This window comes from Miscanthus floridulus, chromosome 17 (genome assembly GCF_019320115.1).
Source record: "Miscanthus floridulus cultivar M001 chromosome 17, ASM1932011v1, whole genome shotgun sequence".
NCBI classification, from domain to species: Eukaryota; Viridiplantae; Streptophyta; class Magnoliopsida; order Poales; family Poaceae; genus Miscanthus; species Miscanthus floridulus.
The window spans coordinates 45,384,785-45,456,873 of NC_089596.1; the positions used below are offsets into that span (position 1 = coordinate 45,384,785).

The window sequence follows — 72,089 nt, forward strand, 5'->3', positions numbered from 1 at the left end:
CATTAAGCTCTGCTGAATATTGAGACTGGGATTCTAGGGTTTCGTCATCGTATTCCTCCTCATCCTCATCGTTAACAATAACCATGTCACCATGATGAATCCACACTATGTAGTCCTCAACAAATCCTCCCATAATCAAATGTGATCTAATGATAGTCACATCTGTCCATGCCATACGGTTCTTACAATCTTTATAGGGACAAATAATTGTATCCTTATTCTTTGTCAATGTCGTTGCATGCTTCTCTGTGGCTTCAATAAATTTATCTACCTCTTCACGGAAACCCGCCTTGAACCTTAACAAACCATACATCCAAGAGTTCCTGTACTCCATCTTTTACGACAACAAAACAAACATTAAAGGACTACTTATTCAGATATATATAAAAATGAATCAAATTAATAATTACTTGAGAATAATTGTATATACTTCAGATATATATGAATATAAATCAAATATAATTACATGAAGCATACAAACACACCATGGTAGAGGAAAATTAATTAATGGCCTGTTTATCCATAAATAATTAAAATACATATTTGTTGATTACAATAAACAATTTCAAAGACAACAATTAGCAACAATTATATTTTACCCAATATCTTTCATGCAAACCCTAGTCCAATTTCATCAAACATAAATTTACAAAAATGAAATTAATAAAAAAACCAAACCCCAGATCTAGATCTACATGCACATGAAACATCCATAAAACTAACTAATTGTTCACTAAAATGAAGAAACATGGACCAAATAAGGGTACGATCTTGTTCCCCTACCTAATTGACCCTGGTACATTCAAAACTTGGGTCTAATTTGCTTCATAAGTAGCTTAAGCACCATAGAAGAGAGAGAAAATCAAAACTCTAATTACTCACTAAAAAACCATTAAAACTTGAAAAAAGTGTGGAATAGCATTTTCTTACCTTCTACAACCTCTCCACCAAAGGATTTGAGACCAAATCCTTCCCCCCTTAGTAGAGCAATTTTTGGGAGGTGCCCAAGGCCTCCCAAGCCTTTTTTCTTGGGTAAGAATGAGTGACCCAAGGAGGAAGAAGGGGGTTGTAGCCTTTTGTACGTGCATTTGTAGGGGCGGCTGGTGATTGAGCCGCCCCTACAAATCACAACACCGGGGGCGGCTGGTGAGTGAGCCACCCCTACAAATCTGCCCATTTGTAGGGGCGGCTCATATCACCAGCCGCCCCTACTATGCCATTTGTAGGGGTAGCTAATCTCGTGGGTCCCGAGCAAGCCCACTATAGGGGCGCCTCCATCCCCAGCCACCCCTACAAAAAAATGAGCCATTGCTACAAACCTTTTTTGTAGTAGTGAATCAACCTAAGCACTTAGCAAAAGCACCTACGCTAATCACCTAATGAATCACTAAGCACTATGTAAGTAGAGATCACTAAAATGGTGTATCAACACCCTTGGTATGTTTCCTCAGCTCCATACTATGCAAATAGCCAGTTAGGGGGTCTATTTATAAGCCCCACTGAGAAAGTAGCCGTTGGGGGCAAAACCTAGCTTTCTGCTACTGACCGGACGCTGATCACGTCCTGACCGGACTTGTCCGGTTGTCCCGACCATTGGAGCACGCACGTTGATTGGACTCGGCTCATAGTCCGGTCATCATCGACCAGACGGGTTCAGTCGCGCTGGCGTCGCTCTATAACCTCTCTAGACTCGATCGGACGCTGCACTTCGTGAGTTTGGTCATCCAGTCTGCTACATCTAGTCATGCTGAAAACACTACCGTGATGATGAATAGTGTCACCGGTGCGTCCGATCACTGCTTCGCTCAGCGTCCGGTCATAGCTGTCGACGCCTGCTGTTGCCTAGCACCTGATCGGACGCGTCCGGTCACTCATAGGGCCATGTCCAGTTAGCTCTGTCGGGCTCGTTTATTCGCGATCTTGTGTCCGGCTTGGTTCTAATCTTCGTGCTTGGACTTTGCTTGACCTTGCATGTCTTCTATGTATCTTCACATGTCTTTCTTGAGGTGTTGATCATCGGATCATCACGTCGCCTTTGTCCAAGTCACATTTTGCATCCTATTGAACTACAAAACAATTACTTGCAAATCCATTAGTCCAATTTGGTTGTGTTGGTCATCAAACACCAAAATCCAAAGTAAATGGGCCTAGGGTCCATTTTCCTTACATATGTATTTACTTTTTACATCGCATAAATTATTTTTACTTTGGCATATTTATTTTCCAACACTTGCATTAAAACAATAAAATAATAATTTCATCACTACATTATAAAATCTTTAGGCCCTGTTGACGCTAGTTAACAAATATTATAAACCATCAATATAACATTCATAAGGGAATAAATATGATCACCAACAAAGGTCTAGCGGTTTCAACTAACAAATTCCACAAGTTTTGGTGAATCTGTGATTTCTACAGGGTTTATTTAGAAAACCATCAAGGTGGACCTAGATGTCATAGTTAATCGTGCTTATCCATAGTGAAACGGACACCAGAAGACTCTAGAAGACTCCACACCAAGGTGGAGCCCGAGGGGCTGCCAGGTGGGCTGGTCGGCCCCACCTATAGGCCGCCTGGCCCCCATGGCCCACATGTCATCCTCCATTGTTATGTCAGTTCATCGCCTCCTAGGTTGCATCTACGCCGTTCTTTAAGTCAGTTTGATCCAAGGTGTGACACCTCGGGTGTTAGTCACAAGTTAAGCAATGGATTTGGACTTAAGTAAACTATGTCAAGCAATGATCATGATCTCTAGTGCATAATTTTGAAGTGATGATGAAGGTGTTGTGGTCCAATCTATGAAATTGAGTCCCAACCTGAACTTGGATAACACACCTTTGCTTACATGTTGACCCTAGTTAAGGTTAGGCATGAGTTGTGTTAAACATGCTTGTTTCATGTACATTACATCAACATGCATCCATCTTGACCAGTGGAAAAGTTTCATGAAGTTTGGGATCAAGAAGTCACATGAAATGATAAGTTATAATCTTTCTTGAATTGCTTCATTAGGTGAATGGGAACATGGGATGTCGACCAAACCTTGCTACCTTGCTCAAATGACTCTAATTGAACTCTACCACAAAAATCATGAAGGGTCCATGTTGAGCAAATGCCAAGAAAATGCCTCAATTGGTCTAAAACTCCAATTTAAGGTTTATCGTGATGATGCTTTGACCAAGGTCAAATAATAGTGTGGAAACAAGTTATGAAGTTTGACCTTTAATAAAAGTTGAAGTTTGAGTGGAGTACAACAAACTTTATTTTTGGACCATGCCCTGATTCAACTTTTAAGTGGCCTCAAGTTTGAATGCAGTGCTATTTTGGCATCTCAGAAATATTTCTATCACCGATTGACAACAACAATTTGACATGTTTGTGAATTTTTATCTTCCAGAGTACACTTTATGCTAGAAATAATTAAGCAAGTCTCATCAAGTTTGGAGTTCATTTGGATCTTCGAAGTTAGTTTCAAAATCAGCAAAGACTAACTGTTTCCAGGAGTTAACTGAATCTTGGTTTCAGTTTCGTGTACCCCACTTTGGAGAATTGTATCTTCCTAACCAAGCTAAACTAGTCCATTATAATTTAACCAAAGTTGTAGCAAAAGATGTGCACAACAAACTTTGTTAAAGGGTCATGAGCTAGTTTGGTCCGTAACTTAGTGAAACTGAGGACTCAAAACTGAACCCAGTTCTATTTTGGATCTCGAAATTTTGGCTAAGTTTAGAATTTCAGTGGAAATGATGATTGGCATCTCGTGTTCTCTGATTTTTGTTAAGCAACTCAAGTTGAGCCAAATATAAAAATTGGAGTTTACATCTTGAAGGACATACAAAAGGTTGGGATCAGTTTGACCATGTTTGGACCAAGTAATTGGAGGTCAAGCAGAGCAAGGCTTAACCTTCGTTAAGTCATTGACACTATCAACTTGGAGCTTAATTAGCCACTAATAGAGAGCTCTAATGGCCAGGCACCCTTAATAAATTTTGTAGATCATTAGGTGGGCTACAACTTTCCTTTTGGGCCCAAGGTCCAAATTGGCCCATAGCTGGACCAATTCGGCTCCCACCTTGCCCATATCGTCGCCCGCCACCTGTTCGTTAAAATGGGCGCATGGCCACCATGCAGAATAGTTGTGCCCCACCATGCCAACGTGCATCCCACCTCCTCTACCAATGCGTCCGCTTTTGATTTAGATGTGCCCATGCTCCCTCTCAGTCTCTCCCTCACTCTCCACTCCCTCCGCGCTCTCCCTCGCCCTCGGTGCCGTGCGCGAGCGGCAGAGCGAGCAGATGCCATGGATGTTGGAGCAAAGCTCCAAGATGCCCATGTCTCCCTCACCTTCGTGCCACCTTGTGTCCAACCAAGAGCAGCTACATGTTCACTGGCTTCTCCTAGCCCCTCAAGCGCGCATCGTGCCTCCCTCTACCGTCGGCTCGCCATGCCACTGGAGCAGCTCCCGCTGCCGTGCTCGGCTACCATGGCCGAGATGCTACCGGCTGCCTCCTGCCACTCCGCGACCACCCACGGGCAGGCACGTTGGTGCTCGTGCAGCCCCTCCCCACCACTACTGGCCCCTGCTGGCCAAGGTCGGCCGGCCCTAAGCCATCCCCTACTCTGTCCCGTGAAGAAGAGAAGGTGAAGGACCTCACGCAACAATAGAAACAAGTGTAGGGGCTAAGTGCAAAGTCTATGACTCATGTGAATAGTTCCTAGAAGGACTGTTTCACTAGAATTTATTTTCGTGGAAGTTCAGGGTCCTCGGTGCAAGTTTGTTTTTTATGGCTGAAACTTTGGAAAATCATAATAAATTGTAGAAAATTCATAAAATAACAAATGAGGACTTTTTGGAATCCTTGTGAGTACATATATGCAGTAGAGTCATAATATAATATGTGTTAGTAGAAAGTTTCTGATGTTTTTATTTATTCTTTGAAAGTGCTTTTAGAAATCCTTTTAAGTTTGTCTGATGCATATCTCGAGGTAGGAATGTCCTAAAAATGTGATTCTAGTTTTGTGAGTCGTGTTTTTGCATGTCCTAGATAATAAAAATATTAAACATGTTGTTTGATCACTGTTTTTATGATGTTTTGATTTAATCATGATTAAAGGTTAGTTCTAGCTTGCTTTGATTGCTATCATCATATATACTGTTGTACTACCTCAAATTACCTAAAACATTTATGCTAGTATCGCTATGGTATGTGTGAGATCTGGTTAAAATTCCATAATTTTTGGTGCAATTATGGCTGCATTATGAATTTAACTTGATTAATGCTTGATAAACGGTTTTAAATGGTTTATAAATAATTTATATATGCAAAAATGTGAAATGTGGTTCCTTTGCACTTGCATGGTGATATTGTGACCTGAGAAACCATAATATGGTTATGTGTTTATAGAAAATGATGATCTTTAGATTTATCTTGCTTTTACATGTTTTCTTGCAATAGCAATTTGTCTTTTTCATAGTAATTAAATTATAAATCTTGAGCATGTGAAATTCGTGTAGTAGCCATGTTTTGATAACATATACCACTCATAAAAATCTCAGCTCCAAATTAGTTGTTCTCATACATCACTAAAATTTATATATATGTTTATTAGAAGAAAGGATTAATAAAAGCATAATTGTAGATAAAGCTTGTAATTGTATTTGGTGATGCTTTGAGTGATTGGTGTTCAATAAAGTTTTGCTAAGTATGTTAGTGGTGTTTAAAGTTCTTGAATGGCTCATGTGTGGATGCTCTTTGTTAGCAAAACAAGTGAAACATCAAATTGTTACATTCTAAAATGGTTGTATGTGCATTTTCTGTTGTGATGATAACTTCATGGATCAAATGACATTTTCTATAAATATGGTGAATACAAAAGTTGTATATAATTTCCTTATCTTGGTTGTCCTAAAATTTCATGGTTTTAGGCCTGATAATTTAGGAGTTATAGATTTTAGAAGTTTGCTGTCAGGTTTTTGCATGTCCTCTGGACAGATCTGAATGATTGTATTGTTTGGCTTATTTAAACATGGAATCATGTATTAGTGATAATAGGAGAGTTGTAGTTCTTTTCCTAAACTTTCTAAAATGTCTAAGATCACTACTTTTGGTGGTCTAGAACTCTAGTTATTGCTATTCAAAGTGGAATGGCAGGTTCTGTCCAAATCTGGATAGAGATGTCTTCGTTGTGTTGTTTAACCCTTTTAGCTGTGAAGTCACCCTTAGATGATATTAACAAAGTTTTAGATAATTTCATTAGCTGTCCAGAAAGTCTAGGATCACCCTTGTTGGATGCTTATAACTCCAGTTATGGTTAAATTGAGTGGATGTTATGTTGCTGTCCAGATTTTGTGCATCTACTTGGAGTTGATTGCTTATGCTTGATCATGATTATATGATTACTAGGATTAGCTTGTGCTAGATGATTCCTTAAAGTAGCTTAATTTGAGTGCCTCATTGGTGAATTCTTGGTGTTATTTTCTTGCTACCTTACCATGATAGGCCTGTGCAATAATTAGTTAAATGACTTGCTCTCTAGTGCTTAAGTCAATATGATGTTACCTTGTCCTTGCCTTTGTATGCCTGTTGCAATGCATCATGAGTTTGGCACAGGTTAGTAAGGATGTGCGGGGAGCCAGACATGAGCCCAAGGGCAGGCCGAGCCTGAATGTCCTGGTAGCTGGTCGTCCCTGATTGTGCGGCGCTGATTGAACCCGTGAAATATGGACCTAAGTTGTACCAAAGGTGACCTAAGGTGACCGTTGATCTAGTCTGCCTGGGTTTATGTTAGGAATAAATTCCCACCTGGTTGAAATCGATTCGAATCGCTATCTATTCCGGATAGTGAGAAACTAGGCTAGTACCAATATCGTAGTAACTGTATTATGGAATGATGGTTATGATGAACATGGAATTATTATACCGGCTATGGTTACTATTGTTATGCTACTAAATGATATACCACATGTTTGGCACAGGTTAGTTGCTAATCTAGAGATGAATAGCTATAATTAACTTGATGACCGAATTATAAAATGTATAGCTAAATTAGTGGCTTTTTATGCAAAAATGTTGTCAAGATAGCTCCACTTATAAAGCCTTGCATAATCCTTGGTGTCACTTTATTTCTGGTTTATGACGGGTAAGTCTAGCTGAGTACATTCGAGTACTTAGGGTTTATCCCACCATGTTGTAGGTGAAATTTTCGGCCTGAGGAAGATGGTGGCAAACCACCGGTGGGCTCGGTGACTATATTTATTTCTCATCTATATGCTTTTGTCAGAGGATATCACTTATGCTAGCAATGTGTTTGGAACTTATATTAATGTAATCATTGAAAGCTATGTTGTTTCCCTTAATCGGTTTTGAAACCCAAACTTGTAATATTATTTCCACAGCAACTCTATGCATGTGATGGGTATTTGCTTAATCATGCGATCTTGGTTGTGATGTTGATTTACCGAGGTCCTTCGTGACACTCGGCGGACTACTGGGTTTATATAAGTGAAAGTATGTGCACGTCAACATGCTAAACATGGACAACCGTACTTGATCTTGTATAAATTGGGCAGTTCTATCACACAAGGGCTCACGATGGATGCTCTAGCCTATATATACCAGCCCCTGCCACCCCCCTGAGGCATCAAGTCATTTGAGAAGACAAAAACCCTAATCATCCTCAGAGCTCCATCATATTCGAGGGCATAGCTAGTTAGGTTAGGTCTAGAGGGAGGCAAGCAGGCTTCGCTTGGATTCCCAAACGTGTCAAGAGCGTGGTTCGGTATAATCTTTGTGACCCCTCTCTCTTTTGTATCTCCATTTTTTATATGCTTGCTATAATTGTTATGACAATAGTAGTATTCATCTTATTCATGTTCTTCGTTATAATATTCATCGTCTACTTTGATTATATACCTAGTATAGTTGGATTATCATCATATTCGTGCATATGCTCATATAGCGCTCACCCTAAGCAATAAGCAATATTGGTAACTTAATGAATCTATCCGAAGAAATGCCACCCTTAGATAGAGCCGATAACTTGACCTTAATCTAGTTCAAGCAGTGGAGGTCGACCAGATCGATGCAGCCATACTTGAACTAGATAAGAGTCAATAACTAGCTTATACCAGAGTCACAGTGGAGGTCGACCGAATCGATGCAGCCGTACGAACAGAAGTATAAGCTATGACGGTACTTACAGACAAGCAGTGGAGGTCGACCAGATTGATGTAATCGTACCTGCTGAAGAACTCGCTGAGATCTACTCTACTCCTACTCCTAAGGGGTGGTCGGAGCCAAAAAAAGTAAGTAACATGTATTGGATTGATTGTGTGTCCTTTACAATAGCTGGGGTCCAAAATTTATACCCGGAACCTACGCATGATTCCTAGCTAAGCACGACTCATCACAATTTTTGGCCCTAGAGAAAACATTCCAAAATTAAGATAACTTGGACTCTAATCTTTACCTTTTTGCAGAGTCCAACATGCCTTGTCTCGACACCGATCATAGCCTTTGTCGTTATCTGCCAGGCTATCTGAAGAAAGCTGATTCTAGTGTTGCATTCGAATCAGCTAATAATGACCTGCATGCAATTGATTCCTTAATGACATGATCTTGGGAGCTTTCGAGTCCCTGCGATTCTTCTTCCAAATTTTGGTGTAAACACATGCCCCCCAATTTTGGGATAAAAGTAATTTTATTCCAAAATTATCACGTCTGTATCCCCCATAGGTCCACAGTCACGGGTAGAGAATCTTGACCTGGGGTCTACTATTTGTCATCGTCTATGTCAGTTCATGAGCCCATGCTTCAAAACTTTTGTGAGAGCATCATTGCTTCATGGGCACTCGGATTCATCTTTTTAGGCCAGCTATAAAATATCTATCCAACCCTGGCGAGGGCAACTCAATAATTTAGCTATGTTTCTCTTCCATCTGCTCCCTCGAGTGCTTCTAACTCCGCCGGACCCTCCATGGTCTATCCTTTTGCTATGAAGATCTTGAGCGGTTAGAAGAATTCTTGTGCATAGGGTGATTATGTCGCTCATTCTAGCGCCTTGTCGAGCAAGAGGATCAGCCACTGTGGTTAGAAGAATTCTTGTGATATCACCTGAGTCTTCTCTCCATGCTCGCAGAGCTATTCTAGTGTTTGCAAGGGCTAAAATGTGTGGACACCTTCCCCTTGTTTGCTCCACCAAACGCCCACCAGGAAAGCCACAGGCTTCTTTCCCATAGTTTCTAGTTACCGAGAAATCAGCTGGGCATCTATTAGGCGGGTGGCCTTTCCCCTTCTCCTGGCATAATTTTATCAACAGGCCAATGTGACTTGGTTCATGATGACTTTTGGCCTTGTGGGGACCTAGACTCCCTTCAATCCAAAGAAGTCTTGGTGGGTTGATCTCTGGTCAATGTAAATTCTTCATATCCATCCCACGGTATCTTGTAATTTGGGGAAGCAATAAGTCTGAATCTGTTATCTCTTTGTTATCTGTCCCCTGAATTTCTGGACTGTCGATCCGTTTGTGTATCTAATTTCAATTTCACACCCCCAGCGAAATCTATCTTCTCGGCCTTCCCGGGCTATATATACGAGCTATGGCTGTGGATTGAAAAACAAACCTCTTCATCTCAAACCTTTTGCGTCTTTAGTATAGTTCCTGCTTTTTCATAGGTTTGAGATCATGGAGAATAGCAAGAGGTCTACTGAGGAGGCCCTCAATGGATCTGCATCATCGCACCAACGCCTCCATCGCCAAGAGGGTGCAACTTGGGGTGCTCCCATCGTTTCGCAGTAGAGGGCTAACTTTGCCTAGCCTTTAGGGTCATCTTCAACACCAATTCATCGCTAGCTCCCCCGCTATCCAAGGAGGTAGATCAACAATGATGATCTACTGGCCTCCATCGATCAGACTGACCAGAATCTAGCCAGCTGCCTCTCCCTTGTAGAATCGGCTTTGGCCATGATTCAAGGCTAATCACCCCCTGAGCTCAGCAAGGTGGGGGAAAGGTTGGCCAGGGCTGAAGCCAGAATCATAGGTGAGACGTCTGCCATAATTTCTCTGTCTTCTTCTTAATTTTGCCTTCAAGATTTCTGATCATTCTTTCCTTAAATCTTTTAGATCAAACTGCTCAGTTGGTGAGTCTTCGATCAGCTGCGGATCACACAGCGGGATTTGTCAATGCTAGGGGCATCGTTCTGGTGGTTCGCTTGCATGACATCCCAAATCATGTTAGGGAGGTCGCTCTTCATGGCATTTGTCATGGTGTTGCCATGGCGCTGGCCGCTGCACAAGCTTGCTCTGTCCACAATCTTTGGCTTCTTCCCCATGGTTTTCTAGATGCAGCGTACCCTAGGGAGCATGAGCGCTTGGTTGAGGACTTCATTAGCACCACCAACTCGGTAACCTTCAATACCCTGGCCGATGATATAGTAAGCAAAGTGTTTTTCGGCCCGTAGCTTGTAGTAGGTGATATTTAGCAAACAATTTCCTTGCATCACTTCATCCGTGTTTGCTTTGCTCCTATAGGCGATACACATCATACCAGGTCTTACCCCTTCAGGTTTATTTTTGCACTAGAGGCGATACCTTTCCAATATCGACTACTAGAGCTGACGACTGAACAAATCGGTTATTAAGTATTGATCCAAACGCTAGGGTGATATTTCTTTAAATATTTCCCATTGATTGCTCGGCCAAATTCTTCCTCTCCTCTTAGTGTTTCCAAAATATAAGCATTACCAGGCGCACAACATTTGATCCGATAAGGTCCTTCCCAATTAGGTGACCATTTGTCGAATTTACTGTCCTTTGACCCGATCAACAATTTCACTTTCCAGACCAAGTCTCCTTTAGAAAATTTCTTAATCTTTACCTTTTTATTGTAATATTTTGCAATCCTTAGTTTATTGGCTTTGATATTTTCAAGAGCACGCAGCTGAAGGCAACTCAAGTCCTCTAAGTCATCTATCATAAGATTCTTGTAGACTTCGGCTGACAAATTATTTTGCAATGTAATATGCCTCGATCCAATCTAAACTTCCCAAGGAAGAACTGCATTATGGCCATACACAAGTTCATAAGGCAACATTTTAATTGATCCATGATAGGCCATCCTATATGCCCATAGTGCCTCATTAAGCGTTGAATGCCATTTCCTTGGCTGTTCTTCGATCTTTAAGTCGATTGATGAGCTCCACATATCCCTTCATGCACCTCACCCATCAACACCTTAGCTTCTTCTTGATTTAGGCATTTGAGTAATACTCCATTGACTATTTTGTAATATAGCTGATCATTCAGTAAAACATACTTAGTCAATTTATACCTTAGCTTTCTGGTAACTTTCTATGATGGATTTCTAAGGTAGTTGGCTATTTCGACTCTCCAATCTTCATTCGAGGCTTCACTACTCAAGACTTCTCGAAACACTCAATATCCTGACGCACTTTGAGCTAGACAATTAGCCTCTTGGTTTTATGCTCTCAGAATATGTTGGAAAGAGACATGAAGAAATCCTTTGAGCAACTTTTGGACTCATCATAGTATCCTTTCAAAGTATCTTCTGTGCACTCATATAGGCCAATCAACTGATTAATAATTAACTATGAATCTCCAAATACTTCAATTGCTTGATTGTTGGTAATCACTGGTTCAGTTGGAAGAGCAAACTCAAAACTTGCCCCCCGAGGTGAAACAATAGCAATACCAATGCCACCACCTTGCTTGCATGATGATCCATCAAAGAATAATGTCCAAGGCATCGACTCTACATAACCAATGCATGACTTATGATGGTGGGTGACAAAATTGGCCATTATTTGTCATTTGACTGCTTTAGCCGATTCGTACTTCAAGTCAAATTCTGATAATGCAAGAATCCACTTTCCCACTCTCCCATTCAGTATTGGCATTGATAACATGTGCTTGATCACATCAACCTTGGAAACAACCGTACATTCAGCTGATAATAAGTAGTGTCACAACTTAGTGCAAGAGAAATATAAGCACAAGTATAACTTTTTGGTGGGAGAATATCTTGTTTCTAGATCTAGGAGCCTTCTACTCTAATAGAAAACAACTCGCTCTTTTCCTTCAAATTCTTACATCAAGGCCGATCCAATTGTCTTATCATCAGCCGATATGTACAACTTAAAAGGCTTACCTTGCTGAGGAGGGACCAGCATACGTGGACACTTCATATATTCTTTTATTTCTTCAAACGTTTTTTGTTGTATGTCACCCCACTTGAATTCTTGATCATTTTCAACTTCAACAAGGGAGAAAACGGCAGCATCCTTTCCGACAAATTTGAAATGAATCTTCTGATGAAATTAATCTTACCAAGCAGAGATTGCAACTTTGTCTTAGTAGTCGGGGGAACTGCCTCATCAATTGCTTTTATGCTTTTCTGACCAACTTCGATTCCTCTCTCGCGGACCATAAATCCCAAGAATTGTCCAGCTAACACTCCAAAAGCACACTTATTAGGATTCATCTTTAGACCATATTTTCTTGTGCATTCCAGAGTCTCTCACAAATTAGCTAGGTGCTCTTTGTACTTTTTGGATTTTATCATCACATCATTGATGTAGATTTCAATAATCCTGCCGATCAACTTATAAAAAATATAATTCATCGCCCTTTGATAAGTTGCACCAGCATTCTTCAGACCAAAGGTCATCACAACTAACTTGAACAAACCGATTGTGCTGGGGCACCTGAAAATGGTCTTTGCTATGTCTTCTTTAGCCATGAAAATTTGGTTGTATCCTGCATTGCCGTCCATGAAGCTAATAACCTTGTGCCCGGCTGCTGCATCTACCAATATATCAGCTATTGGCATCGGATAACCATCCATGGGTGTGGCTCTGTTTAGATCCCTGAAATCGATGCAAACTCATAATTTTCCATTCTTCTTATATAGAGGGACAATATTCGATATCCACTCTACATTTTGGCACGGTCAGATAAACTTTGCCTCTAGTAACCTTTCATTCTCCTTTTTGATATCATCAAGCACGTTCGGGTTGAATCTCCTTGGAGCCTGTTTAAATGGCCAATATCCAGGTTTGATTGGCAATCGATGTTCGACAATTGACCGGTCTAGACCAGGCATTTCATAGTACTCCCAAGCAAAACAGTCTTTAAATTCCTTTAATAAATCAACTAATTCCCGTTTATACTTAGGGTCCAACTTGGCACTTACATACGTCGACTAGGTCTATCTCTAGAACCAATATCCACTTCCTCTAATTCATTGGCCGACGTGAAACCATGTCCTAATTTGCCATCTGTACCATCTATTGGATTATCCATTAAGACAAATTTTCAAAGCAGACTGCTTGGATCGGCTATTGGCTTTCATCATTGATTCTAATGAAGCCTCCTTCCCATAACTTGCCAGAAAAGCATTTGAAGTCTCCTAGCTCCCAAAAGACTGGATCGGCTATTGCAATACTTATAGACTCATCAGCATGAACCAGTTCGACATCATCTCCATGCCATTGAAACAAACACTGATGCATGGTCGATGGTACGCAATAGTTCGCATGAATCCAATCACGACCAAGGAGCAAACTGTATGACCCTTTTCCATCGATGATGAAGAATGTGATGAGCAGAGTCTTACTCCCGATTGTTAGTTCAACATTTATTGCCCCCCGGGTCTTAGATGCATTACCTCCAAAATCCTTAAGCATCATGTTAGTCTCCATCAGATCTCCTGGTCCCTTGCCAAGTTTACGAAAAGTGGTATAAGGCATGAGATTGATAGAAGCACCTCCATCCACCAACATCTTATTCATCGGCTTCCCATCAACCAAACCTCTCACATATAAAGCTTTTAAGTGTCGATGCTTGACTGGTTTATCAAATATTGCTTGTTGTATAACCATCAACTTGGTAACTATCTCCTCATACTCCAATTCATCAAAATCCAAATAAACTTCTTGATCTACCGGAGCTCTGAATTCTGATGGCAATAGAAAAGCCATTTAAATATTAGCCGATGGTTGCTTTCTATCGGTTGTTTGCTTAGCATGCCATACTTGAGGTTTGCCAGATGCCTGAGCCTGTTCCACCTCTTTATTCCTTAGGCATTGCACCCTTCTCTTCTGGCTTCTTATTAAACCTCCTAGACACCAATGGCCTTCCTGCCAAACATATTCTCTCTCATTGCCTTATTCTTCATAATCAGCCCAATCTTGATCGACAACTCTTTTCCCCAGCCGATTATGAATACTTCCATTTTTAAGCACCGATCCATGTTATTATGGTGATATGCATCTTGAGCATGGATAGACCGGCGGTTGACCTGAGATTGCCTAAACTCCCAATACTGACCGCTGCACTTTGGATAGTTACTCCTAGTAGGCAACTTCAAACCTTCGTTCCAGCAATGTCTGAAGAAAGGACAATTCCAATGCAATTCAGTCTGCCTTCTTTTGTACCTCTCTTTCTCCTATTGACACTGGTGCTCTTGCTTTTCCAACCAACGCTGATAATCCTTTTCCTTCTGCCGCTGCCATTTATTCAACAGAATTCAAGATGTAACTCGCGGCTTCATCGCCCCTTCCTTTGATGTTTCTCCTTGCTCATATCGGCTCTTTTGCTTTGTCATGATGCCTTTTAATTTCCCTGTATTCGTTGGCCGATATTTGCATCTTGGGATCGACTGTTCTAGCTTCTCTTGATTTGGTTGATGTTAGGACCTTAGTCTTTCCTTTGAGCAGCCTAGCATCAACCATGTTTTGATCTCTTGGGAAAGGATTATCAACTTTCATTTTTCAAGGCATATCAAATTTGAGCCTTCCTTGCTGAATAGCCCTCTGTATATGCTGCCAGAAAATTCTACATTCATTAGTGGAATGAGAAGTAGTGTTATGGAACTTATAGAACTTCTTATTCTTCAACTGTTAAGGGGGCAACATAACATGATTATCGGGCAACTTGATCTGCCCCTTCTCAAGCAAGAAATCGAAGAGCTTGTCCGATTTTGTGACATCAAAGTCATAGCTCTCCTTGACTCCTCTTCCCCAAGTATTTGGCACCATTACTGTTTTCTTGCCCTAATTCCATTCAGTCGCAGCAACCTCTTCTTCTTCATCTTCATAGCTGTCATTGCCTAAGATGCATTATAAGCTTCGACCACTATGGTACTCTTCTGGAATCGGGTATCTCTGCGCATACTCTAGAATTGGCTATTGAGCGCTGCCACTCGTTGAGCCAATTGACCCAAGTTGTCAAATTCTTGTTCCAGCAGTTTTTCTTTCCACATTGGCAGCATTCCCTGAATGGCTAAAGTAGCTAGCTGATCATCAGCTAAGTTTAATGAGAAGCTTAAGTTCCTAGTCTCTCGGAACCTCTGAAGAAACTTAGTGCCCAATTCATTAGTCTTCTGCCTTATAGTTGTTAGATCATAATCATCTTTTCTCCAGTCCTAGTATAAAAATATGTATGAAATTTCTTCTCGAGGTCAACCCAGTTGGCAATGGAGTTGACTAGTAGTGATGAAAACCAAGTGATGGATGACCCTAACAGGGACAATGAGAAGAAACGAACTCAATGGGCCTCCTCAACTGATTTCTTGCCCAATTGTGTAACATACCGACTGACATGTTCTATTGTGCTTGTACTATCTTGGCTAGTGAACTTGGCAAACTCTAGAAACCTGTAATTTGTAGGAAGAGCGACCAAATCATACCATTCTGGGTATGGGCGTTTGTACAAAAAGGTCAGCCCTTTTGGCTTCAGATCGAACAAATTCTTCATCATCTCAGTCACCTTTAGCAACAACTCGTCAGCATGTGAATTTGGATTTCTCTATACTTGCTAACCCATCTGTGGATTGAAATCCCGTGTGCCCTGATACCCTGGATTCAAAATCATGTGAAGGGTGCTATAATCTATGCCATAATGATACCCCTATGGAATCTCTATCTGTTGGTTCCTTTGCTGGTTTGTTGCTTGAAGTCTCTGATTGTAGACATGAGGATCTATATCTCTACGGATCCTTTGAATTGATGGTCCTATTTTTTGAGCCAACGATGGTATGTGGCCTGATGTGCCAAAATTAATCACCTGGTTCTGAACTTGCCCCACCGGCTGTTGCACATGCTATATTGGTGGTATAGGATTATACTGTGCCTGATTCGTAGTAGTACCTTGAGCTTGTACAGATGAACCCTGAACTGCCTGGACATCATCATTACTAGCTGGTGCTCCTTCTTGATGGCTGGTACCAACTTGATTAGACCCTTGGATTGACGTATGTAGAATGTTGTAATAAGCCAGCCTAGCTTGACCAACTAGAAACCCATGAACCTCCTCTTTTATGGCGTTGTGGAATGTATCCAAGAAAGCTTCATTATGGCTTGACATGGCATCATGAACAGATTTGTTTACAATTTTCGTAAAGAAACGCATGTCTTCAGCTTCAATTGTATCTGTCTGCCCATGTAATAGAACTCTTGGTAGTGGATATTTCTAAACAATTATGTTGTCACGTGTTTTGGTGTAGGACAACAAACACTCGTTCTGAAATTCTTTTATAGCTTTGCCGATGACATCTTTATCTCCATCAGGTAGATCTTCATAATGTACCATAAGGATGTCGTTGTTGTTGTGGACCGCCATGATGATTGTGGGGTCCCACCGGGCATGCCAAGAATGTGTGTTGGCATGAAATTTTGTCCCGTGCCGAGGGCACACGAGCAAGCCAGAAGGGTTCGCTCGATGGAGCTAGAGATCCGCCTAGCTTCAGCGCAGGGATGGTCAATCCTGCGCACTCCTCCCAAGACGTGCTAGTCAATTTGACCCTACAATTGACAAGGAGAGAAAGCTAATCAGTAATTTAAGGCAGAACATGCTGGTGTTGCCAGACAGTCCCGAATGAGCGGCTTTGAGAGCCGATATGGAAGGAAATTGACTAAATAGTCAATTCCAGCATACTCATAAAGATAAATCAATTAAAACTCATGGAAGGTAAATCGGTTATCACTCAGGATAGATCTCGTTATTTAGAAAAACATTAGTCAATGGCAAGAGGATGTCAACAATGATTAGTTGACGTTAAGCCAATGACTACAAACAACCGAATCCCTTTTCTATAAATGAAATAGCTCATCATCATTTAACCATTTAATAAAGGTAAATCTAATGAACATATTAGATCTCATCTATCGCTATGACCAGTGGGGCATGAGGCAGAATCATGTAGGTCGTAATACAATAATAAGATCATGGGGCTAACACACCTTTCAATCTATCTTTACTTCAACAGTCTCGTGACGTGAACTATTCGTGAAAGCACTTGATATCGGCTAAAACAGCCAATTCAGGCATAGCGCATAGTAAAGATCATGCCCTATCAGGAACAGATCTACCAAATAATGATCTCCACTCCACGGTGCTAACCGTGGGGTGTGAGGCAGAATCACACAGGCCGTGATAACGGGCCATGGAACAGTTTTCACTATCCAATAGATCTACTCAAGATCAGACATGACTTAACCGCACACTATGCACGATCAAGATTGACATAAAACAACCGATAAAACAAAACTCATCGTTTAAAATACAGGTTAGATCAAATTTAGATTAACAAACGATGGGTTAAAAAAGATATAAGGCTGATCTAGATCAATCTCGATTGGGCGAGGTGATATTGCTATAATTAAATAAATAATGGAAGCAATAAGCAATATCAGTAACTTAATGAATCTATCTAAAGGAATGCCACCCTTAGATAGAGCCGATAACTTGACCTTAATCTAGTTCGAGCAGTGGAGGTCGACCGGATCGATGCAGCCGTACTTGAACTAGACAAGAGTCGATAACTAGCTTATACCAGAGTCGCAGTGGAGGTCGACCGGATTGATGCAGCCGTACAAATAGAAGTATAAGCCATGACGGTACTTACAGACAAGCAGTGGAGGTCGACCGGATCAATGCAGCTGTACTTACTGAAGAACTCGCCGAGATCTACTCTACTCCTACTCCTAAGGAGTGGCCAGAGCCAAAAAAGTAAGTAACTTGTATTCGATTAATTGTGTGTCTTTTACAATAGCCGGGGTCCAAAATTTATACCCAGAACCTATGCATGATTCCTACCTAAGCACGACTCATCACAATTTTTGGCCCTAGAGAAAACATTCAAAAATTAAGATAACTTGGACTCTAATCTTTCCCTTTTTGCAGAGTCCAACATGCCTTGTCCTAGCGCCGATCGTAGCCTTTGTCGTTATCTGCCTGCGCTATCTGAAGAAAGCCAATTCCCTCTTGGGAGCTTTCGAGTCCCTATGATTCTTCTTCCAAATTTTGGTGTAAACATCGACATTGTGTAAGCGTGGTGCTTATACATTGTTTACCTATGGATACACCCTATATTCCGGGTCATGTGGTAGATCACGGACATGACACTTCCGTTGAGTCCTTTGTAGTCCACTCCCCGATGTAGGTAGCACGTAGGATCTGGTTATGAAGGGGGACAAGCTTTGTTCTTAATCTTCCTTAGTAATATCCCTTATGTGTAGATATGAAGATGATCTTAGCAACGACTATTAGGTGTAATTGCACTAATCAATGTATGCTTTGAATTATAATTAAGAATGACTTAGGAATTATTCCTCTAATATTCTACCTGACCATGCTAATGCCATAGAAAGGAGTACTCTGAGTGATTTATCATTATCATTGATCAATACTTATCATATATATATATCTTATCCTATGACTTACCCCTTTTATGAGTAGAATATTGGTTATGGTTTACTTTTCCATCAATAGTATAAGTTATCAATACTTGTCCATGCTAGATCTTCCCTATGGTAAAAATATAAATAACGATACCTAGAATACTCTCGGGTGAAGTGCTACAATGGTATAATTATCTGTGCACTTGCAGATTCCTTTTCATTCATATCTATATATTCCTCCTAGTCACATAAATTAATAAAGAACTATTTACTATTATTCTAGTAGTAATGCTACATAGTACCCATCAACATTTCTAGCATCATCACTTGGGATGACAGCCTGGTAAGTAATGTTAAGATATGTAGGTATACATTAGGTGACTACTAAAACAAGTGGCAACTTAATAAATACCAACAAGCATTTCTGGCGCCGTTGCTGGGGAAGGTAGCTAGGCAAAGGATGTATTGATAAACTTATACTTATTGATGTGATTGAGATAAACCATATACCCCTGCTCAAGCAAGATTACCCTTATGTTGTCTACTTTCATATCTTATGTAGGGTAATGTATGACCGGTTTTGACCTTCCAACAAACTACATTGACAATCTAGAAGCATTACTTAAGAGAACTAGAGCTAAACTCAAGAAAGTTTTAGCTTTAGGGTCAGAAGACAACCAGATAAAGCGAAGCCTAACACTAGAATTTGAAGCCATGGCTGACAAGACTCTCCGTGAATTCTCTGCTCCAACTACGGCTAACATCCGTACTGGACCGACAACCAATGTCGGAGACAATGGATTCGAGCTCAAGCCGGCTCTCATTAACATGGTGTAAGTGAGCCAATTTTGTGGAAAGGCACATGAAGATGCCAGTGCTCATCTCCAACACTTCCTAGAGATCTGCAACACTTTCACCATCAAGGGAGTAACCAAGGACGCCATACTACTTCGCCTCTTCCCATTCTCACTTTTGGGGAAGGCGAAGCAGTGGTTCTACGCCAACAAAGACAGAAACACTACATGGGATAATTGATCCACTATCTTCCTAGCAAAGTTGTTTCCCACGGGCAAGACCAATGATCTATGTGGGAGAATTTTTTAGGAGCAACATGATGAATCTGTCCCTAAGGCATGGGAACGCTTTCAAGACTATATATCAGAATGTACTCATCATGGAATGGAGAATTGGCTACTCATGTAGATGATCTACCATGGGTTGACCAACTGTACCTGTGAGACCATGGATGCTGCTACTGGAGGTGCATTCTTGTGAATTACACTTCCAGCTACGACCACTCTTGTGGAGAAGATGGCCTCCAACCAAGGCTAGAATGAAGAACATGTTCAGACTCATAAGAGGTGAAGGTATGCATCAACTCAAGGAGGTAGACATGCTATCTACCAAGATGGACCTACTGATGAAGAAGCTCGAAGATCTAGCTTATGAAAAGCAAGAAGTCATGCACATTCATGATTTTCGCATGATGTGTGAAGTATGTGGCAACACTGGGCATTCAAGGAACAGCTGTCCTAAAACACAAGTGGATGTGAACTTTGTTAACAACAACTACTATTGTCCTTAATAGAATCAAGGATGGAACCAGCAACTGAGGCCAAACTACCAAGGTAACCCTCAAGGTAATAATTATAATAACTTCAATCAACCACCCTTGAGAGAATTAATTGCTGGCCAATCTAGACTTATGGAAGGATTATCTAGAAAGGTAGATACCAATGATAAAATTCTAGAGAATATGAATAACAAAATGGATAGCTTTGTTTATGCCATTAAGAACTAGCATAGCTTTAATAAAATGGTAGAATCACAAATAGCTCAGCTAGCGGCTGATGTTTCTCCATCCGACAAAGGTAAGATTCCGGGGCAGCCAAAAGATAGAAACTACAAATCTTGTCAATATTCACAATATAGCTTACTACTACATGGAGCCATCGATGGGAAGGTGGATAGATTATACCTTGACTGACAAGAAGAGCGATCCATAGAGACCTATCATCCCCATCGCCATTGGACCTCACATCTTCCAGGAAGCTATCTATGACTTCAGAGCAAGTGTCAACATCATGCCTAAGGTAATCTATGATAAAATTAATGGAGATACTTTGTTGTACATAAATATACGTTTGTAGCTTACAGATCAGTCACTCTGCTACCACAAGGGAGTCCTTAAAGATACCATTATTTGAGTGGGACAATCATATGTGCATGTAGACTTTGTGGTTTTGGAAACAGGTGGAGATGAAAGGGCACCATCATCCTAAGCCGACCTTTCCTCAACACCACAAAGGCCATCATCTATGCAGAGAAAAAGGAGAAGTTTTCTTTCAAAAACCACATCTTATAATCTCCTAGTCATCCACAAAAGGCATACCTGCCTGAAGAGACAATAGTGACCAAGAAGAAGAAGAATCGAAGGAGGAAGAACAAGACCAGTCAGCCATAAGAAGAAACAGTCAACATGATCAACACACTCTGATCAGAGTATGACCACCTTCTCGCTTCACCATTCCTCACTAAGAAGGATGATCAAGGCGTACCAACGATCAAGTATACCATTGGACAAAGAATCTTCCACAAGACCTTTTGCGACATTGGATTGGGTGTCAATATAATGTCCAAAGTAATGTACGAATATTTATTCGGTAACAAACCTTTGTTCCCTAGGTACATGTAATTGTAGATGGCGGACCAATCAATCCAATTTTTGGAGGGGATAGCTAAAGATATCATGGTAAGAATACACGTTCAGTTTGCCCGTACCGATTTCATGGTCCTGGACATGGAAGAAGAAGAAGATGATACACCCATCATCCTTGGAAGATCGTTCCTCAACACCACTAACGCGATCATCTACGTCGAATCTGAACAAGTCCATTTCCAATTCCCTAGAGAAAAGGTACGCTGTTATTTTAATAGTTATACTACTTATGAACAGCCGAAGAAGAGTCGCTCCAGGAGGAGACGTCGATCGTCCCGACATCAAAGGAACCAACCCCTATGGAATGAATGGGAGAAGGTGAAGAACCTGAAGCACCTGTGAAAGATGAACCTACTCCGGCTAAGTCAAACCCACAGTCCAAGCAGGTATGGAAAGAGAAGGTAACATCATCATTGAAAGTGCAGCCATCTGAGTCTCCACCACTAAGACCGGATGATGCACCCGAAGAATAAAGGATTCTCTTCAGCCAAGTCCTGTCCGAAGGACTTAAAAAAAATCTGAACCCTCGCCGTGAGGTAACATCGGTAGTTATCCATATTTACTTTCTAGCATTGCATAAATGATTTTTCACTTTAGCATTTTACTTCTCTGGCAAGTTAATAAATACCAATAGACCCCATGTGAATAATTTTTACAACGTGTAAAAACCCACAAGAATATTTATCATGGAGGCATAAAAATTAAAAATACCATGCATACATCTAGTCATATTTCATTGTATCATAAAATATTTTTTGCATAGCACATATATATTTGTATATGGAGGAAATACAGCAATACGGAGCCGCAAACACCATGGACCCACTACCATCACCTCAAGCTTTTTTCACCATCGAAATTGGTGCATCTGCACCGACGAGCACCAAAACTTGCTTAGCATCGAAGCAAAGTTTTAGCGGGTGGAGAATTCACTCAAGTGGGCCCAAGGGGGGCCAGCCGGCCGGTCTACTGTTGCACCACTCTATAAATAGCAAGCTCCTGGCTGCTCTCTGCCTCACAAACAAACACATTAGCCTCCTACTTCCAAATTTCAAAATTCTTCCCTGAAGTGTAGTAATTCCATTAGTAGAAGTGTTGCAGAAAATAGGAAAAGCTAAAAATATTACGGGTAGAAGTTCTACTAAAATCTTGCTTCGAGAAAATTATTGGCAATCAAAATGACTACCCCTCGGACGACTAACTCTTGGACGGTTAACCGCTGAGTATTTTATTTCCTAACCTATTCCACGAGTTTTGTTGTTCTATTGATTTTTGCAGGATGTGGAACATTTTCAAGGGGAAGTCCACCTGCTTGCATTCGTCCCGCTCGTTGAGGAGTTGATCCTCCAGGGTGAGTTTCGACATGCAGGTCAATGCTCCATCGCCTAGAACTAGAATGCCACCTCAGTCAACGTCATCTACGAACAACGTCCTGCTCGAGGAATCAGATATCCACTGGCGATCCAAGGAGCCAAAGGAAGTTTTTAAGAAGCTAAAGGCTCAAAGGTTTGTACACACCACTGTGTATGGTCCTCTCCTACTACAAGCAATAGGTATGGACACCGAGCTCGCTTTCATTTTCCAAGTTGTCGGTTGGGATGGTTTCTAGAATATTTTTGAGTAAGGGTCTAAACTTTTGACATTGGAATTTTTATGCACAGTGCAAATTACCGACACCGGGGTTAAATTTAGACTTTTTGGGAAAGAGTATTCTTCTCCCTAGAAGAATCTAAGTTTGCTCCTGGGGTTTATTTCACAATGTGTAGTTGATGTAGACCATGCTTTGTAAGACTTTGATAAATTAAAATTCTGAAAGGAAATTTTGGGGCTTAATGAATTTTATCATCCCCATACTAATGACATTCAACATCCCTCACTTTGTTTCATGCATAAATGGCTAGGTTTTTCCATGTTTCCTAGACCTGATACTCGCCCTATGAGGATAGATGATCTCAATTTGCTTTATGCTATGGTGAAAAGGAGAAAGGTTTTGCCCATTAAATGTATAATTCACCACATGTTGGAGGTTTTTACTCTCACGGGTGATGTTGAGCGTATTTCTTTAGTCACTGGAATTGCCCAAAACCTAGGTCTGTTGAATAATGCTTTGGTCTCTTATATTACCGAGGAGCCCTTATATATTGATTTTGATTATTTTTGTCAAGCCCAACTACTTAAAAAGAGAGAGGATGGAAAGATTGTCTGATGTACCATGTTTTTTCAACTGAGATTCCGTTACCTAACCGGAATCTCGGTTTATATGTTGTGGACTCTTTCACTTTTGATCTACAGGCAAAGGAAGTGGCACCTCGCGGGAGTGCATCCATGAGACTGACCCATGCACCTCGGACTCGCTACTATGGCACTGACCCGATACCTGAAGGAACTGCCTACACTGGCTATGCCGGCTGGGACCAAGCGGGATCTTCCCGTGGGTTCCAGCCTAAATATGCTGGTTGGGAACAAGGATCACCTCAACAATCTGAAGGCTCTTGGTAGAAAGCTCCAAGTGAGCACTAGCAAGATAGGAACTACCACAACTACCAACAGCATACTTATGAAGAAACCTTTGAGTGGCCACCAGGGAGGACACATGTCCTACTCTGGCCAGGGGTATCATGATCAACAAATGGAACACCAATGCTTCGACAACAGACTGACAACCATTGAGGAATAGAATGCTGCCATACAAGGTACATTAAACCAACACTCACAATGGTAGGCAAACATGGGACATCCAACAGAATCAGCAACAATAGAACCAGGACTAGGTCTTTTTGTTCCAGAACCTCAACATCCGACCACCCTTTTGAACGACCACGACAACAACCAGCTTGGGGGAAGGATATCCCCCGTGTATCTAGGTAAGTATTTCTTTTTCTTGTGTTTTAATATTTTTGAGTTTATTTTATAAATATGCTAAAAACTATGCATAACTAAAAACAAAATAAAATTTTGTCTTTATCTTCTATATATTAGTAATGTGTGATCTAAAAAAATAAAAACAAAATAAAAAGAGTGTGTATGAAGTTTGCTTTAGTTTGATTTTTAAGAGCTAAATAAAATAAAAAAGGAACTCTCTAGATCTCTTGAATGGAAATGATGAATAGTTGCTCTATTGTAATTCCTTTCAAGTATCTAGTTTTCAGCATTGAATTCTCTCAAGTTTTGGATAAAATTGTTTTGACATGAGAATTTACTCTAAACTTGAAACTCGTGGGTGTCATATGTTTGATCTAAGTCTAAGTAATTGACGGATATGATATGTGAAATTCTGAACTGATATTTATCTTATTCCATGTGACACTAAAATTCCAAAGATTTATCTTTTGAAAAAACATAAAAATGCTACATGATGAGTTCCTATTTGACAAAGCTTAAATTCCTACCAGAGCTATACATGTTATTTTAGACTAGGAAAACTTCCACTCAGATATGCTATTTGTTTTGAATTGAGTTTGGTCAAGCTTTGTTGACCCTTGTGAGAGGTTTGTCATGCTCTTAAAATCAGGATCACGTTCACACCACCCAAATATGCACTACTCTTACACTGGGGTAGATGCAAAAACATGCCATTCCATTTAGATCCACCAAAAAATGTTTCACTCCTATAGTAGGAGTACACACCAAAAATATGTTTGATAGATTTTCCATCCACCAAATAAATGCTCCAAGATCTTGTTGATATCTCTCAAAAGTTTTGTTGCAGAAGAGAAGCAGGGCTATGAAAAAGTTATTCATAAAAATAAGAAGTTGAGAAAAAATGAAGAAGTGTCCAATATATTGAAAACAATGGGTACTCCGATGCCCGCTTAAAAAAGGAGAGAAAGATGAATAAGATAGCCCATGTTCCATTGCAAAAAGTATTTTGAAGTTTCAAAAGAGAGATATGTTTTCAAGGAGCATAGTAGAATTAGGTTAGCCACTATATTCACCAAGTATTCCCCGCACATGCACATCTTGATTTGATTATATGACTCAACTCTCTTTGGATTCGAGGTTTGACTTTATAATATATATATTGCAAGTATGCTCTTTCATGCTATCTCCATTCCTATGAGCTCCACATAAGCCTTAGTTGTAGGAAGAGAAAAGGGCATAACATCATTATTGCCTTGGTGAGGATCCACAAATACCACATATATTGAGAGATTCGAGAGTGTCATACATTGGAATCTCTGAGTTTTATTTTGAAAACTTACAAAAACTCTTGAATAATGGTTGAACAAAGAACTTGAGACATAGTTCTTGACTTGATCTTTCTGTCTTTCAATTGCTCAAGAGGTAATATGGGTAAGTTTGAAAGTCAGATCAGTTTATTCTAATCCGGAGGTGATTTTTTGATTGGACGCAAGCATACTTTTGAGGAGTGAGAACATTGTAGCAACTCCTGATCCACTACTGAGGTTAGCATTGCTCAGGAATGAGTAAAGGTTAAGCTTGGGGAGTTTGTTGATGGTAGTAACAACCATCAATAAAAGTTGTATAAATGCATAAATTTGATCACCAACATAGGTTTAGGGGGTTTAACTAAAAAATTTCATGAGTTTTGGTGAATCTGTGTTTTCAGCAGGGTTTATCTAGAAAACCGTTGAGGTGGACCCAATCGTCAGATTTAATCACGCTTATCCGCGACAAAACTGACTTAGAAAGATTCCAAAACACTCTGAAAGGCAAACCACCACAACAGGACATGTGCCACTAACATGTGGGGCTTGCCGGTTCCACCTGCAGGCCAGCCGGCCTATGGAGCCCACCTGGTAGCCCCTCCTTTTTACGTCGGTTCTCCACCACCTTAAAGATTGAATCTACGTTGTTGCTCAAGGTTGGTTTGATCCGAGGGTCCATAATTGATGCTACCCCTATATATATTAGCCTAGACCCCCCTGAGGCATTGATTAATGGATCAATTAGTTGATCATCATCGTTAGAATTTCTAGAGAGAATACAATAGATCTCCAATTCATCAAAGTTTTAGTATAAGATAGCTAGTAGATTCAAGTAGAGTTGGGCTACTGCTAAGGATTCTAGATTCATCATCTGGAGGCTAGTATAGCCATTGTATCCTCTATTATTCATGACTTTGTGTTTAAACAATTATGTTTCTATCTATTATGTTCTTAGTTTGATTCAGTAGTATGCTTGATATAGTCATAATTGATACTAAGTTTATGCATAAGTTCGCAAAGCGCTTAGGTCAGTACTCAAGTGAGTTAAGTGGTCGATATTATGTAAGTGTGGTGCTTGTATGTTGTTTACCTGTGGATGCACTCTACATTCTAGGCGATGTGGTAGATCGCGAGTGTGACACTCTCATTGAGTCCTTTGTAGTCCGCTCCCTGTCTGTAGAACAAGTAGGACCTAATTGCGAAGGAAGTCAAGCTCTGTTCTTGATTTTCCTTAGTAATGTTCCTTATGTGTAGATGAAGAATTAATTATGCTATAGATGAAAGTATATATACTTGGGGTGTACATAAGACTTAGTATATAGGAATGACTTAGGAATCTTTCTCTTAACTAATCACTTAGTCTAGCCATACTACATTTATGAGTATCTATTTCTATCTCTGGATCATTATCATTGCCATGCTCTTAATATATATATATATATATATATATATATATATATCATTTGGCTTACCCCTATTTAGAGTAAGTGTTTAGTTTAATGATCTCATCATAAGTATCATATTTATCAATATCTCTAGCCACCGCTCCTCCCTGTGGTAAAATATAAATAATGATACCTAGAATACTCCTGAGTGAAGTGCTACAATGGTATGTGACCTTGCAGAACATTCTTAAATATACATATTCTTTCTAAGTCATAAGTAAATACCAAGTACACTTCTTAGTGTCATTCTAGTAGTGATGCTAGGAAGTGTCAACAGGATCCTAGGTAGGTAAACGATAATAATGGGTTGAGTGTAAACAACCTAAACTAACTACTAAACAAGCTACACTAGAGATAGCTAGGTGGGAGGGTGAGCGATATATCTTTCAATAACAAAGGGTAAACTAATGACTAGGAGAAATGCGCTAGTACTTCGGGGCACAGCCCGGCTACCAACTAGGAGAGTTAAATAGACAAGGTCTGCCATGAGCCCTATGATTTAATAACTAGACCTAACGTGGTGGAATACAGAGGATGGACAAGGCTGTCATCACTTGCCAACTACCACAATCTATCCAGAGGCCTAGCCATATCCATAGGTAATCTATAGCCTAAGCACCTCGCTTAAACTACAGGCTTACTACTTTGATCTGAGCTCTGATGAAATGGGATCAATGTACCCTAACCAGACTGTGGAATAGGTACTAACGAAAGACTACTAACTAAAACATAACCTATGCTACTAATGCCAAGTGTAGCACCCGGTTTTAAGAACAAAACCAGATACGCACCATATGTGAGCCCAGGAAGTCAAATCCCACATATAGCTACAAATAAGGGTAATATCAAAAGACAATGCTCAATATATAATGTACTTAGTATAAAGGATATAACCTTAGATAGCAAATAGCGGAAAGACAACTCCGATCTTTGGGTGAAAACTCTAATTCCACAGGGACAACTGACTGGTTAATCACAAGCCTAACTCCTCCAGACTAGCATTCTGGTACCCATCCGGGATTTTTACAAAGATTTAAAAAGTAAAGCAAGCGTAAGTACATGTCATACTCAACAAATATAACATGGTGTTCATGAGGCTCAAAAGGTTGACACTGGTTAACTGCGATTAGCTTTTAATGAGTCGTGTATTTAGCAATAGGGTGGCAACAAGTTTATCCACAAGCCCAGATAAACACATGATCAGGTAAACATGAATAATGAACAGCATAAACAATAATCATTAGTGTGCATCTTCATCATCGGTATCATCCGTGTTCTTCATCTATTCCATAAGGGTCCAAGGCCGCTTATGACCATGAGCACGGTTGATATACCAATTTTACACTCTGCAGAGATTATGCACTTTCACTATGAGTCGTGATTTACCTTTCGCCTGAGGCGACCAACCTCTTGACCCACTACCAAGGAAGGTCGGCAGGGTTCACTATGAAGCCTTTCAAAGGTTCGTCTAACAAGTTAGGGCCGCTAATGTTTCCCCATCAATAAGCATGAACCCCCCTCCAAGGAGTGACTAACAAAATACCAAGAAACCAAAGTGCACCCTCTTGGCAGGCCGAGATGATACCTGTCAGAGCCCCTCTTGCGCCATAACGGTAACCACTAACAAGGTAGAAAAGGTCCTCATACTAAGCTAAAGCCAGAGCCATGTAGCCCTCACAGCTATACTGTAAGTCCTGGATGTTCGCTTAAAGATAAGTCCTTAGGGAGAGGAATCTAGAGCACCATAAAATAGCCCAATGCTCTAGCCCCCTTGTTTCATGTTGCTAAAAAGCATCTTTTAATATTTATTGCATATACCATTAGTCAAGTTACAAGATCATGGCTTTAGTTGAGCACTAGCATCATACTACGAATCTACGTCTTGCTACGAACACACAGACGCAAAAAATACTCTAATCGGAGCTATAACAAAAAAGTTATGAATTAAACAAGATTTCCTTTAATAAAATAATAGATTAAATCTAACCTTGAAATTCAAAAGTTGAAAATATATTTAACAGTAGGATGAACATGTAGATTACTCAATTACAAATCTAACGCAACTTGAATGGATCAAAACGGAGTTAAAACGAAGATTTTATGGCCTAAATAAGACTAGTGGCAAAACTGTAAATAGATGAAAGCGTATTTTGGATCTAACCGAAGAAACTATGTTTTCAAAAGAAGAAAACGTATTTTGAATCTAACAGAGGGATTTTACGCTTTTTGAAAGAGAAAATGTATTCTGGATCTACTAGAAAGAAACTACGCTTTTGGAATAGGAAAACGTATTGTGGAAGTGCGCCATGGACTGCTGGTTATATTACGCGAAACTGCAAGGGCTCTTTTGCAAATAAACCCAGCAAAGGGGTACGGGCGATCTTGGACCGTTGGATTGAATCTAGATGGTCCAAATAAGAAAGGAGCGGGAGAGAGTCACCGGCCGGAGAAGAAAACCGGCGCGGCGGAGCTCCATTACCGGCGACGAGAAGCTCCCCAGAGCGCTTGGTTTGGGTCCTAGAGGCCACGGTTTGACAAGCCGAGAGCATAGGGAATAAGAGGAGAAGACAATGAACTCACCTAGGGCCTTCTTGTGGTCAACGACGGGTCTATGGCGTCAGGCAGCGCGGCGGCGACGGCGATGGCGACGACGACGGCGAGAGGAGAAAATTCTTATTTACTACACGAGGGATTTCCCAAACTAGGGGCTCCACTTATGGTAGTTTTGGTGTGCTTTGCCTAAGGGGTTTGTACATATTTATAGGGAGAAAAACTCCCCACATCTATATCAACTAGCAATATGGTACTAATTGATATTGCACCCTCCACATCTACTAATGGACCTAAATAATCATTAAAGCCCATTAGTAAATAAATGCATGGGCCTTTGAGATTTATTAGGATTATTGCACATGGGATTTGAGAGTTGGTTGGAAAATGAGATATAATATTTATTTTCAGGATTAATTAATTTTGCGAATAAAATAATTCTAGAAAAGTCCAGAATTGATATTTAAGCCATGAAAAATACTCCGAGACTTTCGAAAATTTGGGGAAAATTCCTAGAGACACTTTGGAACATGATGAACCCAAATAAAGTATTTGGAGCTCATGAAAAGATTGTTGGGAACTTGGAACATAAAGATTAAGGTGAAGGAGGTAGGAATTAAATTCCAGAAAGAAGCTGGAAAATTCCTAGAGATAGATATTCATCTCCTAAATGTATTTAAAAAAACATATTTTGCACATAGAAGCACAGGGTGTGACCAGCATGAATGCAACAAACACATTTCTACCTTAAGATAAATTTTAATCTAATGAAAAATTATTATTTTCCTAGGTTTTCATGAGCATAAAAATACAAAATTAAATCATTTTAGCTCTATTTCAAGAGAAGCAAATTTTAGGGTGTTACACCAAGCAATAAGCACCTAAACTCACTAACGATGAACAATAGTGAACAAGTACTTAAGCAAGGCAAAGCAATAATACTAAATAAAGTACTAAAAGTAAAGTACTGAATAAAGTAAATGCGAAATGAAAGAATTACAAAGGACGTATAGCAGACCTAGAAGACTCTTTCGGACTCTGACAGAAGCTTCGCTCTTGCTCTACTCCACTACTAGATCACTTCTACTACTAAGCTATTAAGCTAGAGAGCTTAGAGAAGCTTGGAGAGTGTTGGTATTTATTAACTTATCGCTTGTTTAAGTAGTCACCTAATGATTGTTGACATTTCTTAGCATCACCTTTACTAAGTTGTCATCCCTAGCGATGGTGCTAGAAATGATTATTGGTACTACCTAGTGCCACCTCTAGAATGACACTAAGAAGTACTTTAGTATTTCATGTCTAGATAGAATATATATAATTGAAAGGAATCTGCAAGTGCACAGATAATATACCATTGTAGCACTTCACCCGGGAGTATTCCAGGTATCGTTGTTTATATTTTTACCACAGGGAAGGATGGATAGTGGGAATATATTGATAACTTATACACATGATGGAGAAATAAACCATAACCAAACTTCTACTCACAACAGGGGTAAGTCAAGAGACAAATGTATATGAATGGCAAGTAATAACTAATCATTGATCACTCAGAGTACTCCTTTCTATGGCATTAGCATGGCTAAGTAGAATATTAGAGGAACAATTCCTAAGTCATTCTTAATTACAAGTCAAAGCATACATTGATTAGTGCAATTACACTTAGCAATCATGGTTAAGATCAACTTCATATCTACACATAATGGATATTACTAAAGAAGATTAAGAACAGAGCTTATCTTCCTTCGTAACTAGATCCTACTTATCCTATATATCAGGGAGTGGACTACAAAGGACTCAACGGGGTGTCACATCCGTGATCTACCACATGGCATAGAATATAGGGTGTATCTATAGGTAAACAACGTATAAGCACCATGCTTACACTATGTCAACCACTCACTCCTAGATCCGAAGAGTGAGTGCTATATGAACTTATGCATGAACATGACGAAAATCTAACTATACTAAGCATATAATCAAAGTAGATGATGAACATGATAACTAGGAACATGATTAAGATGAAGAACAATGTCATAACAATTGTAGCAAACATATAAAAGTAATGAGAGATACAAAAGACAGGGGGTACAAATGCTATACCAAGCCACGCTCTTGACACGATCAGAAATCCAAGCGAAGCTTACCTCCCTCTACACCTAGCCTAGCTAGTTATGCCCTAGAATATGGTGAGTAGACAATGAACATGATAACTAGGAACATGATTAATATGAAGAACAATGTCATAACAATTGTAGCAAACATATAAAAGTAATGAGAGATACAAAAGAGAGGGGGTACAAATGCTATACAAAGCCACGCTATTGACATGATCAGGAATCCAAGTGAAGCTTGCCTCCCTCTAGACCTAGCCTAGCTAGCTATGCCCTAGAATATGGTGGAGCTCTAAGGATGATTAGGGTTTCTATATTCTCAAATGACTTGATTAGGGTTTGATGCCTCAGGGGGTGGTAGGGGCTAGTATATATATGCTGGAGCATTAATCCTGAGCCCTCGGATCAAACTGACTTGAATGGATGGTGTAGATGTAACCTAGGAGGCGATGGAGAACCGACATTCGAAGGAGGGGCTGATAAGTGGCGCCCATAGGCCGGCTGGCCTGTAGGTGGGGCCGGCCAGCCCCACCTGGCGGCCTCCCACCCTCCACCACAGTGTGGTGTCTTCTGGTGTCCTCTGGAACCTTCTAGAGTTGTTTATGCCGGAATTAAGCGTAATTAATTCTGACATCTAGGTCTACCTTGATGATTTTCTAGATAAACCCTGCAGAAAATACATATTCACCAAAACTTGAGGAATTTGTTAGTTTAAACCCCTAAACCTATGTTGGTAATTATATTCATGCCCTTATTCATATTATATTGATGGTTTATAATGTTTGTTAACTATCGTCAACAGAGAGCTTGGAATTGAATGGGGCACTTCTCCACCGAGCACCACACCCTCTATTTATAGTGTAGAGAGGCATGGGGGGTACTTGTAGGTAGTAGGAGGTCGGTTGGGTGCCTTGAGGCACCGGGCAGCGCTAGGGGGCGCCAGCTAGCCTAAGGATGCACCGCCTCTACATCCTACAGTGCTAGTTGGCTCCCAAAGGTGGTTGTAGGAGTGGCGCATGTCGAAATTTAGGCAGGAAGTCGGTTCCAAGGTCAGTTGGAGGCCTCCATGTGTGTGACGGTGGACCCATGGATCTGAGGCCACTCTATCATGACCTTTGGTCCAAACCGACAATGGATCAACGCTTGGCAAGGCCTGTGGAGCAGCTCCCATGGATCGGTGATGTGGTAGGGGCCAAGGTGATGTCGGGTGGTGCCCATGTGGGCCCTTGGCTCCCCTGCCATGTCCCCTTTCTCCCTATGTCCATATTTGTCACAATTTTGGGCCATTTTTGCTATAATTTCCTTCTTACAAATAATTCTACAAGCACAAGTGGAACTAGGTGAATTATAAACAAAATGCAACACATGTGATGATGTTTTACCTCACTTTATCATGCTTTTGGGTGGAATGTTGATGGTCAAAACAGGTGTTAGTGACCATCAACATGCTCCCCCAAGCTACCCTTTGCTCGTCCAGAGAAAAGTTGCAGGTTTAGCATGGAATATGTGTTGGATCAAGAGTTGCTACTATATAACACCCTGCAAAAACTTATATACAGACAAATACTATCTCTTGAATTGAACATGTTAGCACTTAGAAATCCATAATCAGTCTTAGCAATGTGGGGCTTATAGCTTTCACATTGACACAAGCAATTGCAAGAATGTATAGCTAGACAAATATTTTTCCCTTACTTTGGCTTAGCTCAAACTTCCTGGAGGTTTTCAATAAATTTTAAAAAGAAAATGTACCTAAGTTCCTCAGATGGTACACTCAAGTCACTCAATGGTATTTGAATCCTCACCAGGGCCATGGATCTTAGCCTTAGTATCTATCCTAAAGCTTGTGTGGAGCTCAAGGTAGGAGATAAAAACATAGCCTGCTTGAATTGAATTTATTGCTAAGTCAAACACTTGGATCACAAGGAGCAACAAATCATACTAATTGATCAAGATGTGCATGTGTGTGGTATATTTGGTGGAAATGGTACTCCTTTGAGAAGTTTCCAATCTCTAGCTTCTTTTTGAGAGGGCATGGCTACTTTCTTTTCACTCTCTCTTTCTTTCTTTTTTTGAACACCGGAGCTTTTTGCTCTTATATTCTTTCTCTCTTTTTTTCGTAGCTCATGCCTCTCTTTTTGATGAAAGATAGCTAGAGAGGTAACTTTGATTCTCATAGAGCAATAATAAGAGGAAAACATATATGGTTGCGTATTCCCAGTGTAGGAATAGCATAAGTATGTGGGTGTACGTGCTCTTGATCAAAAAGCATGACAAGTTTCTCTACTCAGATCAACAAGGCTTGAAAAAGCTCAAAACAAACAAGCAGCTTTTATAGTGGCTTTATCATGTATGAATGTGTATTTGACTCTAGTAGGAATTTATCTCCATTGAGGAACTTCTAGCAAGATAGTTTTAGCATTTTGCAAAAGAAAACTCCAGGTTGTTTTAACCATTCCTCAGATAGGTTCAAAGATTTACTCTAATCTTGACTACAACATATCTCACAAAAACTTAGACTTGGTTCTAGCATTTGCAACCCACAAAAACATTCAACTTAAGATGAACTCTAAGTTATCATGCTCAAGACTTAAGAAGTATCAGGTTGTATGACAAGCTTTTGCAAAGTATCACAGAGCAACTATTCATCATTTCCAAATAACTTTATCATCATTTATTAGAGTAGAGTTTCTTTTAAGATAAATTTCAAGGCACTCCTCTCTACATTCTATGATCATGAATATTGACATGTAAAACAAACATGAATGTAAAGAGTGGGTTCAAGATTTTTCATACCTGAGTGGGGAGAGGTGTCTCCCCCAAGCTTGCCTTTTGCATAGGATGTAATGTTTTCTGGCGGCTCTTTGATTCTTTCTTTATTGACTAACTACTACTACTAGAATGCATAAATGACTAAATGGCCAAACCTATTACTACGAGATAACTTATTCATTATTATTTATTTATTATATATGTTTTTTAGTTTATTTTATTTAAATGCAAACCACATCCTATCATGTATAGCTACTATAGAACTTTATTTATTAACATAGAGTAGCTAAATGCAACTAACTAATCATGCAATGCAAAGCAAATTTATTGGAAATTGAAATATGAGACGCAACTACTGAAATGCGGTAAATATGCAAGGGATAGAAAGCTTACCTTTTTGATGGGCTCATGGTCATTCTTCCTTCAGCGGGGGTGTGTTCTCTTGTTCCACCTCGGAGGCCTTGTCAGGATCAGGGGATGACGAATTTGAGGATGGATCTTTCTTTTTATGCCATCTTTTTCTATTCATCTTCTTGATAGGCTTCTCTGGTTCTTCAATTGGCTCAAAAGGCTGACACTAGTTAACTACAATTAGCTTTTAATGAGTCATGATTTTAGCAATAGGGTGGCAACAAGTTTATCCACAAGCCCACATAAACACATGATCAGGTAAACATGAATAATGAATAGCATAAACAGTAATCATTAGTGACCATCTTCATCATCAGTATCTTTCGTGTTTATCATCTATTCCATAAGGGTCCAAGGCCGCTCATGACCATGAGCATGGCTGACATACCAGTTTTACACTCTGCAGAGGTTGTACACTTTCATTGAGTCGTGATTTACCCTTTCACCCGAGGCGGCCAACCTCTTGGCCCACTACCAAGGAAGGTCGGTAGGGTTCACTATGAAGCCTTTCAAAAGTTTGTCTAACAAGTTAGGGACGCTAAGGTTTCCCCGTCACTAAGCATGAACCCCCCCTCTAAGGAGTGACTAACAAAATACCAAGAAACAAAAGTGCACCCTCTTGGTAGGCTGAGATAATACCTGTCGGAGCCCCTCTTGCGCCATAAAGGTAACCACTAACAAGCTAGGAAAAGGTCCTCATACTGAGCTAAAGCCAGAGCCACATAGCCCTCATAGTTGTACTATAAGTCTCAAATGTTCACTAACAGATAAGTCCTTAGGGAGAGAAATCTAGAGCACCATAAAATTGCCCAATGCTCTAGCCATAAAATTGCCTAATGCTCTAGCCACCATGTTTCATGTTGCTAAAAAGCATCTTTTAGTGTTTATTGCATATTCCATTAGTCAAGGTACAAGATCATGGCTTTAGTTGAGCACTAGCATCATACTCACCAATGCAATACCCCATAGTTATCAAGGTACAAGGTAACAAAGTACTAGGAAATCCTTAGTGGTAATCAAGGTAGACACATGCAACATGAATTAAATGATTAAAGGTGTATAGGACAATAAGGATAATCCCATGCTATAGTTGCCTTAAACTTAGATCCTTCTTCTATTGAATTGTAACCTCCAAAGGACTTCTTCTGGATCACCAACTTCTTTTATATCACCAACGCAAAGCTTATCGACTGGACATGATCATAAAGCACCACACAAGCATCCATGCAATCATACACGAAGCAAACAATAGATCTAAATTAGAATAGTGAACCAAACATAAAATCAAGATCAAAAGTTTGTAAAACGAATCTATGTCTCGCTACGAACACACAGATGTGAAAAGCACTCTAATCGGAGCTATAACAAAAAAGTTATGAGTTAAACAAGATTTCCTTTAATAAAATAATAGATTAAATCTAACCTCAAATTTCAAAAGTTGAAAATATATTTAACAGTAGGATGAACATGTCGATTACGCAATTATGAATCTAACGCAACTTGAATGGATCAAAACGGAGTTAAAACAAAGATTTTATGGCCTAAATATGGTGGTATGGATTAAAGAGAGATGTGGCTGAGTACGTAGCTTTGTGTGACACTTGTCAGAAAGTGAAAGCTGAGCACCAGAGACCTGCAAGATTGTTGCAACCAATGAAGATCCCAGAGTGGAAGTGGGAAGAAGTTGGTATGGACTTCATAGTAGGATTACCCCATACCCAGAAAGGTTATGATTCGATATGGGTAATTGTGGATCGATTGACTAAAGTTGCTCATTTCTTACCTATTAAGACTACTTATAATGGGCCAAAATTAGCAGAGCTATACATGGAAAGAATAGTGTGTCTGCATGGGGTTCCAAAGAAAATTGTGTCTGACAGAGGATCACAGTTTACCTCTCACTTTTGGAAACAAATCCATAGTTCTTTGGGTACAGCGTTGAACTTCAGTACCGCTTATCATCCTCAGACAGATGGGCAAACAGAAAGACTTAATCAGATACTAGAAGACATGTTGAGAGCTTGTGCTTTGCAGTATGGTACTAGTTGGGATAAAAGTTTACCATATGCAGAATTCTCCTACAATAATAGCTACCAGAATAGTCTGAAGATGGCACCGTTTGAAGCTTTGTATGGTCGTAAGTGTAGAACACCGTTGTTTTGGAATCAAACGGGAGAAAGTCAAGTCTTTGGACCAGATGTGCTTAGAAACGCTGAAGACCAAGTCAGAATGATTAGAGAGAACCTTAGAGTGGCACAAACTCGTCAGAAGAGTTATGCAGATAATCAAAGGAGAGAATTAGTTTTCGAAGAAGGAGATTATGTGTATTTGAAGGTGTCACCAATGAGGAGTGTAAAAAGGTTCAACATGAAAGGAAAGTTAGCACCAAGGTATGTTGGTCCTTTCAAAATTCTAAAGAGACGTGGAGAAGTGGCTTATCAGTTGGAATTGCCTGATAGTTTATCAGGAGTGCATGATGTGTTCCATGTGTCTCAGCTTAAGAAGTGTTTGCGTGTACCGGAAGAACAAATACCACTAGAGGAACTCGCTATGAAAGATGACCTTACTTATGAAGAGTTTTCGGTAAAGATTTTAGAGACAGCGGAAAGGGTTACAAGGAGCAGAATTATTAAGATGTGTAAGGTTCAGTGGAATCGATACTCGGAAGCAGAGGCAACTTGGGAAAGAGAAGATGAATTGAGAAAGACACACCCGTAGTTGTTTGAGTAAGCACAGCCTCATCTCGAGGACGAGATTCTCTTAAGGGGGGTAGAATTGTAACACCCTAAATTTTGGATAAATTTAAACTGGTTAAATTGATTTACTTTTACTTGTGAGCATTTAAACATAGGCTAAATAATAAATTTATAAGAATAAAATCAACATCCAAGTTGGAATACATGCTTGAGCATTCATGCTGGTGCATATTTTGTGCTGAATCGAATTGGTTGTGTTTGATTTCAAAAGGGGATTCAAAAGCTTGCAAAATAAAAAGAAAAGGGAAACTTTCTCTCTGCCTGGCTTCTGGCCCAGTCGGCCTGATCCCCTCTCCCGTAGCCCAGCTCGCGCAGCTAAAGTAGGCCCGCACTGGCCTCTTCCCTTTTCTTCTTGGGCCAATAGGCCGCGGCCCAGGATGGCCAGCCCGCGAGTGCCCACGCGTCGCAGCAGCCCGCCTCCTTGTGCCACCGACAGCTGGGGCCCGCACCCGTCTTCCTCTCTGAGTCAGCAACGAAGTGGGACACCGACCCGGTGTTGATCCACGCGATTTCCTCGTGTCACGGTGCAATCCGCACGCCCGTGTCGTCTATAAAGCCCCCAGTGTCCGCGTCCGCGACGCCCTCTGCAACCCTACGTGAACCGCCGCCTTCACTCACGCGCTCAAGTTCGTAGCAGCACCCGGAACCCTAGCCGCAAGGCATCGAAGTTGCTGAGCTTGTTCCTGACGTTCCGCAGCTCTTTCGTCACCGTAAGCCAAAGGCCGAGCTTCGTACTAATCTCGCGAAGCCGTCGGACGTTTCCTCTCTCTGTTTTTCGCTCGGATTTGGTCTCTGACCGTCGCCGAACCTTGCAGAGTGCCTCCGTCCACCACTGCGAGCGGCACATCGTCCTTGGATCGCCTCAACTCACACCGTTGCCCTAGGTGAGTTGCCTTCGATCTCCTCTGTCGAATCATACCGGTCCTGTGCAATTTGGTGCACGAAATCGCCCAAGCCGATTATGTCGGTGAGCTCCCCACAGCCGGTAATGGCCGCCACCGCGCCGGCATACTGTGCCGGCCGGCCAGCTCTCTTTTTCCCCTTGGATCTGATCTCAGCCGTCCGATCTGGATCGGACGATCCATAATGGAAGATACCCCTTCGCGTGGTACTTTTGTTAAAGAGCCCCTACGGTTTTTAAATATAGAACCCGCAGTCCCATGGCGTATTACAGTGAATACGTTTTCTCATTTTTGAAAACGTATTTTCTAATGTGCAGATTCAAATGGAAGTTCTAATTAATTACAGTTTTGCCACTACCTTTAATTGCTCATAACTTCTTCGTTTTAACTCCAAATTGATCCGTTCAACTTGCGTTAGATTCGACTTTCCGAGATCTATCTGTTCATATAATTTGTCACCATGTTTTTGAACTTTAAATTTCGAGTTTAGATTTGATCTATTTCTTTAATAGGGAAACTTGTTTTAATCCTAACTTTCTCGTTGTAACTCCGTTTTTCGTGATCTTCGCGTCTGTGTGATCGTAGCAATGTGTAGAATAGTTTTATGAACTTTTCAAAACTGGTTGTTTCAATTGGTGTACTTTTCTAATTAAATTTATTTGTTTGCCTCGCGTATGATTGCTCGGATGATTGTATGTTGCTGCTTGGTGTTGTTGATCGAGTTCAGACGGTGAGGTTTACATTGGTGATCAAGAGAACTTCTACAACCAGCAAGACCAGCAAGACTTTCAGGAGAACTCTGATCAAGGCAAGTATAGCTAAGGACCTTCCTTGTTGTTCTATTCATGTGATACACTAAAATTCATTTGCATGTGTCCACTTTGTTACCCTATGTAGGAAATCCTAGAATTTGATCTTGAATACCTTGAAACCTGGATTTATGCATTTGAGTAGTGTTATGCTAGCGCTAAACAATAACCATGATCTTGATACTTGACTGATAATTGAGCTTTAAACAATTTAAGATGACTTGTTAGCAACGACAGGAGGGTTTAATTCCCTCTCCTCGAGGGCTTGTTTGTAAGTGATCATCCGGGACTTATAGTACTGCTGTGAGGGCTATATGGCTCTGGCTTTAGTTGCTTGGGAGACCTTTTCTAGCTGGCTTAGAGGATACTGCGAGTTGGGTATAGGACAGCCTCTGTCCTGTTGTGTCTTGCTATGGAAGCGGCCTTTTATTGGAAGGGGGGTTCCTATATCCGATGATCCTGCGGCCCTTCCCGGTTAGACGAACTTCTGAGTAGCTTTATGTGGTTTTCGGTGTCTGGACGTAATTAACCTATGCACTTGTAAAACCATGACTCACAGTGAAAGTGTACACCTCTGCGCAGAGTTAATAAACTGGTATACTAGCCGTGCTCACGGTCACGAGCGGCCAAGGGATTCTTACACCATAAATGAGCTCTTGTTTAATTGTGCTTAACTAAGTTGTCCTTAAGCTAATTGTTGTCTTAGTATAATGATCATGTGTTATGGGAATTATGGTACTACCTTGATGCTAATAAATGCTAAACTTGACCATACACATAAAAGCTACTTGCAGTTCAACCAGTGTCAGCTATTTGAGCCTCATGAACCCTTAGTTATCTTGTTAAGTACGACATGTACTTATGCCTTGCTTTATCTTTTATATTGGAAAAATCCCGGATGGGTAACAGATCAAGATTGGATTGAAGATTATCGAGAAGAGTATTAGGCTTGATGTTCACCAGTTTACGTCCCTGTTGGAGCTTCCGCAAGAGAGTTATCTTAGTAGTTATTATATTTATGCTTGAGACTACGTATTGAATACTTATTCGCTATGTAATAAACATTGTGTTGGTATAATTCACAATTTGTCCACTTATGTGTGCGACCGTTCCTGGGGTGCACATAAGACTTTTATACATCCTCTTTTGTACTTGAAACTGGGTGTGACAGTCCTAGCCTCACAGACGTGCACCATCGTTGTAACATTGATGGCTTATCAGTACTCCGTCCGTCTCCAAATAAATCAATTCCTAGAATCCGTCCCAGTCAAACTTTTTAAGTTTGACTAACTATATAGAATAGAGTAACTACATCTAGGTCATAAAATGAGTACCTCATGAAAATATATTGTATAATAAATCTAATGATACTAATTTGATACCATAAGTCTTAACATTTTTTTCAAGAAACTCAGTCAAAGTTTAAAAAGTTTGACTTAAAACAACTCTAGAAATTTATTTATACAGGGACATAGGGATGGAGTACTAATACCTTGTTTAATACCTGATCAGATTATGTTCTAGCTGGATTAATAATGGGCGCTTTGCTGTTATGGAAATAGAATATGCTGATGTATATGATCCACCAAGATTTAAACGCATGTAATGCAGGTCGGTTATATCGACGGCCACCATGGAGCATGGACCAAAACAATTTGTGATCAGATCATATATATATGGATTATCCTTATACTCCTAGACAATAAGGAATCAAACACATTGTTGGGTTCCCAAATCAGCGCCGATCCTTCGCAATCTCCCGTTTTATTTCATTGTCGGGCTAGCTAACAATGAAATCAAAATCATTTCGGGAAGGTACATTGAATTGTTGTTGCCGGTGCACATGAGTGCAGATTCGCCGCTACATTTTTCGTCGCTGTCGGGTTGTCGTTTTGCAGCACGTCGATCCATCTGTCACGCTGAATGTCCCGGCGCCGTGCCACCATTTGACCCTACAAGTTGCCTCCACGAAGAAACGTTGAAACATCGGCATGTTATTTGGAGTTCAGAATGCTTGCGAATCATTGCGGGTCCATCACACGCACTAGGCCATTATCATTTGATGTTTTGTTTTGTTATAAAACAAATACTGTTGGTCCCTGGCAAAATGGGCTATCTTAATAAACCATAAAATAATGTGATTGGGTGGAAACCGGCCAAACGAACGAAAGGGGTCAGAACGTGGAGCCACATCCATGGTCTGGCCATCCATCCATATATATGATCGCCAGCAGGGCTCATTCTCCTGGACAGCACAGCTCCCTCTTCCATTGTTCCATTAACCAGTCACAAGTCGTGCGCAGTGCGGCTAGCTAGGAGATTGTTGATTCAGTGTAGTTCACCATGCGGAAGATGTGCGCCAACCTCGACCGGGAGGATGGCCTCGACACAGTGCTCGAGGTGCCTGTCCCGGAGCTCCACCAGCAGCCGTCGTCTGGCCACGGCCAGCGCCGGCGACGCACGGTAAAGGCATGGGTGCAGTCGCGCATGGATCAACGCCACCGACAATATGGCGCGCCGCCTTCGCAGGCGGATGTGCAGCTCATGCTCGGGGTGATCGGTGCGCCGCTGGTTCCGCAGCCCGTGGAGGCGAGGAAAGCCATGGCCGGAGAGGACATCAAGGAGGAGCCCCTTGTATGTAACGTTAATTAGCTACCAAATTGGACGATCGGTTCCGTTGAATATATCAACATGTTGATCCTGATCGTGGTGGCTAATAAGAAACATTTTGATTTTTCCAGGAGGTGTCGAAGGCGAAGTACATCGTGGAGCAGTACGTCGCGGCGTCTGGAGGCGAGCCGGCGCTGAGCGCGGCGACGAGCATGTACGCGGTGGGGAAGGTACTGATGAGGACAACCAAGGGGCAGAAATTAGCCAAGGCGGGTATGGGCATGGTCCACGGCGGCGGCGAGATTGCCGGTGGCTTCGTGGTGTGGCAGAAGAGGCCGGAGATGTGGTGCGTGGAAATGGTAGTGGCCGGCGGCACCAAGATGAGCGCCGGGAGCGACGGCAAAGTCGCCTGGCGCCAGACGACCTGGCAGCAGGCCCACGCTTCACGGGGATCCCCGAGACCTCTCCGTCGATGCGACCAGGTATCTATCAATTGCATCATTTTTCGTGGCATCTTGCATCGAAATCATAAATTCATAATCCTCGCTATCAAATGTAGAGTAATGTACCGTAGTTTCAATACGCACTGCGCACAGAAGATTCGCGTTCAACTCGAACGTGCGTCCATGTGCCTTTTCTCTCTCCCACGACTACGAGTACACCGTAATTAACTCGTCGATGGCATGTGATGCACGCAGGGTCTTGATCCGAAATCAACGGCAAACCTCTTCTCGACAGCCACGTGGGTCGGCGAGAAGAGCATCGACGGCGACGACTGCTTCGTGCTCCGCGTCGACGCCGACCCCTTAGCTCTACGCGCCCGGAGCAGCGCCGACGTCGAGGTCGTCAGGCACGCCGTGTGGGGATACTTCAGCCAGAGGACGGGGCTGCTGGTCCGCCTCGAGGACAGCCACCTGCTGCGCATACGCATGCAGGGCGGGTCGTCGGCCGAGACCGCATACTGGGAGACCTCAATGGAGTCGGCAATCGGCGACTACCGCGCCGTCGACGGCATCAACGTTGCGCACGCCGGCCGCACCGTCGTTTCGCTGTCCCGTTTCGGCAGCAGCGCCAACGACCAAGACGACGGCGGCTCCGAGGCCCACGTGCTCGGCAAGAGGACGTGCACGTGCATGGAGGAAACGTGGAGCATCGAGGAGGTCGACTTCAACATCATGGGCCTGTCCACGGAGTGCTTCTTGCCTCCGAGAGACCTGGTACCTTGCAGTTCTAAACCAGTCGAGAAGGAGCATTGCGCTGCCCTTGATCACAGCTGCAAGAAAGACGACGCTGTTGGTACCGTTCCTGCTGCTAAGAGTGCCGTCGTTGGTACTTGCGACCCAGCCGCACTTGACGTCAAGGACAAGAACAGTGGTGGCCGTGTCCGTCCGGCCACGGCGAGAAAGGCTCTTGTTCCGGCGGCGACAGGGCTAGCCTGGTTCGGGACCAACAAGGTTGTGGCTGTCGAAACCGTCGACACCGCCGCCGCCGAGTAATTACTGTTACTATGGACTTGTGCTGTTGTGCATATGTACATGTTGCGTAGTTGCGGAGGCGTGCGTGTGTTGCGCGCCCCGTCTGCCAGCTGGCGAGAACACCTGTAGTCTTGGACCTATAGTTTCATCTTGCTCTGCATAGTGCACAGTAGGAGATATATAGAACCCGTGGACTTTTTCTCCACTGGAGTTCTACTATTTTGCATAATTTGCAAGAAGTCATATGTTGTACGGTAACAATTATTGTTTCACTTCTTCTATATCTCAAGTGCCCGAATTTTTTAGATCATTTCAGATGTCTAGATTTTAAGATGGTTTCAGGCAACACTCTTGCACAACCAACCATAAGTAAATTGTTACTTTTGTGATTTGTTATTTGTCTCTGGATGCCATGATGTAAGATTGAGACACATATTCTCCAAGCTCAATCGACACACACTAATAAATAGCAGATTAAGATACTACAACTTAGGCAGTTAATAATGTCGGTAAAAATTAAACCTCAATCCTTTAAGCCCATTTCAAACAATGACGAAGCAACTATATATGATGCATCAACTTATAAATTTAGGGTTAATTAGATTCAAGTCATTATTACAAATGGCACAATTATAAGAGCTTTCATACTATTCAACTATTCAGGAGCAAGTGCACTACAACAAATATACCCTTCCGCGACGTGTTTCCTACGACAACACATAGTAATAAATCATTGATTTATGACGATTCCTCTAGAAAGTGTGATAATAATTAGCCGGTGGAGGAAATAGTCACAAATAGTAAAAAAAAGGTTGTAAGGAAAATTGACCCTTTGGGCCACTAAGTTTGATTTTGATGTCTGATGGATAACATGAGAATTTGGATTAATGTTGTTTGCTAGTATACAAGATAAAGTTCAAAAGAATACAAGGTGGATGTGGACTTAGACAAAGTTGTGATATCGAGATGATAACACTTTAAGCAAGACACTAGAAGACATGTTGAAGACCTACAAGTTGTGCTAGAAGTCCAAGATACAAGGTGGAAGTGACCTGGACGCGAAGACTGTGAAGAAACAAGATCACTGATGCTGTTTAAGCAGCGCCTGATTAGTCCGGTGCCCATCAGAGGGCACCACCGAACAAAGTCGTCAACAGGGATGCAAGCTATGCAAGCTAGGGTTTCATAGTATCACCGGGTTAGTCCGGTGCTCAGAAGATGCCTGCACCGGACCAAGCGTCAACATGCCAGTAACAGTCATCGGATTAGTCCGGTATTCATCGTGAACAAGCACAGGAAAAGCGTTCGCCACGGGTAAGGTTCCAGGGGCGAAAAACAGCCACAAGATTAGTACAGACGTACAGTGATGGACATCGGACCATGCATTGCCGAAGTGTCTAACAGCTAGTTAACAACTAGGTCGGGACATCCACCGGATTAGTTCGGTGAGTATGCACACAGCGCAACTGCCTTTGGCCAATGGCTAGTTTCTTTGGGGGCTTATAAATACCCCATTGGCCAGCTATTTTGAGTGCGTTGGAGAAGGCCGCCCTCGATTGAGAGCCGGCCAAAACTTGGCCGAGGCCCTACGAGAAGCAGCGGATATACCACAGCCATCATTAGAAGAAGGATGTCAGAAGCTCCGGACGTCAGCAACCGAGGGCTCAAAACCCACCAAGAAAGTGCAGTGGCGGACACCAGCCACGAGAGTATCACCAGCACTCCGTCCACGATCAAGTGGGCAGTGGCAGAGATGTTTGCCCACCATCGACGCACGAAGGTGCGAGAGCAAAGCCCGCAACCGCGAGCATGGTGGCAGCAACGGGCATAGCTCCTACCGGGATAACAAGCATGACCGCTCACCGGCCGGGAGAAACACGAGGTACACGCAGGATAGGACCAGGGTTTACAATACCGGTAAGAAAAAAATTTCGGTCCCCAACGATAAATACGAAATTTCGGAAATATCGGTTTAAATTTAAATAAATTTAAATTGAGTTTTAAACAAATTTGGCATCATTTCACTAGAAAAACTCTATAATCCATCATCCATCATAAATTTATATAACATCGACGAAATAACATAATATATCACAGAAGTAGAGCCGCGGTAATACAGTGTGCTGACGGTGGACGAGCTGCATATATTAGTGTCGTCCAATGTGTGAGTGAGAAAATTAAATAAATTTGATGAAATTTAGGGCTTTGATAAGACTAGATGATATGGAGGGTCATTTTAGTGTGGTTTGGTGTAATTTTAGAATGAAAGATGAATTTAATCGAAAAATTTTGATCGATACAAAAAAATTTCGGACCTCAGCGAAAAAGGCGATATTTCGGCGATATTTCGCCGAAATTGTAAACCCTGGATAGGACGCCCCCGGGGACAGACTACTCCTCGGATTGGGTTGGTTCGGTCGCTTCGGGAGCATAATTCAGGCGGCACCTACGCCCAAGAAGTTTCGTCCTCCAAGCCATGTCGAGAAGTACGACGGACAGACTAACCCAGAGACCTGGCTCGTAAACTACCGGCTAGCCATGAAAGCTGCGTTTGCATCAGATCCAGACTTCATGATAAAACACCTACCGCTCTTCCTCGTGGACTCAGCTAGGACCTGGCTAAACCACCTGGGGGAAGGCTTCATCAGCTGATGGAGCGACCTCGAGCGTGAATTTCATGACCACTTTGAGGGGACTTACGCAAAGCCCGGCTCGGCATGGAAACTCTCGGGTTGCAAGCGTGAGCCGAACGAAAACTTGCGCGACTACATCAGTTGCTTCAACCAGCCCAAGAATCAGCTTCACCAAGTCCCTGAGACCAATATCATCAACGCCTTCATAACAGGCGTAAACGACAAGGATCTCATCCGCAACGTCAGCAGGAAAAATAACATCACCACCAGGAAGATGTTTGACTCGCCCACGAGTACGCCGGCGGCAAAGACGCCGTCAACATCGACCTCAGCAAGTACAAGTCGTGCCCTGATGACAAAGCAGGGCCTTCCTCACCCAAGAAGAACTGAAGAAGGACTGCAAGCAGAAGGGCGACTTCATCGCCAACACCGAGAAGGGCGGAGGCAGCAAGCAGAAGCAAAACAAGGGACAGGTTCGACTTGGACTGGGCCGTCATCGGTCTTTACGGCTGGCACCTTTAACCCTTGAATCGGCTTCTTCGCTTCTGCCCCAATTTGGCCCAGGGCGTCCTCATCGTCGCCATGACTTTGCTTGCAGGCGTGACCAAACCTGGATACCACCTGCATATGACGATGAGCGCTTACACAGCACAGCGAAATGGGGCACAAGTTCACGGGACAGCGAATACTACCATGCCTATGATGGTCGCTACTGGCGTAACGCCGAGTGCTATCGCTTTTGTGCTCTTCCGAACGCCGTGGTGTTAGGATCAATGATTAGTATATCTGTGTGTAGCCTATAGATCCGGAGAAGACCCTTCTCGTCTTTCACTGTTGCGGCACAGCAGTAGTGTAGACGTCGGTGTAGGGGCAGCTCCGGCTCGGTGGCGAGACGGCGGTCCGGTTAGACCTGTAGGGGAACGACGGCGGTGGCGGGGCACATCCCGTCGCTGGCAGCACGACCTTTGATCGGATTAGGGTTTTCTATAGGTGGGTGTGGCGGCTCCTCCGAACCTCGTGAGCTGAGCCCAGTTCCCCACTCCTCTATATATATGTGCTGTGCGACAGGGGCCCACCAACCAGTTAGGGTTGGACGCCCCCGATCAGGGCGCAGAGGTAAGGGCCCAATAGGCCGTTAGGCCTATCGGTGGAGATCAACTAACATTCTCCCCCTTGATCTCATTCCATCTTTCAATTTCATATCATTTACTTTTGTTCATTCTATTACAGATTAGCGCATAGAGCATGTCTCATCGTCACGGTCCATTGCCGATAGACTTAACAGCTACAACACACTACTCTATTCTGAAATAGATACTTATCTTTGGGTCTTCTTTTGTCTAGGAATTTTAGGCTTCCCCTTAAACCCATGCTATCTACATGTTCTCTGAACACCATGTTCTCTGAACATGTTGGGTAGTGAGCCTTTTGTAAGCGGATCCGCGAGTATCTTTTCGATACTTATATGCTCAAGACTTATAACTTGATTCTGGACTTTATCTTTCACAACATAATACTCTATGTCAATGTGTTTGGCAGCACCACTTGACTTATGTTGTGAGTATACTGTGCTGCCTGTTTATTATCGCAGTATTACTTAATTGGTCTATAGATGTCGTCAACCACATTCAAACCGGTATGAACTTCTTTAGTCAATTCACCTGTCCGTTGCCTCATAACACGCTACAAACTGTCATACATTGTGGACGATGTAGTGACAGTTTGCTTTGAGCTTTTCCATAAAATAGCTCCCCTTTGCGAGATGATAGAAAATCCATGTCTGGATATGCATTCACTCTCGCATAATCAGAATCTGAATATCCCACCATGTAGAGTGAATCAGATCTTCTATATGTCATCATGAGGTCTTTCGTTCCTTACAAATAATGCAAGACTTTCTTTACTAATTTCAGTGTTCTATTCCAGAATTGCTCTGAAATCTGCCAAGTAAAACCCAGTAACAAATGCCAAGTCAGGGCGCGTACATACTTGAGCATGTTGCAAGCTTTCGACAGCTGAAGCATATGGAACCACTTTTACTTTATCGATTGAGCTCATATTGGTTCCTGGGGCATTAAAAATCGCCATATCTGTCGCCCTTGACTATAGGAGCAGGTGAGGGACTATATTTGTGCATACTAAATTTCTTTAAGATCTTTTTCATGTATGTCTTTTGTGACAGTCCTTATACCCTTTTTCTTCTATCTCGGTGAATCTCGATCCCTAGAACGAACGAGGCTTCGTCAAGATCTTTCATATCAAATTTCTTTGTCTCAAGTAGTAGACTGACATCACTACTAGCAAGTAAGATATCATCTACATACAGGACAAGGAAGATAAACTTCTCATTCTTAAACTTTATATTGACACAATTGTCCTCTACATTCTCTTTAAACTCAAAATTCTTTATTGTCTGATCAAACTTCAAGTACCACTGTCTTGAAGCTTGTTTTAATCCATAAATGGATTTCTTTAGGCGGCATCACATTCGTTCTTTCTTTCCATGACAAAACCTTTCGGTTGTGCCATGTAAATATTTTTCTCCAAGTCTCCGTTGAGAAATGCCGTCTTTACATCCATCTGATGTAATTCTAAATTGTAATGTGCCACTAAAGCCATTATGATTCTGAAGGAATCCTTACATGAGACTGGAGAAAAAGTCTCATTATAATCAATCCCTTCTCTTTACATAAAGCCTTTTGCTACAAGTCACGCTTTATATTCCTCTATATTCTCTTGAGAGTCAAGTTTTGTTTTGTAGACCCATTTTACAGCCTACTGTTTTGGCTCCTTTAGGAATTATTTCCAAGTCCCAAACTATATTGGCATTCATTAATTTTATTTCATCTTCCATGGCCTCAAGCCACTCTGATGAATGATCACTTCTCATGGCTTCTTCAAATGAGGTGGGATCATCCTCCATTTGAAATTCCTCAGTGCTGTACACTTCATAATCAGCAGGAATAACTGATTTTCTAATTCTTTGAGACCTTTTAGGGGCCTCTACTTTTGGCACATCTTCTGTTTGAGGCTGTTGTTGCTCCCCCTCATGTGTGGCAATAGGTTCTATAGAATCCTGAAGAACAGGTTCCTTATCGTCATTTATTATTGCCACAGGTGGGATAACAATATGTGCTGGCACCATAGTATCTAGCACTGTCGGTGCAGCTATAGCAGGTAGTGAGAGAATTGGCTCATGAATCATTGGAGTGGGCACTTACACCCGCTTCACTTCAAGGTCAATTTCTTGAGCTACCATGCTCTCCCTCATCAATTCATCCTTTAGGAAGACAGCGTGTCTCGTTTCCACAAACTTTGTATGTCTCTCTGGACAGTAGAAAACGAAAACTTTTTTACTTTTCTGGGTAGCCAAAGAAATGGCACCTTACTGTTTTGGGATCTAACTTCCCAATGTTTGGGTTAAATACTTTAGCCTCAGCAGGGCTCCCCCACACACACGCAACTGGTTTAGTGAGGGTACACTTTCTGTCCACAACTCATATGGTGTTTTGGTCACCGACTTACTTGGTACTCTTTTGAGAATATAAATGGGGTTTTTAACACCTCCATCCACAGGGTCAACTGTAAGGTGGAGTAACTTATCATACTGCCCACCATATCCATCAGGGTACAATTGATTCTTTTAGCTACTCTATTCTGCTGAGATTCACTCGGTATAGAATACTTGGCTACTATGCCATTCTTTTAGGGTATGCCGACCATAGTACCCCCCACAGTCAGATCTGACTATCTTAATCTTTAATATCTTAAATTTATCCAATAATTTTATTCTTTCTTTGATTGGATAAATATAGCCATAATGGGAGTAATCATCTGTGAATGTTATGAACGGATCATAACCATCCACACTCTTTACAGGAAAGTTGACCACAGATGTCTGTGTGAATAATCTGTAAAATTCCTGCGCTTCATTTGTCATCTTTCTTAATCTTCTTTACATACTTTCCTTTTATGCATTCCCTGCATTGTTCTTAATCTGAGAGCTCTAATAGAGGAAGAATATCATTCTTAACTTGTCTTTCTATTCTCCCCCTCGAAATATGGCCTAAACGACAGTGCCATAATTTTAACAATGCATCGTGAGCTCTCTTATGCCACCATTTCCAGAGTAACACTCTGTCACCAGCTGCTTTATCAGCTGGGTAGCATATGTCTTTGAAGAGCCAGTGAACTGACTCTTTATTCTATCGAGGTACTCGGTGACTGTGTCACACTCTGGGATTGAGCCCACAATTGTAGGTTTAATCATGTTTTTTATCACAGCCAAAACATTTCTTGTTGGCAGTGACCCACTTCCTATGCACAAAAGTCATAGGACTATCTTTTGGGATTCAAAATCCCTCTCTTTAGTTGCCCAAGTGGCATCATTCTCTTTTGTCTCCCTCACTAGTGCCACAAACTCAGTGGAACATGGTGAGGTGACTACCCAGTCCACCTTAGACAAGATAAAAACTAGGTCAAAACTTTTCTTATCATAAAAATAACACAATTTGCATGCCTTGATTTCAATGTTGGTCAAAATGAAAATATACAACTATTCTTATACACTAATTCTATATCACCGTTAGGCAGAAACAGAATTAATGCATAAATCATTAACTTTTACAACTGTTCTCATGCACTAATTCTACATCACCGTCGGACAGAAGTAGAATTAATGCATAAATCATTAAGGCCCTGTTTGGTTGGGTTTTTGGCTTTGGCTTTTGGCCCCAAAAGCCAAAAGCCCAACCAAAGGGGCTGTTTTTGGAGGATGCTTTTTCAGAAGCAGCTGCTTTTCCGTAGTTCATTTTTGAAAGCTGGTTTGACCCTGCTTTTGGCTTTTGGCTTTCTGCTTTTCGAAATTGGTGGAATAAAAAGCTCTTCCATAGTTGTTTCAAGAGAGATAAAGATAAAAGGTATATTTTATACTTGTTTAACCAAACAGCTTTCAGCTTTTCTACAGCTCACAGCCCACAGCAGCTTTTCCACAGCTCACAGCCCACAGCAGCTTTTTCCTACAGCCACAGCTCAACCAAACAGGGCCTAAAATTATCAACTTTTCTTATACACTAATTCTACATCACCGTTGGGCAGAAGTAGAATTAATACATAAATCATTAAAATTATGATATTGTTATTAACAACGTTGGTAAGAAAATAACAACATCATAATCATATTAAATCTCTTTTTCTCCAATTAAATATCACATTGGTTCAAAATAACTAGAGAATCAACATTTTCTTTGGCTGTGGAAAAACTCTCTTTTCCTTGAATTTTACCCACGGGGAAAATTGCTTTTTCTATTTTCTTTAATCCATTAATCAATTTCCAGGAAATAAACATTTACTGGAAAAACTTTCTTTTTCTCTAGTTAAATATCATGTCGGTTCAAAATCACTGGAGAATATACTTTTTCTTTAGCAGTGAAAAATTTTTTACTCAATTTCTTGAATTTTACCCACAGGGAAAAATTACTTTTCTATTTTTCTTTTGAGCCAATTTGCATTTTTCAATTTTCTGGAAAAAGAAAAAAATGCAAAACTGGACTCAAACTTTACTGTTTCGGCCCAAAAATCGCAGAAATGGCTCGGCCCATTTCTTTTCGCGCGCGCAGGCCGCACCCAGGGCGCAACCTGGGCCTGGGCCAGCAAAGTCCCGCGCGCCCGCTCGCCCGCCTGGGCCGTAACTTGGCCCATTCAATCTCGGCCATCCATTCACATCCAACGGCCGAGTGCGCATCTCGCTCGTATAAAAGCCGACACCGCACGCCCGTGAGCGAAACCCTAGCTCATTCTTTCGGCTGCTTCCTCTCTTCTTCGCTGCTCTATCCTCTCTCTACCTCAGCGCAGCGAGCACAACGAGCGACCGAGAGCGAGCGAAGGCAACCATGGCACCGCCGCCGGCCCCCTCGCCGGCGTGCGCGCTCCCCAGCGGGTGAGCGCGCCGCCGTCGAGTGGCCTGGCCGCATTGACCCCTTGGCCGAGCCCGGCGAGCAGCGAGCCCGGCTCGGTCTTCTTCTCCCGCGCCGGCAAAGGGTTTTCCCGACGCCCGGCGAGGTTTTTCCGTTCCCCTTTCCATTTCTCCTTTCCCATCCCCTTCTTCTTTTCGATTTGGATCTCGTTTCTCTTTTCCGAACTGGTTAGGGTTTAGATCTTCCCCTTCGAATTTGAGTTGCATTTTCTTTCTTTTCTTTTCGCTTGTTCACCCGAAAAGGGGATCTAGGGTTAGGGTTCGTTTCTTTTGATTTCTTTTCCTCTTTTGGAGTTCATCCGAATGGCTTTCCCTTTTCCCTTTCTCCATGCGAGTTAGGGTTAGGGTTCGGTTGAACCCGGATTCTTTTCCCTTCTTCCCCTTTCCCCTTCTTCTTTTAGGATTAACCTGATTTGGGATTAGGGTTAAAATTAGGGTTAGTCTTAGGGTTCGGCCAAATCCGAATCCACTCTTCTTCTTCTACTGTTTCTCTTCCCGTTGAAGGCTTTTACGGGTTGAGGGTTCGGCTTGAAGTGCCGATAGCCCTTCCTTTCACCTAGTTAGGGTTAGGCTTAGGGAACCTTTATCTGTTCAGATCCGAAAGGAACTCTTTTCTTTTCTTAGATCCGAATTGGATCTATTTTGTTCTTGGGTTAGGGTTCGGCTTTGTGAGCCGAGGGTCCTATCTCTTCTCTGATCCGAATGGATCATGTTTTCTTTTCCCCCCGCGCGGTGGCGGTGGTGATCGGTAGACAGTGACGTCCGCCACCCCGGTCTCTCTTTCTTTCTTCTTTTACCCGGTTAGGGTTAGGGTTACACAGAGGCAACCTAACTCTGGTATCATTGTTAGGATCAATGATTAGTACCTCTGTGTGTGTAGCCCGTAGATCCGGGGAAGACCCTTCTCGCCTTTCACTGTTGCGGCACAGCAGCAGTGTAGACGTCGGTGTAGGGGCAGCTCTGGCTCGGTGGCGAGATGGCGGTCTGGTGTAGACCTGCAGGGGAACAACGGCGGTGGCGGGGCACATCCCGTCGCTGGCAGCACGACCTTTGATCGGATTAGGGTTTTCTGTAGGTGGGTGTGGCGGCTCCTTCGAACCTCGTGAGCTGAGCCCAGTTCCCCACTTCTCTATATATATGTGCTGTGCGACAGGGGCCCACCAACCAGTTAGGGTTGGACGCCCCCGATCAGGGCGCAGAGGCAAGGACCCAATAGGCCGTTGGGCCTATCGGTGGAGATCAACTAACACGTGGGACTCCAGAGCCCAAAAGCAAGGTGCATCGCGAAGTGTGCAAACACACCATCTCACTGAATAATTATAGAACGGAATACAGACACGGCGGAGGGCAAGCAGGGGTTATGAAGAGGGACGCCTGCCCCCAACAATCACCACGGTGCTTCAACGACACACGACGTAGTAGTCGTGTAGCGCAACCTCAGTCACATGATTCGCATGCTTGCACACTGGACGGACAAAAGACAATCAAGTCTGATTCGAGGAGGGATAATCAAGAAGATAAGGACAGAATAGACATTTTGTTTGTCAGTCAATCACCGTTAGGCAAAAAGGGCATGTTACACTAGTACATAGAACATTAGTGCTGGAGGTTCTAAACCTATTTTCACTGACCAACCACCAGTGTGAAAGGCCAGTAAAAATCATGAACTTCAAAAGTGTCTTTTAGAGAAGTGCCACTACAAATATTTACACAAGTGGTTTTCTTACAAAAACCACTACTGTAAATCGATTTACACCGCCACTATAAATGCTTTTCTAAAATTGCAAATCGGGCTAAAAATAGCAAAAAAAATTGTGCATGAAGGCTCATATGATTCTAAGCATTTTCACGAGTTCATGAGAAATGCATGGATATGCCACCTCCAAGAAACAAACTCAGCACCTCAAGCCTGGCATGTTGCAACCCTTACCACTGCACCCCGAAGTCACTTGTGACTAAATAGCAGAAATATTCCCTTAGTATTCACTCCCCTAAATTTTGAAATGGAGTTTAAAGCCCTAAACAGATTCAAATGAAAAGGTTTCAACTATAAAGTTTTAGATATCATCGAGATCTACAACATTTCTTTTGATCGTTTTCCCATCCGAGATCATTTGAGAAATTAAAAAAATATGAATTTAAAAATCATTAATCATAAAATATAATTTCTATGCCCGAAATGATTTTAAATGAAAAAGTTGTCAACCATAAAGTTGTAGATCATTTCGAATCCAACAACTTTTGTTCAAACCATTTCTCCATCCAAGATCATTTGAAAAGCTCAAATAATTAATTTTAAATTATTTGTAGTGGCGCTAGGTTAGGAAAACCAACGGTATAAATGCATTTTTACTGGCTATTTTCTTAGGCTACCGCTAGTAGAAATCATGTATTTTTACTAGTAGTAAACTTAAGAAAAATAGCCGGTATAAATAAATTTACACTAGCGGTTCATACCCTGGATTCACAGTTTAATTTCTAGTGGCGCCTATACATTATGAACCGCCAGTTAAAAATAGCAACAATAAGTGAAAATCAATCGTGTACTAGTGGTAGGAAATGAAATTTTCAAATAGTGACACACTCAAGGGATTAGGCTAATTTCTGATTACAGTCCAGGAATTTACTCCTCAATTACTGGACTACCAGTGATCCATAGGTGTTTGGAGCATTTAATTTATCATCAGGATGGCTGTAACACAGGCTTAATAAAGCTCTCTGTTTATTCTAATTAAAATAAAAAAGGGGGACATCTAATTTATCAGCCTCTGGTCACTCTGCTCTGTATTTGACCTCTTCCTCTTCTGGTCACTCTGCTCTGTGTATGCAAAACCAGGTATCCTCTGCCTCCAACCTCAGCGTCTGCTAGGAATTCTATTTTTACTCTCGGCCTGGCTATACTACCTCTCGACCTCTCGACTCTCCCAACCTCATGCATCCCCTCCTTAAGAAACTAACTTATATTCCTCTATCAGTAATAAAAAACACTAGTGATATCACAAGGGGGAGCTTGCACTCGACGGCTCGAGCAAGCAGTCAGGCCCCATCATGGATGCCACAATTGGAGAGTCGGCACCCTCTGTGGAGAGGGCATTCGAGGGTCAGCCATATCCTGGGTTCTGGGGGCTGGTGACACTGCGATCCATGGCCGTCGCGGTGGTGTATGCGTTCATATTCTCTATGGTGTCACTACGGATCTACATGATCGTCGGGCTTGTAGGAGCATTCAACATGCCTTCAAATATCCTCTGCTTCGCCACCCTCAGGGGCCTCGTCTCCCTGCTGCGGCGCTGCGGTATAGCTGCGGCCCCATTCACCCGGCAGGAGAATGTCTTCCTCCAGACCAGTGTCATCACATGTGTTAACGTGGCAGTCGCAAGTAAGTATATATATATAACGTTGTAACATTATAGAGGTCTCCATTATATATATATATATATATATATATATATATATATATATATATATATATATATATATATATATATATATATATATATATATATATATATATATATATATATATATATATATATATGTGTGTGTGTGTGTGTGTGTGTGTGTGTGTGTGTGTTGTGTCGTAAAAAATATTCCATACGTAGATTAGTATGTAATAATCAACCGTGTCACGTTAAGAATCGTAGTATGTATGTTGTTTTTTTGTCTACTTGTTTCCATGCATTGCATACCAATTATTTTTGGCATTCAAATTAAGTGATCAAATTTTAATTTACCCTCTTTCTATTAGGTGGTTTTGCAACGTACCTTGTCGCAATGACTTCTGAGTTAGCAAAATCTCTCAGTGAGAATCCAGACAAAGAAGACATTGTTGAGGACGTACCGATGGGAAGATATGGGCTATTAATTTTCTTCACTAGTATGGTGGGAATAATGGCAATGATACCCATGGTTAAGGTAATTTATCCTCCACTATTCACAAATCGCTGCTATCTATGATGATTTTTTACAGAAAAGACACCCCCCCCCCCCCCCCCCCCCCCCCCCGCGCGCTTCATTGACATAAAGCGTACCATTACAACGTTAAAATTGTCCAAGCGTTTAGGAATTCCCGGCATAGCTTAAGCTGATCGCATTACAGATTCATAAATTGCAACTCAAACATACAGCTTCAACCATGGAATGACACACAGCGGTGGAGCTCCCTACAAGCCGAGAGTCCATCTATCTCCTCCCCCACTGAGTTCCTGAATCGTCTCTGAGGCCTTCCAGTTTGATTCTTGGTGGTTGATCTACGTACTTCTCCAGATGTTGCACAAACGATAACATCCAACTCCTGATATCAGCTTGAATTAACATTGGCATCTGTCTTCTTAGCATCCTAACAATCCATCGAAGTAAGCTTTTCTCCCCGGTGGTACAAAACTCGCCCTGAAAAACACATTTTGTTACATAATTTCCAGAAACACCAAAGCATTGAAGAACTAATAGTATTAAAGTTTGCATGCTTCTTATTCACAATCCAACAAGAAACAATAAGCTCAAAATCACAGCCCTCATTTAGATGTAACACCTCAAAAACAGTAGTCCAAACTCTCTTAGCTACACAGCAATCAAAGAATAATTGTCTCCTTTTCCTTACAGAACAAACAAGACTGATCCATGACCTCTCTACGCTTTGGAAAATTATCTCTAGATAGCAACCTGTTATTAGCTAATGACCACAAAAAGATCTGCATTCTAGGAGGAATTTGGAGCTTCCAAACAGCATGCACATAAACAGGCATAACACCTCTATGATTAATCACAGCATATAGAGACCGGACCGAAAATTTTCCATTGGAGCTAAAGCCCCAGATAATCTGATCCTGTTCATTCAGGAGACTTATACTCTCTACCACCTCCAAAAGCTCATACCATAAATGCATCAGTCTTTCTGACACAGTCCTATGAAAGAAAGTTTTAAAGCCTCCCCATCCCAAAACCTCACTAATGGATTTGCCTTTTGCACATTGGTCACATACAAAGGCCAAAATTGAATAGCTAAGCTAGAGTTATCAATCCAGTGATCCTCCTAGAAACGAATCCTCCTACCATTACCCACCTTCCATATAATACCCATCAAAGCAGCCTTTGCAGCCCACAAAACCCCTTTCCAAAAAGGTGAAGTAAAAGAATCTGGGCATCAAAATATATTAGGATTATTCATCCTGTATTTATGGTCCACAGTTTTTGTCCAAATGGAATTAGAGTTTAAATCATAGCTAAAAATCAAAGAGCTCAAAAGTGAAAGGTTTAGACTTCTTATCAGGGTCCCAAAGCCCTCTACCTCTTTCTTTTGAGCTAATAGCTGCTAATTGGCCAAAGGATACCTATGTTTATCTTCATTGTTATTCCAAAATAAATGAGGTATCTGAGAGTTAATCATCTCAATTGCCCATCTAGGAAACTTAATGATAGACAGCAAGTAAATGGCAGTGCTAGCCAAACAAGCCTTAAGGAGGGTCAGCCTGCCTACATAAGACAGCAACCTACCCTTCCAACCAGCAATTCTTCTAATCACCCTATCAATCACAGGTTGCAAATCTTCTATTTTCAATTATGAGAAATGTAAGGGGACACCTAAATATTTTATTGGGAAACTCCCTCTCTTGCAGCAAAAGGTTTTAGCAAACTCATTTGCCCTATCCTCTCTTCAAAGCCAATTAGTAAGCAAATCACTTTGTCATAATTGATTTTCATACCAGTCATATGCTCATAACAAATAAGTAACCATTTTGGATTCTTTTCCTTTTCAATGTCATCCTCTAAAAACAGTGAACTGTCATCAGAATACTGTAAACTAATTATATCATCATCAACTACCTGAGGTAACAAACCAGACATGAGGTTACGTCTAGCTGCTTAGCGTTTAGCGTTTGATGATCAGCCTCCTGAAGTTACTAACTGCCAGTTAAATGTAAGTGTAGCCGTCAATAGTATCATCAAATCATGGGCCTTATATGGTCCATATTTGTAGAGGCTTATGAATGTAGCCAATATAAGAATCCTAGCAAACATAGAAGAACATGATAATTTATCAACCAAATATTATTATCAGCATTTAAGCATCTTTAATAACAATATTTATTTATTTGTAATAATGGAAGTTTGAAAATTAGGTTTTTACTTGTGGACATAATGACACTCCACTTACTGTTTTTGTTCTCACTGTAGGTCATGATCCTTGATTACAGACTGCTATTTCCAACAGGCTCAGTTGTGGCTCACCTTATAAATTGTTTCCATACCCCTCAAGGGGCATATGTAGCAAAGTAAAGTTTAGCCTTTCTGACTGAAAATGTAAGTGACATAATTTATATGTTCTTTAGGATATTTGCACTAACATTAGTTCAGGTTGCAGGTACGTGCTTTACTGAAAGCATTTCTCGGAAGCATTTTTTGGTCTGTATTCCAATGGTTCTATACTGGAGGTGATAGTTGCGGATTTCAGGTCTTCCCAACATTTGGGCTAGAACTTTATAAGCATAGGTGGGGAATTTATTCAGATTATTTCCTCCACAATTTTTATTTGTGATCGCGTGCATAATATCACAAAGAATTGTCATTTCTATTCAGAAACTGTGCGCCATAGAAAGATAACCATAGACCATAATTTTTTGGAAAACTCTGCGCCTTCGCCTCGGGGCTTTCCTTCTATGAATATATAGATGAGTACTCTCTTAGTCTTGTAATATAGCGCATTCAAGCATTCAAAAATGTACTAAAATATAAGGGACACGACAAAATAGTTTTTGCATTAAATAGTTGCATAAATTTAGTAGGTATTATAATGTTACTTGCCATTAACCAATCACCAGTTAATCAATGATAGTGTCTAATTAGTAAATAAAATGAGAACACATGCATCTTTTTTGTTCTCTCTTAATCTGTCCTAAAATATATGATCATTCTTTCCCACATACAGCCTTATATTATCAATTTACTGGGACAAATCATTAATTCTTCAAACAAGCAACAATATTTTAAACATGGCGTTACTTCAATTTTGTAGCATTTCTTCCAGTATTATTTTCTATGAAAGTTTTGTGGGTATATTATTTTCTAACTCTACAATAACAAAATAGCTATAATGAAATTCATTCGCATCAAATGTGCTTCTGAATTTCCTTATTTTTTAAGTATTTAGATTAAAAATTTGAACCCACAAGAAAAAGTAGCTACAGAATTTCTACAAGAGTAAATATGAATTTTTATAATATGAAAAGTCCTTTTATGATATAGAAAGGCATTGTTTGAATAGGGGCACAATGTTTGAATAGTGCCCACTGGTTAAAGTTGGATTTTTAATCCATGAAATATCAAGGGCAGAATTTTGTTTGTTTCTTATTGTATATATTGTCTTGGGTTCATTCAAGATTGAGGCAAAGGTCCGTGTCCATAATAACAAATTTACCACAAAGCCTGGTTCTACATATACGATTTAACACTAAGAAGAAACATTTGTATATTGCTTCTTGATAGGTTAATAATGGGTAGTTGGTCCAACACGGGCACATTGTGATGATTATAAAATAAAAGAGAATAAATCAACCAAATAAACTTACACTAGTGATCTGGATTCACCAACCATTCATCAAGAGTCAATCACATTATTTCACATTTGCCAATGATTTAAATGTTTACATCAATACAATCAATTCTGGAGATAAAAGTTTGGGAGAGTATCATTGAAGATATACCATTGATCATAACATTAGAGGTACCAACAGTTGGTACCTTGGGTTGAATTGGGTATGAAATCAATTATAATTTAATACGTCTTTTGACCTATCCAATGACTAGGCGATCAAAGCGAGAATGAAATATTCCATTTACTGGGGCTCATTTCCATAATAGTAATATCTTTTATGGCCATTTCTGGTCATTACCGTATTTAACTTTTGATTTTTCTAATTTCTTTTTATCACTTTATTAATATCTTTACTAAATGCAAACATAGTGAGTTTCTGATCAACAGGGAATTATTTTTGTACAGTAAATACTGACTGTTTGCTGATTATTTTCATCCCTACCAATGACATGCCGTAGAAATGCATTATTATAATAAAAGCTACACTTTTTTTCTAATTCCTTTCCACACGAATGTGTAGTTGGTTCTACCATTAATACATGACCGCTTTCCAATGTTCACTTACATATTATCACTTTGAGTATGCTGATACACACATCCTATGATATTCCAAAGCAAACTATTTTAAAACATAGAAAGATAAAGGCTTTAATATACCATTGTATTACTTCCATAGACATATAAATAGTACTCCCTCCGTCCCATAGAAAATAGGTTTCTAAACAATTTTAAATAGATTAAGGACATTGGCGAAAGACGCATGTACCCTCATCTCTTGTCCTTTCCATAAGATGTCTCTTGAATTTGGTAGTTATCGTCTACACACACCCATAATTAGCTTCCGCATTAGGAGACAATAATCTTCCATATTTGTATAGAATGTTAATTTTTTCGTGACAAATTTTAAACCTTACAAACTTATTTGTTATGGGATGGGATGGAGAGAGTAGTCATATGTTCACATACACCACACGTCTGACATACTCACTTTACATTCCATCTCCAGTGGATTGGTTAACTACAACATATATATACATGTAAACTTATGTTGGGCTAGATATATAAGATATATACACCCCTGGGCTGTGAGGAAACAAACATGGAAATGACTACATATGAGAGCACAAAAAGGTTTCCTTTCATCATCAATGTAGCATAAGCATTTACAAGAACATTCTAAAAAAGTACTAACATGTGTTTTATATTTACAGGTTCTATTTTGATTTCTCTGCGTCATGGGTTGGTCTTGGTATGATTGTTCCACGTGTTGTAAACTTTGGGTTGCTTTTTGGGGGCTTCATTTCCGGAGGAATCATATATCCTTACCTTCAAAGTAAACGTGGGCAATGGTATTACACTGAAAGTCGATCATCTTTGAATGGAATTAACGGATACAAGGTACCCTTGAATAATGCATATAAATATTAGTTTATTTTAAAGAATGCTTTGTTCATCAAACACACAAGGCTCAGTTGTCTATCAAACTATACCGGTCCCAATTTTCTATGTAACTATTTTGTAACAATATCTCCATAGTCCACGGTTAAAAATCCTAATTCTAAGAAACACTAATGTTCTATATATAACATCATCTGAACTACCACACAACCATATATAGTTCATTTGTTTTTATACAAGGGCAGGTAAATTCAAGCCTTTGCTAGGCAGTAATGACATAAGTGGCCATTCTTTCTTTCATTAATTATTCTAGGTGGAGTTATGCATCCACAACTCCACAACACTGGGGTTAATATATCAAATTTTAATCAGATTATGCAATAATTGTAGCATAGTGGTGCAATTTCTAATAATCTAATTTTAAAATTTCATTACCTTTTCCTAGATGTAGCTTTTCTTTGTGTTTGATGCTCATAATTGCTCAAATTATGAGCATTAACATACCTGCAATTTGATTTCAATACAAATAATTGATGACTTCATTCCTTCTAGTCCAAACATAATATTTTCTTTAAATCACCTAAATGACTATACACAAAAATAATATCAAAATCTTTACTAAATCAGACATCTTTTTCACTTTTTTGGTCATGTCAACTATTCTATCAAAGAAATAATTGAAAATTAGGTACTTTTCTTTTGGGCACATTGATAATATCTTTGTTATAGGGCCTGCTTAACACAAGTAATGTTAGTTTGTCTAGTGTATTAAAGGACCATATGTATCATATGCTAATGAGTGGCAACATACAAGCGCAAAATGGCAGACTTCAAGGACAAGGGTCATGAGACTTTTAATTTTATACCCTACTAATTTTCAATCAACAAGTATTTAGGTAATAAAATCAATAAAGGGCCAACTAAGGTTGATTGCCAAATAAACAATAGTACTGTTGTAACTACAGTTGACATGAGCATGCTAATGGTTATGAACATTTAAATATAAAATTATAGAAGTTAATATGCTCGGAGGATAAAATATAGGGAAATTTTGCTTGTGAGACATCGGACAAATGTGGTATTTGCTGGTGGACACCGCCAACTCGAAAATATGCCCAGTACCATTGTGAAATCATGTTTCTTTGCCACCAGACACTGCAGCGATTAAAGTATTAATTTTCGCAGTTTGGGAGTGAAAAAGGATAGGGAAAAGACCATATTGCCCCTGTGGTCATCTTCCTCCTCCTGACTCCAACCTGGTGAGGTCCATCCATATCATCCCCATCGCTGGCAGGCAGGATTCGCTCTGCCCAACTCCAGCATCCGCCACCCCATCAAGATCTCCCCTGCCACCGCGTCATCCACCAGTTGCGCCCTCACCTCCGCCGCCCTAGCATCGTTATCCGAGGCGAAGCTTGTGCAGCTCTCTACCGCCATCATGGCCGAGAAGGACCTGAGCCCTTTATGCGCTACGCCTTCGGTTAGCGACCGCCCCAAGCCCCTACTCACCTCGCTCTAAGGCATGGCGTAGGACTGCGAGGCTGAGATCGGGGAGCTCTGCCATGCACACTTCTAGGATTTCATTAGCGTCATCAACGACCTCTGGTCCCTTCTAGCCTGACATCGACACGCTTAAGGGCTCCCTTTCGATGTCCCACTCTGTGTCTTTCCTCGGCGGCCCCAATGCTCGCCTCAGCTCAATCGCTTGAGTACTTCCTCGCCACATGCTCACCTCCTCTCACTAGTGCATATGGTTGCTCACGCTCGCGGACATAGACGAACATGAACCTCAACCTCCAGTCACCATGCACTTGACGAACCAGGTGGTGCCGGTGCTGGAGTTGGCCAGAACGATTCCTTCCCGCCAGCGATTGGAGGACATGGACTGGACCTCACTAGCTGTAGTCAGGGAGGAGGAAGATGATCATAGGGGCAATATGGTCTTTTCACTTCCCTTTCTCACTCCCAAACTGTGAAAATTAATATTTTAATGGCTGCAGTGTCTGGTGGCAAAGAAACCCGATTTCATAATGGTATTGGGCATATTTCCAAGTTGGCGGTGTCCACCAGCAAGTACAACATTTGTTCGATGTCCCACAACAAAATTTCCCTAAAAAATAGCATACAATAGAGCAAATGCCGAAGTAAATAATATTAGATGTGATAAATATGTAAAAGTGGGCAAAGTGAGTTTCACTTCATGTGACATGTTCATATGTCACCTGAAGGGATCATGATGCCTAAGAGGTGAGAACTAGGCAAATTAAAAACTACTTCTTACTAAGGCCTCTAATTTCAACCTAGTCAAAACCTATGCAATACATAATCAATCTAGATGTGCAAAGACTTTGCTGGGTGTGTTGCTATCTCTATCTCAAAAGAACTATGCACCCTAGGTTCCAATCCTATCGACTAGCCTATAACTAAGCAAGGAAACTAATCACACAACCAAGATGCATAATATAAATACGAAAAGTAAAAGGGTGATAGAGAAGCAAACTCGCATCGATGACTCCGGTATTTTTACCGAGGTATCGAGAAACTCTCACTTCCCTCCTAGCCCCCAGTTGGTCCCCTTTCAAGGATGCCCTCGCAAGGGAAAAGCTCTTGGTTGGGTAACTACAGTAGATAGCCGGGACTTCCCCACACGCAAGTGGGCCCCCCGAGATGGCCGCTTCGGTACCGCTTGCCACCATCTTCACTATCAAGCTTCTGGCAAAACCGTCGCAGGCCTCGTTCCCTCTATTATACGGTGGACAGCCACACCACAAACACGGTTGGTGTGGTCTCGCAAGACTACAAGCCCTCCGGTGTACAACAACGGTGTGTGCAAGCACCTAATAACAAGAGGTATGTAAACAGCAATAAACATTAGGCCTAAACCTAGAGCAAGTGCTAAAGCAGTGGTCTAACTAACCTAAGCACTTTGCAAAGCACCTGTGCTAATCACTAAGTATATGACTAAGCACTTTTGTGGCTTAGAACTACTAGAGATACCTTGCAAGTCTTCTATGAGCTCCTCACACTATCAAATGGCCAGTTGGGGTCATATTTATAGCCGCCAAGTTGAGACATAGCCTTTGGAACATGTACAGAGATTATGCGCACTCATCGGACCATCTGGTGATGGTCATCGAATAGTCTGACGCCTCTGTTCCACGACTAGCCATTGAACTAGCCATTGCCGACTGTTGGAGATCTTCATGGTGTATGGTCTGGTGTCCACCATCGGAGCAGTCTGATGCGCAATTCTTCTCTCTAGATGCTGTTAGACCCAACATATTTGGTACAACACTGCCTGCTCCTGGTCGGTCCGACGCGATTGCTGCTGTGATCATTTGATGTATGGTTCGATGCCCTGCTCTTGCTCATTATGATGCCTTCTGGACGCCTATGCTAGGGTTTGCTCTATCTTAATTATGGCCTGGTGCCCTTGAGGGTTCGACGCCCTTTAATACCCTTATCTGACTTGGTTCTTCAGTGATGTTTGCATTTGGTTTGGTTCCATCTTAGTGTCTTGGACTCTTGCATGTAATTATAGGTCTTCATCACTTCTTCTAATGTCTTTCTTGAGCTATTCATCTGAATCACAAGGTGGCCTAAGTCCAAGTCCACTTTACACCTTTTGAACTATATCAAAAAACACTAGCAAATGATGCTAGTCCAAATGGTCATGTTGATTATCAAACAACAAAATCTAAACTAAATGGACCATGGGTCCATTGGACCATGGGTCCATTTTCCTTACAATCTCTCCCTTTTTGGTGCTTGATGACAAAATGACCAAAGAAAGCAAATAATAGATACAAAATTTAAAGCACACTATCTTCTTGCTAGGAAGAAGTGTGGGCCAAGGGTGTTTGTTGATATTTGGTGGTGGACTGTGGCAGCTTAGTCGCTATAGCTAAACGGAATGATGGCCCTAGCAAACATATGAAGGTCTGGCCTGAGAGGGAGAGGAGGTGAACTAATACTAGACAAACTAATAAAATAACTAGCAATGTGCACATAAAGTTTATATAGTTATTCTACTTACCCAGACACAAAAAGTTTTGCAGCCTATAGAAAATCCTATCAACTTGCATAGGCTACACTAGCAAAGGGTAATGGCACACAACCTGTAACACCCCATGTCTAAAATCTGTTTATATGGCGTAGCTCCACATGTGGAACAGGGCCTGAATATGGGTAGCACCTCTCTTACACGTTCGTCCTCGCTTCGTATAAAAGGGTTAACTTGAAGGTGCTATTCTTTGAATGACAAGGATTATAACGGTATTACATTCACCCCCGTTAAGGCTTGACGCCCTTGGTAGCTCACCACAATACGCAGCAGATGTCCAAGACCACCCCTTGGTATACCCCTCCATAGGCACATGGATCAAGGGTTCATGCTATGATACCATCTGTAACACCTTATGTCTAGAATCTGCTTATATGGGAGAAACTATGAACTTTCTATTATATGTTGTCAGTCATGTGGTTTTCCCAAACCCTCAATGTCCCCATAGGCCACCATACCTAAAGTAACCAATCACCAATATATAGAAAAAACTAAGTGGTTATGGTTATCCTTGCTCCTGATATGGGTTTACACAAACTCCTATTGAGTGCTTCCAACACTAGGATGAACAACACTTGGTGCACTACTACAAAATTATTTTATAGAATGACCAAAAAGTATCACATCCTCTAATTAATAGTTAGTGAAAATGAAGCATTTCCTAAGATGGTGGATCTGGCCGACTCTGAAGTAGTTTCCCCACCTTATGATTTTGGAAAGAACAAAAAACAACAATGTCACTATCACCTTGGAACAAGGGTGACCACCATACTCAATAGTGGACGTTGGGGATGTACATGGGTATGCAAACAGTAATGTGGAACTGTGTGATCTCATTACTGAAGTAGTTGTAGCTGTGGATTAGTAGGCAGTGCATATTGGTTGTGTAGTGTGGCACATTGTTGTGGAGGTAGTCCTTGAACACCTCACATAGGATGTACATGAAGCCTAGCTCCATGTTGCAGTGCGCTAGTGGTTGCCTGAAGGTGTCAATGCAGAGATGCCAACTTTATCCTACCTCTAAAGTAGTACACATTCATGTACACCACCAATCCCTTGTTCCAGCACATACAAACTGGTTTAGGTGGATCAAAATTAGAAATGCTTCTATTGCAAGGTTGTTCAAATCTGGGGACAAGGAGGGATGAAACAAACACAATGGATTAGAGGTCACCAAATGGCCTCTATAGGCTTCCCTAGGTGAGAGGTGGAGAGTTGTCGCCTGACTCCATTACTTTGGGTAAGTGATGAATGGGAACACTTAGACATGGGCATCGTAGAGTTGTCATGGCTCTTAACACTATCAGTGGACCACTAGTGTGCTTCCTCGTGGGACCATATAGGATGAGGGAGATAGAAGAGACATTGAGGTGAGAATATATTAGTGCGGAGAGGATACTAACTGAGAGATACTCGGGAGTGATTGACAAACAGGCCTAGGGAGAGAGTTGTATATTTAGGGTTTAGTAAATGGGCATGGCCTCTATCCTAGCGGTGGGCTTCTTAAGAAGGCAACCTCTAAAATGGGCCTATTTGCAGAGGTAGGCCTCTTAAATTTACTGCCTATAGAAATTGTTTTTTTAAAGGTGGAATTTGGCTATTGTGCCCAAGATTTCATGAGGTTGTAGATCAGAAGGTCCACTTTTGAAAATAAAAGCCAAAGTCTACTAAAATTGATTCGTAGTAGTGGTAATTGATCCCCTTCCTTTGTGCCTAGTTAAGAAAGATTTGTTCGTTGGAATTCTATGTTCAGTCATCCAAGTAGTTACAGTGGAGAGCTAATCACATTCGATAGTTTTTCTACGAAGAATCATATGCCATGGAAAATGTGATATGAAGGGCCACATATAGTCAACTGAATTGAAGGCCTTATATATGTGGTAGCCCAGAACTAGACTAATTTGTGGAAAAAAATTTGAAGCACTTTTATATAAGCCCTGTATTCTCTCAGTTGTGATTCAGATGCAGTTGTCCTCATCAATAACTTTTTTCTACTAGTCCCAGCTGTGTCAGTTTGTCCTTGCTATCTTTTAAAGCAATATATTCTCTCAGTTGTGATTCAGATGCAGTTGTCCTCATCAATAACCTTTTTTCTACTAGTCCCAGCTCTGTCAGTTTGTCCTTGCTATCTTTTAAAGCAATCTATCAGTTTTCAATGAACTCAATCAATGCATTGTTTTCCTTTTTATGTTTCATCATAGTATTAACCCTTGTTTTTTGGTGAATTAAACAATACAGACACATATCCCTATGCAAATGTACACTCACCTGTGCCAACCCTACCTCTATGATCACCTTTGGACGACTAAGCTAGAAAATCTCAATGTTCATGAAATCACCATACGCGCATCACCGTTGATGAGCACTTTACCAACCTATCAAAAGAATAGCATTGATAAATCTTGCAATAAATCTATGAAAATATGAGCACTATGCCAAGTTGTGGTCTTCAACCTGGGTGGACAAGTTCCTCCCCAAAGAACCTAACCATCCTTTCATGGAATGGAAAACCCTAGAAATAAATCTTCATCTCTAGCAGGAGCTACCATGGCCATGGAATCATTATCTCAATTTGCAAGTTCAACGATGTTGAGCTGTCATTGCTAGCTGATGAGGAGTCCATATAGAAACTAACATATTTATCACAAGTGAACTAGAGATCATTGTTAATTATTTATTGCTGGAATTATCTTGTTCGATGCTCATGGTGGGCCTCAAGTGGCAGTCCCAACATGTTTAAGACATAGAATGGTTGTTTTCATGCATGTTTCCATGCTAAATCTAAACAAATAGATCTATAATTCCAAGTAATCCTAGAATAAATAAAAACATCTACGCCAAACAATTCAATATTCAATGAAAAATGATTCCTAGAAACTAGAATAATGCAACGTTGGGATTCACACTAATTTCTTATTATGCTCACCAAACCCCCCTTTAAGTCTTGTGGTTGTCGAGTTCAGTAGCTTGGATGGATACATATGTTTTTTAGTTACTCTGGACCTTCACAAAAAATGAAAGTGAGTACATTTGGATTAAGGGTCTCAGTTTGGCAAGAAGTATAGATGGTGCTCAGTATGGTCAGAAAGTACATTTTGCTAGGAGTTTTTTTACTATGTCAAATTGAGAAATTACTCCAAATAACTTCATTTACACACATGTATACGTAGTTCTAGAGAGACTGCATATTTCCTAGATTTACTCAATCAACACTATTTTTTCAACAAGAAACTGAAGCAATCAAAAGAAAACTTGTAGTAGGACTATGATAATAAGGTAAACAGAAACTGAGAAATGGAGTACATTTTTTCGTACATTTCACATGGTTACATATATATCAAACCTAGACTTATCTAGTTTAAGCTAGGTAAAAGCAAGATAGATGTTAACAATTGTATAATGTGGTATTTGTGAATACACACATTATACATTGTATCCAATTGTATTAATAATGTCACGATTCATTTGGTAATAATTTCATGGCAAAGCAAGACTGACTCTTTTCATGGTAGGTTTTCATGGGCTTAACTATGGTCGTCACCGAGGGAATTTATAACTTCATTACACTCATGACTGTATTGTTAATTGACTTCTACAACAAAAGGCAAGAAAATGATTCAGGGATGTCTAAGTATATCTTGAAACACCCCAGTCTTAACTATGATGATCGTAAAAGGCTTGAGATTTTTCTTGGTAATCATATCCCTATTATTGGAGGAGTGGTTGGATACATTGCATTTGGGATAATTTGTTCAGTTATTTACCCTTGGGTCTTCCATCAAATTAAGTTCTATCACGTAGCCACATTATTCATCACCATTTTTCCAGTGTTCTTCTTCAGCAATACATATGTGACAGGACTCACAGATTGGACAGTTTCACCAACTTATTGCAAGGTTGTACTTTTCATTATAGCAGCATGGATCGCCTAAACCTGGTGCAGTTATTGCCAGCCTTGCTGCTTGCGGTCTGGCATTGATTTCTCTTAATGTTTCTTGTCAAGCAATGCAAGACCTCAAGACAGGTTATATGACACTAACTTCTCCAAGAGTTGTAGTTGCAGGGCATATTTATGGTGTACTAATTGCTTCTATTATCAACCCACTCATCTATCTTTTCTTTAAAGCACATGCAAAAAAATCTGCCCCCCTTGGCACAAAGAATTCAATATACCCATGCCCCTCCGCAGCAGTGTATCGTGCCATTTCCCTACTTAGTACCGGAGGAGTAAGTGAGTTACCTAAACATTGTTTCACGTTTTGTTTCATCACCATCTTCATAACAATAGCTCTCGAAACAATTAGATTGGTGTCTCAGAGAAAAGGTTGGAAAGTGCAACATTACATCCCTTGTATGACAGCAATAGCACTACCGTTCCTCGTTGGACCTACCTTCACCATTGATTTTGCTCTAGGTTCAATATTGTTAATAATCTGGACCAAGGTAAATCGACAAAGTGCAGAATTATTGTCATCAGCAGTTGCAGCAGGCTTAGTATGTGGAGATGGAATATGGTATCTACCATCATCAATATTAGGCTTCTTCAATGTGGAACCTCCAATCTGCATGAGATTCCTAGCAAGTGGAAAACCAGCGGAGATGGCAGATGCCTTCTTAAATACGTTGGGGACACAAGGAGTGCCATGAAGAACATAAGCACATATGTATTTGTAGGGATTAGTGGAAGTTATTGTAAAGGTCGCTGAATTATTTTTTATATTATGTAGCTCAAATTTTCAAGTAAAATGATAATTTTTGCATATTTAAAAAAAGTTGCACATAGTAGATATGTAAAAGTATATGATATTATCATTTGAGCGCAAACCAAGAAGTTTGCACATAATAGCTCTATGTATAATTATTCTACAACACTCTATCTACATGATCATTTTTAATCTGGCATAGTTTGCTTAAGGACAACATCCTTCTAGGTATTTGCTGATAGAGACCACCGACGGCTGAATGTGCCTAGTACTATTATGAAAGTATGTACCTTTGCCGATGGACATTGATTAGGACGTCACTCCTTCGAGTACAAGCCAATGAGAGGAGGAGGACCTGTAACACTCTAAAATTTGCATTTCTTTAAATAGAGTTAATTGGTTTAATTATGTATTTTGGTGCTCAGGAAAACATAAGAAAATAATTAAGGTGATCAAAATTATATTTCATCTCATAATCAAGTATCATCATCATTATCGCTACAATGAGTCTAGAAGTAAGAACAACCAAAAAGATTCTGTCCCGAAGGACTTCAGGCTTTGAAATAAACTCTGCAGAGGTGTACAACTATACCCACACAGACACCAAGGACGCACCTCCATACCCATGCCCAGATAGGCGTTGCCTCATGGTTCCATCCTTTCCTCAACGTGGTTCTCATATGCACAAACGGTTTGACCGAGTACCAATGTAATGCCATCGCATCTACAACATGTTACTCTTCACGCCGAATCCACGCGATAAGTGAGTCACCACCGAGTAATTAGTTGATCACCCCCGTTTGCAATATGTGGCATGTACGGGTGGTTACTCAAACTTGCTATCTCAATGAACAGTTCTTAGCTACTCCACGAGCTACATCACTTAATTGAGATCCTACACTCACGGTGACCTTACCACTCGCTTGAGTAGAGATTACCAAAGTTGATCATCAAGTTAATTATCTCAAATTGGGGTTGGTCCTTAGTCACACTGAGGAAATTAGGTCAAGTTGTCACCCTTGCAAATTTAAGTGATTAATTATCCTGGTGTAGCTCCTATGCTCCTGAGAGTGACTTCCTTTCTTACACTTACTTCTAATGAGACTAGTTGTCACGGGTTCATTACCATGGAAAGCATCGTTGTTCATCGAATGTCAGAAGTGTCGGTCTTCGGTGGCTTGGGTACTAAAGAACACAAGAGAAGACATAGTGACATATCCTGGTTTAGGTAATCGAGGCCCTACGTCCAACAGTGAGTAGTTCTTCGTATTCAAGAGCATCCAAATCGAGGGGTTACAACGAAGGAGAATGAGAGTTTGCTAGGGGATCACTCGATGCTATCCTACAACTTGTCAGCGATGAGGTTTCTTCCCCAGTGAGTAAGGGAAAGGCTCTTCTCTCTTGCTAGGTTGCCGTGGGAGGAACACTGTTGTCCCTCTCGGTTGCTCGGTGTTCGACTGAACTCAGATTTCTCAGCCCGTGTCTTTGGGATCCGACCTTCCCCTTATATTCCGAGGAAGGTCGGGTATAAATGATAGACCAAGATCCTATAGGTTCCCTACCGGGTCGACTACCAAGAGTGGGCCTAGACCAATCTAAAGCTTGCTTGAAGACACATATCAGGGTGGCATGTACTCCAAGTTATCAAGAACCGATCTAGTCGGACTTTAGGAAAGTTAGTAATAAGATCAGGACTCTTCTATTGTAACTGTCTAGGACTAGAATATGCACCTTGCGCTCTGACTTATATAAAGAGAGGCAAGGCAATACCCCTTGTACAACATCTCATACACAATAATCCAATGCAAAAGGCATCACGTCGCCGTGGACGTAAAGGCTATTACTCGACAATGAGGGCTCGAATCAGTATAAATCGTTGTCTTTGCGTTTCCTGTCAAGTTCTATGTTTGTCGAAGCCCTTCAATCATCATCCCAGGTAGTCCCGTGATGTGTTGCCGGTCATCAAACACCAATAGCTGGCGCGCCCGATAGGGTCTTTCAGCGAATTTGCAATCCAGAGCTCGGCGGACCACGATATCAACATGAATTTCTCGCCAGGTTCTGTTTTCCTCTTTGGGTCCTAGATCTGCATGGCGGATGATAACGGCAAGCTTTAAAGCCACCTCATCAAGGCCCATGCAGATCAAGCTTCATCGGTGGAATTCCAGAACTCGTTGGTGGATCTCGTCGAAGAAATCTAGAATTTTTCAATCTTCGACTCCATCATGACTCGGAGGCAGTTTGTGTCCTACTCGGATATGCCTCAGACCTGTGTCCCGTTTGGTCTGAAG

General features: G+C 41.2%; 1 protein-coding gene, 1 long non-coding RNA gene and 1 pseudogene across 2 annotated transcripts; all 3 read left to right on the forward strand.

Annotated features, from left to right (window-relative positions):
* The first annotated feature begins 22,456 nt into the window (after positions 1 to 22,456).
* Positions 22,457 to 40,473, forward strand: LOC136518782 (uncharacterized). The gene is made up of 3 exons (XR_010774613.1): positions 22,457 to 24,284; positions 39,270 to 39,350; positions 40,261 to 40,473. It is a non-coding gene; the product is annotated as an uncharacterized lncRNA (long non-coding RNA).
* A 1,221-nt stretch (positions 40,474 to 41,694) lies between these two features.
* LOC136515604 (uncharacterized) lies at positions 41,695 to 43,457 on the forward strand. Its single transcript, XM_066509143.1, has 3 exons — positions 41,695 to 41,985; positions 42,093 to 42,443; positions 42,660 to 43,457. Exons 1-3 carry the CDS (start codon positions 41,695 to 41,697, stop codon positions 43,455 to 43,457), a joined length of 1,440 nt encoding a protein of 479 aa, XP_066365240.1.
* An 11,589-nt stretch (positions 43,458 to 55,046) lies between these two features.
* Positions 55,047 to 69,894, forward strand: LOC136518779 (probable metal-nicotianamine transporter YSL3; annotated as a pseudogene).
* The last annotated feature ends 2,195 nt before the right edge of the window (positions 69,895 to 72,089 follow it).

Bases quoted from the DNA above. Each gene is read 5' to 3' on its own strand.
- LOC136515604 (XM_066509143.1), top strand. From the start codon at position 41,695: ATGCGGAAGATGTGCGCCAACCTCGACCGGGAGGATGGCCTCGACACA. The intron at 41,986-42,092 runs GTATGTAACGTT...TGATTTTTCCAG, and splicing joins ACATCAAGGAGGAGCCCCTT to GAGGTGTCGAAGGCGAAGTA. The intron at 42,444-42,659 runs GTATCTATCAAT...TGATGCACGCAG, and splicing joins CTCTCCGTCGATGCGACCAG to GGTCTTGATCCGAAATCAAC.